This window comes from Leuresthes tenuis, unplaced genomic scaffold, assembly GCF_036924035.1.
Source record: "Leuresthes tenuis unplaced genomic scaffold, fLeuTen1.0.hap1 SCAF_3, whole genome shotgun sequence".
Taxonomy (NCBI): domain Eukaryota; kingdom Metazoa; phylum Chordata; class Actinopteri; order Atheriniformes; family Atherinopsidae; genus Leuresthes; species Leuresthes tenuis.
In genome coordinates this window covers 6,951,721-7,023,809 of record NW_027325357.1, presented here as the reverse complement: position 1 = coordinate 7,023,809, position 72,089 = coordinate 6,951,721, and the positions used below count along the sequence as shown (strand labels likewise).

At 37.1% G+C, this 72,089-nt stretch overlaps 5 protein-coding genes and 8 pseudogenes across 6 annotated transcripts in view; 1 reads left to right on the top strand and 12 right to left on the bottom strand.

Moving 5' to 3' along the window:
* Positions 1–503, bottom strand: part of pank4 (pantothenate kinase 4 (inactive)) — an 11,954-nt gene extending 11,451 nt beyond the window's left edge. For both annotated transcript variants that reach the window (XM_072381584.1, XM_072381585.1), the window contains exon 1: positions 373–503. In XM_072381584.1, coding sequence (XP_072237685.1) covers positions 373–496 — 124 coding nt within the window. In that variant the 5' untranslated portion in view covers positions 497–503. The remainder of the gene's footprint in view (positions 1–372) is intronic.
* A 4,329-nt stretch (positions 504–4,832) lies between these two features.
* LOC140304089 (transcription factor HES-5-like) lies at positions 4,833–6,034 on the top strand. Its single transcript, XM_072383088.1, is given in 3 exon segments — positions 4,833–4,855; positions 4,857–4,953; positions 5,066–6,034. Coding segments are annotated over 3 exon segments (543 nt in total). The 3' UTR covers positions 5,489–6,034.
* A 2,157-nt stretch (positions 6,035–8,191) lies between these two features.
* Positions 8,192–8,805, bottom strand: LOC140303451 (uncharacterized). Its single transcript, XM_072382219.1, has 2 exons — positions 8,750–8,805; positions 8,192–8,615 (listed from the first exon to the last, which is right to left on the bottom strand). The coding sequence occupies exons 1-2, from the start codon at positions 8,803–8,805 to the stop codon at positions 8,381–8,383; spliced, it is 291 nt and encodes a 96-aa protein (XP_072238320.1). The 3' UTR covers positions 8,192–8,380.
* Positions 8,806–10,770: 1,965 nt separating this feature from the next.
* On the bottom strand, positions 10,771–11,977 carry LOC140304088 (transcription factor HES-5-like). The gene is made up of 2 exons (XM_072383087.1): positions 11,845–11,977; positions 10,771–11,733 (listed from the first exon to the last, which is right to left on the bottom strand). Exons 1-2 carry the CDS (start codon positions 11,905–11,907, stop codon positions 11,401–11,403), a joined length of 396 nt encoding a protein of 131 aa, XP_072239188.1. The 5' UTR covers positions 11,908–11,977; the 3' UTR covers positions 10,771–11,400.
* A 4,031-nt stretch (positions 11,978–16,008) lies between these two features.
* On the bottom strand, positions 16,009–20,377 carry LOC140303421 (transcription factor HES-5-like; annotated as a pseudogene).
* Positions 20,378–29,576: 9,199 nt separating this feature from the next.
* LOC140304087 (transcription factor HES-5-like) lies at positions 29,577–30,289 on the bottom strand (annotated as a pseudogene).
* Positions 30,290–36,293: 6,004 nt separating this feature from the next.
* LOC140304086 (transcription factor HES-5-like) lies at positions 36,294–36,992 on the bottom strand (annotated as a pseudogene).
* A 3,163-nt stretch (positions 36,993–40,155) lies between these two features.
* LOC140304085 (transcription factor HES-5-like) lies at positions 40,156–40,825 on the bottom strand (annotated as a pseudogene).
* Positions 40,826–45,418: 4,593 nt separating this feature from the next.
* Positions 45,419–46,226, bottom strand: LOC140304083 (transcription factor HES-5-like; annotated as a pseudogene).
* Positions 46,227–50,874: 4,648 nt separating this feature from the next.
* On the bottom strand, positions 50,875–51,616 carry LOC140304082 (transcription factor HES-5-like; annotated as a pseudogene).
* Positions 51,617–56,111: 4,495 nt separating this feature from the next.
* On the bottom strand, positions 56,112–56,830 carry LOC140304081 (transcription factor HES-5-like; annotated as a pseudogene).
* Positions 56,831–64,071: 7,241 nt separating this feature from the next.
* LOC140304080 (transcription factor HES-5-like) lies at positions 64,072–64,898 on the bottom strand (annotated as a pseudogene).
* A 1,928-nt stretch (positions 64,899–66,826) lies between these two features.
* LOC140303014 (uncharacterized) overlaps positions 66,827–72,089 on the bottom strand; it is a 12,412-nt gene continuing 7,149 nt past the window's right edge. Inside the window, exon 6 of the mRNA XM_072381583.1 lies at positions 66,827–72,089. This exon is cut by the window's right edge and continues 27 nt beyond it. Coding sequence (XP_072237684.1) covers positions 70,706–72,089 — 1,384 coding nt within the window. The 3' untranslated portion in view covers positions 66,827–70,705.

Here is a 72,089-nt window from a genome sequence, read left to right as displayed (position 1 = left end):
CAAATTAACAGCCAGTGAAATACTACAGAATCGGAGATATTTTAATACAAGGTAGCTAGCAGCTAACGTAAAGATAGTTGGACTTATCAAAGTTGGCCAGCTTATGTTGTAGACACACGTCCGCTTTAAGTAAATAATCCTAAAAGCTCAAAAGACGTTGTTCTCCAGAGTAATCAGAATTCCTGTGAAACAAGTCAACGTTAAAGGTATACTTAAGCAGCCAACATTAGCTTCGTCTTGTTTACTTTCACTTAAAGTCATGTTGTTGACAGTGTACCAAGCTGAGGTAGCGCTGTCCAATAAACGCAAAGATTAGCAACGTTCGTGCAAAACTGGCAGAAGAATTTAAGAAAACTATCAAGTTCCCTTTACCTATGTCTATAGCGAACCGCTTTGCATTTTCCAGATTGCGGAATATTTCGTCAGGAGGAAGAGTAATGCTTTTATCCATGGTATGACTACTCGTGTTGCTGTCAACTCCACCACATTCCGCCATGGTCGGCTATGGTGTGACGCTGCGTGCGTGGCGTAGGGACGCGCCTTCCGTCGTCCAATCAGCATTCACGCATAGTTAGTGGCTTTGGTGTCGTGTTCATATCAGGAGCATCGGAAACACCTGTTCCATTTTAATCACAAATAATCCGGTAAACCCTAACAGTAGTTGTTATTCCAGATTCTTCAGATCTTCTTCAGTCTTGAAAACTGTTATTGTCATTTTTCAAGTTTCTGATTGTTTTTTTTGTTTTTTTGTAAAAACATGTTTCCAAACAGAGTCAAAACAACACTGACGCTGTGGTTATTCATTTCCTGCACAACAGTGGAAATTTGTACAAAGCACGGATGTTGTGGTTCTTGTTTATCTGCTCACGTGGTTTATTTTCCGTAAAGTTCCAAAAAGTATTGTTCTTTATGTATGATTTTGAACACTATAGTCGCAGTCTCTCATTCTATCTTGTTCCATCTATGTTTTGTCTTATACATTTACCAATAACAAGACAAAACACACACACAAAAGATAACTAAGTCTGAGATGAATTTGAGTCTTTTTAGAAATATTTTTATATGTACTGAGAGAATCTCAGTATTGTGAAAAATTTAAATCTTGCAAAGAAAATCCTATATATTGACGTCCCTTCATCTTAAAAACTGATCAGCCATGACATTAAAACCACAGACAGGTACAGTGAGTCACACTGCTCTTCTTGTTATAATGTAATATTTGGCCTTTGAATATTTTAGTATTCACATGGATCTTACTGTGAGCGACCCAATATTTTTTTGCAGATCAGTCACACCTCCTCGATGCATCAACAGTCCTCCCCTACAGTAACAGCCTCCCCAGCAGGACAGCAACGGACCTCAAAAACTGCATTGAAAAGCAAAGTGATTGAGGTGTTCACCTGGCCTCCAAACTCCCAAGATATCAATCTGAATGGATGCAATGGCATCTGTTGGAGTTTGCTTGTTCTCCTTGTGCACGTGTGGGTTCTTTCCAGGTACTCCGGCTTCCTCCCACAGTCCACAAACAGATGATTCTAAATCTTTCCCTGTTTGTGTTGGCTCTACGATAGACTGGTGTGCTTTCCAGGGTGTACCCCAACTCTTGACCCATTCGAACCAGAACTGGATAAAGCTTATATAGAAAATGGATGGATGGGTACTATACAGGGAATGCTGCAATATCTTTGGTTGTGATGTTGAACTGCTAACTTAATTTAGTTTTTATCGTTTACAAGTTGTTATCTATTTATTACAATCACTACAACCACCAAGACGTGGGAACCTAATTTCATTCTTTGCATGTTTTATACGTCTTAAATGACAAGAAAGCACCTTGTATCTTATAGTTGTGACACATAGACACAGTGGTTAACTAAGATGATTTTAACAACCATGGTGGAATAAAGAAACAACTGTTTAAACTGTATTTGTTTCAACTTTCTGAAGTATGTAGCTTGTGTTTCATTATAATGTCGTACACTTTATGAACACTAGATGGTAGCAGGCAGTCATTTCAGTTGGTATCTTTGTTGTAAAGTTGCAGGTCATGAGAACTGCAGCCTGAATGATGGGGTCAATCTAAATGTCCAGTGCAGTGCTCCTGTAACTAATATCCTCTCTGTACTGCCACTGTAGTCAAATAAACCTGATCAGCATGAACTTTTTCACACTTAAAGGAAAAAGCAGCGGACAATTATTTTTTTATTTAAAAGAATGAGTAACTCACATTTTTCTCACACCTCATCATCTATATCACCTAGAATATGTTCTCTGTACTCAAGCAGAGTACTGTGAGTAGATTTAAAATGAAGTGAAGTAAAGTGAAAAAGTGCTAAAGTGCTAAAAAGACTCATCCTTAGCTTTTACACAACATATTTATATTATCAAAGCAGAGAGTGGATTTGATTTAATGGAAAGAAGGTCCATAGTGAGTCATTCAAGGAAAGCCAGATTCCAACAAAAACTGTATTTGCACTATATTGTTTGCTGTCCATTTATTCAGACGCACCATTCAAAGTTACGTCTGTCAAATGTTCGGTAAGACTTTACAAACTTTGTTGCAAGGCTGTCATCACCATGACACTTTGGCATCCATCAGTGGAAAAAAGAAATAAAAAGACTTTGAGACAAATAATGAGCTGCTACACAGAGTAAAAATCAAACTGGCAAAAGTTATGGAGTTGGCACTCGAGAAAGACAGACAGAGGAAGAAATGCATTTGAAAAAAGGAAAGACGTTAATGGAAAAAAAAAAAACTACCCCAGAAGTGTGCCAACTCCCCTTGGAGACTAGTCAGGTGCTTGTGGGGCTGAGGATGCTAATCACACTGAACTGTGACTCTCCTTCTCACAGCTTTCCCACACTCTGCCCGTTGACAGAGCTCCCACTCAACAATGGACATGTGCCTTGTTAAATGCTAATTCGTCCACACACAAGCAGCTCCCGGCTCTCCCCCGAGGGTTAAGTTTGTTGTATAGACAATATCTTCAATTAGAGTAAGACTATAAAAGAAATAAGCATAAATATTTTGACTGGGGTGTAACAGGGGTATAGTTAACTACAAGAACGACACACAAAAATGAATAGTTAGATGCCAGTTTCAAGCTTCCCTTGCATTTATGTAACAGTAAAAATACAAGAATATTATACATATTATTCTACAGTCTTTTATTACATCTGTTACAGTCTTATTGTCTGCTTTTAATGTAGCATTTTTGCACTTTTTATCATTTCCATTTGTTATTTTACAACTATCTTTTATCTAAAATGATATAATATTACATATTGTGCTCTCCTCTCTAATAGATGCCTGTATGGTGGTTCATTAACATCAGCTTTTAGAAGTTACGGTGGCTCTAATGAATGGTTTGTCTGCTTTAACAGATTCAGGGGATGTGTTTTGGTCGAAATCTTGGTTGAATATAAAAAAATATGTCTGGTTTAAATAATAGATAAAATAAAAAGTACTTAAAAAAAAATTAAAAAGTACTTCATTAAGGGAAATTATATATTATGTAAAAATAATCTATATATAATCTATCCATATCTATATATCTGATATAGCTATAGAGATACATATATAATATTAAAGTATTATGAATCAGATAAAGCAGCCCATATGATAATTATATCCACTTTTTGCTATAATTGAAAATTTATATTTTTTTGGATGAGCCTTTGGATGATCTCTTTATTTTAAATTAACATTCAAGTTTTTTCAAACACAGAGTATATCCTCCCAACATTATTACTAAAAGACTTTCACAAATATATTCACAGCCTTACTGAGTAAAATATGTAACTCTTTAGAATCAGTAGTAAAGCTTTCCTCCCCCCATCACAGACATCTTTGTCTAGTCTGCATCTATTGTCCCACAGGGGCTCTGTGAGTGAGTTTTCTCTGGTTTCCCACAGTCCATTCACAGCTTTCAAGAACAAAGGAAGTGTGTCTGCTTGCACATCACATTAATTATGGAGTCAGTTTACGAGTTTTGTCTCACTGCATCTGAATGGAAATTCCTGTCATCAAGCCTCGTCATTACCAGGCTTTTGTAAAATGTCTATAAGGAATGCAGACATCCAAAGGATTAATGGACATTCAAAAGCTCTTTCCCCCCTTTTTTACATTCAGATTGTTCCCCTACATTCCTGGCGGTTTATTTTGACAGGAGGATGAAAGGGAGGCCATTCCTGAATTGATCAAGTCCTGGTTATGGTGCAGCAGAATTATTAATTTCAAGTTAAAACTTGTTTGTAAAATCTGAGATAAGATTTAATAAAAAAAACAAATGGCTGGGCAATACCCTGTTGATAAGGAAAAATGTTAATTTTCTCTTCATGCAGTATAGTAAATTAATTCTACCCTGAACCAAATAAACTACTCATGCTTGGGGGTTATTTTTCTGTATTATGTTGAGTAAAACTGTTGTGCCAGTTTTAGGACGCTGATGAACATGAGGCATTAAAATATGAATATTCTACTTTTATAAACTGAAAACATAATGACTTTTTATTGTCATTTTCTGTCGTGTGTGATGGGTCGATTAGCGTGTGCTCAGTCTAAGTCATTGATCCAAGCATCAGGCAGCAGATCTGTTCTCTCGACAGGGTCAACACTTTCCCAGATTCACACAGAGCTCTGTGCATTTTCCCCCACGCCCTCCAGTTGTTCCCCTGAGATCTAACCATTATCCTTAAGGCAATAATACCATTCAGCGTCCTGCATCCTTTATTGTCTTGCAGAGCTTTCTGATTGGTCGAGACTGTGAGAAACTCCAGGCACACCAAGACCCACACATTCATATGGAGATGTTGGACTATAAGTAGGAGGGATGAAGCCAGCAGAGATCAGATTCACTACAGAGACCTCTACAGCACAGAGATCCAACCATGGCACCTACAATCACTGCAGCAATGACCGACTCTCAGGAGCATCTGACTCCGAACCACAAGGTAAATATAAGATTCATGAAAATCCAGTCATTTATGACAAAAGTTTGTTCTTCTGATATTGAGACCGGACTCCTGAACAAGTATATTAATGACTTTCTTGTTGTTTCTGCAGCTCAGAAAGCCGCTGGTGGAGAAGTTACGCAGAGAGCGAATCAACAGCAGCATTGAGCAGCTCAAGTCTCTCCTGGGTCCAGAGTTCCTCAAACAGCAGCCAGACTCCAAGCTGGAGAAAGCAGACATCCTGGAGATGACAGTTTGCTTCCTCAGACGACTGCAGCAGCAGCATCAAGCTGTGGACTCAGCAGCTGTTGATCAGGGCTACTCCAGGTGTGTCCAAGAGGTGGTGCACTTCCTGTCAAAGGAGGAGGTAAAGACACAGTCCCAGAGAAGACTGCTGAACCACTTCAACAAGCTGCAGCCTTCTTCTGAAAAGAACCTGAGAAAGGCTGAACTCTCTCTTCTGAGCTCCAGAGTCCAGACCAGCATCACCAAAGAGAAGAGTCCAGTTAACAATGCCCTCTGGAGGCCGTGGTGAACATTTCCATAAAAGTGATGCCCTGGAGTATTAATTGTATTTACATGTACTCGTTATTATGGTTGTCTTATTTTTAAGAGTCACTTTGTTTGTATTGCCTTTTGTAAAGGTTTGAATTGAAATTTCTATGATATTTGTATACATCAGATTTGATATTATACTGTTTTCTAAAAAAGATAGTGACATATTTCTGATGAGGATTTTACTCTTTGATGTAGACATTATTATTCTCAAAGTGAGAATCTATATATTGTTGGTAACACTAACAACAATGTATGTATTTGCTCCGTATAGCAGATAGTTTTTCCATGTTGAACATGTTTAGAATTTATATGTGGTTTCCACATAACCTTTTCATTGATATGTACTTTTTGGTGATTGATTATGTTTCCCTTCTGCATTTTAGCAGATGACATCTGAGACAAATGTGCTGCTTTGTAACTCTGTGAGTGACAGCACCCATACCTTCAACGAAGGGCTTGTTTTTTGTAAGACCTCTCACAATGAATGTATCTCTTCAAGCCAAGTGATGCGCATTAAAACAATCAGAAAAAAAACAAACAATTTTCTTGTGTAATCTTTATCAGCTATTTAAGTACTTTACTAAACACGAAGTCTTAACCACGTTCATAATCTGCTTTAAGATAAAAAATGCTTATTACAAAAATGAATTGCAACATAATGAGCTAAATATTTCAGTATTATTTTCTTTTTGGTAAAGCTGTCATAACTTAGGGGAGAGATGGTTCTGTTAGAATACAATGGCTGATCAATCAGATAGACTATTACTCAAGCACTGCTTTACAAAGGATTTTGAAGTACTTGCACTTAGATTGAGCCTCATCAAGATACTTGTAACAAAAACTACATTTCTCAGTTGGATAACTTTCATATTAAGATTTTGCTCATGTAATAATAAAAACACATATACAAAATACAACACACAGCTGAAGAATTAACATAGAATTAAAAAAATACACCCAATCTTTTAATACAAAAATTGAGTTGTTGGGGTCACATCTCGGACTGTTAACAGCTCCACCAAATGCTCAATAATTTAAAGTCTTACCCACAAACCAAGATAAGGGAACAATTACAATAAAATGAAAACATACGTATGTATGTGTTTTTCTAATTAATTATCTGATGTATTTAGTATCCTTCTATATAAAACTGTAAAGCAGTTCAAACTAGCTCCACCTGCAAAAGCAGAAGCATACTGCTGAAACTTGGTGTCCTTGATCGTTCTTAATTTAATAATTCCATAACAATCTATACAACTGAGAGGGACTCAGCCTGTCTTTTTCTTCAATACTTGAACTGCATTTTATTGAGAACATTTTACTTTAGTGTAATCTTTCGTGCAGGACATCTGCTTGTGAAGGAATATTTTTCCATAGCCATACTGGTACTTTTACTTAAGTATTGACTTAGAATCAGCTGTAAGCTTATGGCTCACTTGTCATGTACAACACATATTACCAATGCAAAAGGTGGTGTTATTAAAAGTAGGTAACAAAATATAAAGTGTTCAGAGGAGTGGAAATCTTGTAAATATTACAGTTTATGGTTCAGATCTTTTTATATCAACATCAAACTAATCAAGATGACCAAATCTTTTTTTACTACACTGTACTAATTTTTCCTTTAATTTGTCTGTCATGGGGCAGGGGCTGTCTCTGTTTATGGTATTTAACCCATTATGACACAGTATCTTGATTTATATAAACCTTCCAAAACCTGAGGGTTTTCAGAAAAGCTAAAGGCTAAATTTGAGAGGGTCAATATTACTACTTTTATTCTACCAACTTTGCCTTCATGTCAGTATTTGTTTTTGATTAAAATATTATCCCTTGAAAAGCCATGTCATGTGTCATATGCGTTTCGTCACAACATGTTGTAATGGCTAAACTGTACTGCATTAATAGATGGAACAGGGAAAGGTGAATAACAGCAATATCCCCCAAATGTTCAATGATCCATAATGATTGTGGCACATATAATGATGACTTTAAAAGGTTTAATTCCACAGAGATAAATTCAAATAAAGTCACATGAAAAGACATTCATCTTCAGATAGTTCTTTTCTTAAAATATACCGAACACAAAAACAAATTAAAATCCACTTTGGATGAATAAAAACAAAACTGATGAGTAAAACAAAATATGCATACACAGCATACACAAAACAATAATGAATCCCTTTTCAGAAAAAAAGGTTGGTACTTAAGGATATATTAGAACAATACCTTGAAACAAGGTGGTAAGATACAAATACAGTGTGTAATCACACAATGTTAGGCTATTCAGTCTTTTCACAGGAATTATAGTTAACATTGCGTTGTTTGGCAATGTTACAGTTGAATCAAGTTTAATGGTTCAAATGGTGAATTCAAGTAGTATAAAGAATGTTGCCGACCAACAACATTAAAAACCTTGCATAGATAAGAGACTGGATATCTCTTCAGGTCTTATCGAAACAGAAATTACAGCTACAAGAATCAAAGATCTCACAAATAGCAGCACATCATGAGTCAGTTAGTCCTCTGCACAGTCAGTATTCTCTTCACTGTGACTCTGAATCCACTGTGACTCTGAATCCAATAATCCCTCTCTGGCAACTGTTAAGACTAAAATAAAACCATGTCATACATGTGGAACAGTTTTTTTCATAACCTAAGAAAATAAGTCTTCTGCAAAATGTCTGAAACGAGCCTTCTGAGTATCAGTGGATTTGCTTGTCACAATGCAAATAATGCATTTCTCTAGAATGAGCAGGTTTTCAACACACAGATGCAAGTGGCATCATCAAAATTTGTACTTCACTGTTCATAAAACTGAAGCAGCTTCATTCTGGTCTCCAGGGGATTTTCTATTGTCCATCTCTGGTTGTTAAAAGCACAGTGGAACCACATCTTCCTCTTCATTAGGAAACAGACGTAGAATGTCCCTTGAATATTTGGAGTAGCCGTTGTGTGACAGCAAAGCTTTTCTTAAGGTGAGGAAAGACTTTGTTTTCTCCAGGATTTCTGACATAGGAAAACCATTTTGCAAGTGTTCCTCAATGAGAGCCTTCAGCTTCTCCACTCCTGTGCAGCATTTCCTCTCCAGCATGTGAAGTTTACACCTGAAAAAAACAAAGTCACACGTTTTTTTTAGTATATATTTTAGAATTGTTTATACCTTCATGAAATAAAGACTTTAACATACACATTACAAACGAAAAGCAAGGTATTTAGAGGAAATATAAGTTTAGCTCACCTGAAGAGTTCCTCCTTCACGGTGTCCTGAAGAGCGAGGTCTGTGTAGAAAGCCATGTCGAGGTTTCTTTCTTCTGTTCAGAGGAAGTTCTGCTGTTGCTTGCAAAGGTTCGGATGATGTCTGTGTTTTCATCCGTCTCTGCTCTGTATTTATGCTGCCCGTCCGGCGCTCTCCTTGCCGCTTGGCCAATCAGGAACATCAAAACTCCAGACAATGGACTGAATTTAATGGCTGTCATGAAGAACAGGTGGGATGCTTTATCTGAATGCCACTCATCAGTGAGGTCAGTGGGAAAATGTTTTCCATGAGGTGGACACGGGAAAATTTTGTTTCCTTCTGTGACTCTTAAACTTTGACACTGACCATGAGAATATGTGGGAAAGACCCTTTAATGAAATAAAGTGAAAAGAATAAAAAAAAACCTGCAAATTATGCAAACATGCTGCAAATAAAAACAGGGCCAGTTTCATATTTATAGTGAAAAAAGCAACACAAATTCCAGTGAATGAGTGGGCTATTGCTAATTTATACACAAAACTTTTTCCTAAGATAAAAAAAGTTTTCTACATTACTGTTTTTTCCCCCCCGTGAGATAAAGATAAAACCTTATCAACTTATATGATAGAATAATGTTTTAATATTTCAATATTCTGTCAATATGTCTCAGCAATGAGCTAGAGCCAAAGCAGATGGTTTATCTGTGCAGTGGCCTTCTGTGCTCTCCCTGCCTGAGAACGGGTCCCAAGCTTTTCAGGAGCAGACACACTTCCATTGTGTGTGCTGAGCAGGCTGCATACAGAAGTGTGGGAAGCCGTGTGTCTCTGTGGCTCCCAGCAGCAGAGAAAGAGGAGGGCGTGTGACCGGGGCACGTTCGGCCTTGTGCAGGGAGCCGTGGGGCTCAGAGGAGGGGAAATGGGAAACCTGAGCCTCTATGCAGACAGTACATTGACTCACAAACAAATGGAGAGGAGATAAGCAGTAAGATAAACCCACCTGAGACTGGCTGCGTTGCCAGTTTCCAGTTGTTTTGTGGTGCCCACATTTAATAACGTGTCAAAGCATAAAGCGCAGGCAGAAAGTGACAAAAGAAAACACAACATGTCACAGTACGTGTTTACAGCGTAATTACTCATACTTACTCATAATTAAAATACTTTAATTTAACTTTTTAATTTATTTCATTTAAAAAAAATAAAAATTTTACAATTGCTTTTTTTCAATGCTTTAAAAGACTGGTTCAAATAATTTCATGCCGTTTTCGAATTACAACAAAATACTCATATGAACACTGGAGCAAGCTTTGCTTGCACCCATCATGTTATGGGCCCTTTTTATACTTTAATGAAATGGATAGTGGAAGAAAACAGGAAAAAAGACACATTCATGACATGAAGTCAACGTGTTTGGATTGAAACTATTTTATTGCTAAATGTATTAGCATCCATGTGGAACGTGTCTAAATCACATGTCTTCCTGTTCATTAACCCTTTAACATCCTGCTTTACCAATTGGTGGAGCATATTTTTCACTGACTATGCTTTCTTATAAAAACATAGTTGTAATGAACCTACCTACAACCTGCTTTAGTGGTGCTATTAAAAAAAAGTTTGTGTTGTGACATTGCTTTTTCAAAATATCCTATTTTTACCATAAAATGTCCCCTCCAACCTTTTGTGAGGGTTAAGTATAAGTAAAGTTAGGCTCAAGAGGTTGATTCACATAGATCAGGGTAGGTTAGGGTTATTAATAATTAATGATTAATAATGTCAACTACATCTGGAGTTGACCTTTAATGGCCATTATGAACAGGATGAATTATTACAGCAAGCCAAGATCATTGTTCCAATGGGCTTCCCACTTCAGTCTAAGTGAAATAATATGTATTTGAACACGTTGAATTTGTTATTCATAATAAAAAAACGTTGATTTAATTTAGTTTGTTTGAGAGAACTTCCATCACTCATTCTGTAAACAACATGAAGTTAAAATAAGAAGAGCAGAAAGGTTTTTAACTGGTTGTGTTTGTTTATTCAACAAGCTACAATGAGAGAGACACATAAAGAATGAAAAAATAAGCAAAAAGTAATGATACATCACAAAACAACTTGTATCTTTCAAACAGAGCTACACTTAGACTGAGCAAATAAACAACTGTCTTTATGAAAGACCAAAAAACAATAATTTGCTTTTAATAAACCAAAGCAGTGAGAAAGAAAAGATCTTAAAACAGATCAGAACTTCTCATTGTAGTGTATGTGATATACATGAATTTTCATTGAATAGATAATGACAATCACTGGAAAAATGTGACAGAAAGATTTTTTTTTTAAAAAAAGCCTCCAGAAAGATAGAATAAACATTTTGCATGTGTGTCACTTATGAAGAATGAAATGAAACAGGAAGAATTTATGTTTCTGAGCATACTGATCAAAATATATTCAAAACACATTCATGAAATACAGTGAGTATAATAATAATTACCTATGTAGTCAGATTTTGGTCATGCAATATGCATTTTAACATGTTTTCTTTCTTAACTTGGAAGAAAATATACAAACAGTCTTCTGTATGAACAGAAGAACATGTTGATCAATGTCACAAAGTTCAGTTCAGTGATCTGGACCCTTGGTTAGAAGTTGTGTCCATATAGTCTACCATGGCCTCCAGAGAGGCTCAGTGCCTGGACTCTTCTCTTTGGTGAGGCTGGTCTGGACTGTGGAGCTCAGAGGAGAAAAGTCAGACTCTTTTAGGTTTGTATCAGATGAAGACTGCTGCTGGTTGAAGTGGTTCAGCAGTTTTCTCTGCTGTTGGTTCTGCTGTTGCAGTTGTCTCAGGAAGCAAACTGTCATCTCCAGGATGTCTGCTTTCTCCAGCTTGGACTCTGGCTGCTGTTTGAGGAACTCTGGACCCAGGAGAGACTTGAGCTGCTCAATGTTGCTGTTAATTCGCTCTCTGCGTAACTTCTCCACCAGCGGCTTTCTCAGCTGCAGAGAAAAGTAAATAGCTATTAATTAACTTGTTCAAGGGTGCATGTTTGCATGGACAAGGGCATTATTTTCACCTTACAACTGTATCTCCGTGATTTTTCAGTTTACCTTGTGGTCCAAAGCCAGATGCTCCTGAGAGCTGGTAATAGCTGGAGTGATTGTGGGTGCCATGTTTGGATCTCTGTGCTGTTGAGGTCTCAGTGAGAAAGGATCTGATCTCTTCTGCTTCCATTCCTTCCATTTATAGCCCCACACCTCCATTGAATGTGTGGGTCTTGGTTTAGCTGGAGTTTCCCACAGTCTGAGCCAATCACAGAGCTCTATGAAACAATAAGGATTGTAGGACAGCAGCATGCTGTCATTATTGCCTGGAGGATAATGGCTAGGTCTCAGGGGAGCAGATGGAGCAGACACACAAAGCTCTATGTGACTCTGGGAAAATGGTGACCCCGCACAGAAAGCTTATCTAAGGCCTGATGCTGAGATCAATGACTTTGACTGAGCACACGCCTATCATTACAGCACACACGTGAGACATGACCATTTATTATTGGTTTTACACATAGAAGGAAAATTTATATGCAGACAAAGTGGGACCATTTTACGTGTGTGCAGTGCTTATTGAGCCCAAACCTATAATGTAACATAAATATATAAAATGTTTTTTATTGATGTTTAGTTTCATACGAGTTTTTTAACTGCATAAAAACCACACAGTTTTGCATAATCTTGCTATGAAATAGTACAATGCCTCCCAGTTTAATCTATAATTCGTCAAGACAATACTCATGCTGGTGTCCAAATGCTGTTGAGTATTTTGGCACGTGCCCTGTTCTCTGTGTGAGTAGTGAGCTCATCACTGTTTCCCACACTGACTCCCGGCGCTGTGATCAATAAGCCACAAAGAGACTTCTGTGACAGATGCTGGCCGTGAGTTGTTAGAGAAACAGAGCATTGCAGCATCAGCCATCTGGAGGGAAAGTATCAAATTGGTTGGCTCAGAGTTAGTAAAATCTTAATGTATGGGGAAATATGTGTTAATTAATGACTTAACATATCGTATTTTCAGTTATGAATACAGTCCTAAAGATGGCTCAGTCATAATTATGACTTGATTATGAATCAAAATTTGAGCTATGGGAGCAAGAGGGTTCCTTTGAGACAGTCGTTTCCATAAGTGTGCCAAATCCCTTTGGAGAATTACTTACATGGTGGCTTTCAAGATTTTACCCTTAATCTATGATTACATTTTTGTAATTTAGCACATCTAATGCTATCTTCTTTTTAAAATCTTTTATTATTTTCACAATTTTTTTCACTGTTCAAATTAATCTCAGAAGGTTTGTTTAGATTTTACCATATTCAATTGATATTTAATTTGAAAATAGTGTGAAATGCTATTTATACACAATAGAAAGATCCCTTTCCCTTAACCTGAGGGTCCTAATTGGTACAACCAGTGTGAGCAACCCCTCCAGTATATTTATTTGAAAATATCTTAATGAATTCTTTTGTTACATGCATGAATGTTTTACAGCATTTCATTATGAATTTATCAGAATTTTTATTGCTTTTCATAAAAACACAAAATTGGAAAGGGCATTATGCTCTACATCAACTATTCAGATATCAGTAAGTGACAATAAGTGGATATAATATGAGCAGATATCAAATTAACCAAAGGGTTTATTGTTGATTGGATCAGAGGGAACACTCAGTTGTGATTGATTGGTGCTGGTTCATGGGACATTTTGAATTAAAACTGGCAAAGATTTCTACTTACCTTAACTTTAACCCCAATCCCTGACCAAAAGCACTAACTACAACCCAGTAAGTGTGTTGTGCTAACTTCTGCAGTAGCAAGCAAAATTTTAAGAAAACTCCCCAAAAAAGGAAAAAGAAAAGAGAGATTAAGTCAAATGTAAGGATTGAACCCAGAACCAAAAGACAGACCAAACTACTCTGCAGCCATGAAGATGAAACAAACATTGGTATCACATATCTAATCTTAACTGGTGTTATCAGTTGCTTCAGAGGAAAACAACAAGTCACACCAGAGTGCAGCATCCCTCCTGATGATTTATTTTAGCACCAACCTTGCTTTAGCAAGTTCTGTCCAAAAACCTGAAATTAAACTATTGTATAAAATGGACTGCTGGGATAGGCTCCAGCCCACCCGCTACCCGACCACGGATTGACAGTATAGAAAATGGATGGATGGATGTATAAAATGAATTATGAAAGATATTGCATTACCCAAAGAAACATTAAGTTCAGAAAATCTAATGATTGAAGAAATTAAGTACCTGTGCAGTCAACAGCTTCATTGTCATGCCTTCAGGCGACTTTTTGTGTAGTTATCGTTTACACAACAGGCAGAAGAAAAGGAATTTAAGCAAATCTCTCTAAAACCATTTTAGATTAAATGGTTCTGTACAAACTCTGACTCTTGTACACCAGTGAATAACTGCCACCTAAGGATCTGTCTTTTTCCACTGGCTTTATTTCTCTTTTATTTGGGAATGTTGTAGCCTTGTATGAATACTTGTCAACATTTTTCAAATCTGTCAAAAAGTTTAATCTTCTTTCAATCAGACCTCAAAACCTCTGTCCCTCTAGGTAAAGGCCTTGAAGTAATGTTCCACAGCGGCTCTGTGATTGAGTCTTTACTGATTTCCTACGCTGTTTTCTTTTCACTGTTTTCAAAGTAGGAACAATGTAATTGTGTCTTACATTTCATCACACTGGATACAGTGTGTAACCTCCTTTAAGAAAATATGATTGTATTAACTGAAACTGATTAGCATACCAGCGTAACGGTGCCTCGATAACTGTCTCTGACCTATATACGTTCACATGGTGCGATGACATGAAACAATCAAGTAACATTAGATGTATTGGCACATTAAAGAGCTTTGCTTGAAACACCTCAATTATGGTTAAATTTTGGTGATGTGTGTTACTTTAAGGGACAATAACAGGGACAAGAAAGAAATTTACTAAAAATGAAGAAAATTGACTACATTTGTCTTTCACCATAATAAAGAGGGTAATGAAAACATAGACAAGAGAAAGTTCATTTTAGCTGGCTGTTTGTTTATTCAACAAGGCACAATGGGTCATATAAATTTCTGAGGCTCCAAATGACACGATGATACATCACAACAGCAACTTGTAGATTTCTACAAGACACAGTGTACTCAAAGAGAGCAAAGGAACAGCATCTTTATGAAAGATAGACACCTTACAGTGTTTAAAGACAGCACTCACTGTCCTTTAATGGAAAAAAAATGTTAATCTTAAAACAGATCATATCATTCATCATAACTACTAAATTTAGTAGATTCTCAAAAGGTAAAAGTGACACTGTTGCAAAAAAACTGTCTCACATCAAACAAACCTTTTACAGTGAAAGATTAAACATACAGATCTTGAAAATGTATCATATTTCAGTAATCTCACAATGTGAGGTATATTTAGACAAACTACCCTAAGAATAGGGTTATCTAAATTACTTGATCAAAATGATCTATGTTAATCAACAGATACGTATCACTATTGCACCATGTTTCACTTACAGTGAAGCATAAAAGTAATTATACTTACAAAAAGTAATAACAAGAAGCAAACCTTTAGGAATTAAAGTATAAGTGTTCATATCTTAGAACAGATCACATTTAAGCACTCAAAGTATAATGCTAGTTTTTTATGACAGTTTGACCATAAAAGAGACATTTGTGTTTTTGATCACAAATTAGGGCCCCACAATATTAGGAAACCATATGTAAGATTTTAGAATGAGCATTTCAATTATGACATGGCATTCAATTTATAAACAATAACTTGAATAAAGCTTCTGTTTCTACACCTGTGCATGCTTTTTTAGTTGTAGAACAAACACCAAAGCTGAACTGTGGTTGAAGGTAGCCCTAAAATGCCTTTTACATTGTCTTTGTGTTATTGTTCATGCTGATGCGGCAATAACTATGCATTTCCAAAAAACTTGTGCAACACAATGATAACGAATCATCAAAGATAATAAATGTTACCATAGCATTATTAGTACTTAAAGTACAACAAAAAATAATTGCTAATGCAATCAGATTAGGTTCATGCAACATGCATGTTAAAAGATTTTCTTTCTTAACATGAAAGAAAATAAAACAAAATAAAACCTTCTTTTCAAACAGAAGACTTAACATAAAAATTAACAGAATTAATGTCAGTAATCTTTGACCAATATGATCTTCTCACTTTGTCTCCCTTCTCACTTCAGTCTGTAGGGGTCAACCATGGCCTTCAGAGAGCACTGTTGACTGGACTCTTCTCTTTGGTGATGCTGATCTGGACTGAGAAGCTCAGAGGAAAGAAGTCAGTCTCTCTCAGGTAGACTGCAGCTTGATGAAGAGGTCCAGCAGTCCTCTCTGGGAATGTGTCTTCACATCATCTTTTGACAGGAAGTGCACCATCTCTTGGACACATATGGAGTTCTGCTCAAAGCCCTTGTTGTTTGAGGAACTCTGGACCCAGGAGAGAGTTGAGCTGCTCAATGCTGCTGTTGATTCACTCTCTGAATATCTTTTCCACCAGATGCTTTCTGAGCTGCAGAAACAAAAACAAAGTTATTAATTAACTTATTCTAGAGCTAGTGTTGATATCAACAAATTTTTTTTTTTTGTGATCAAAAATAGGATTTTCTTAAAACTCATATTTACCTTGTGGTTCAGAGTCAGACGCTCCTGAGAGTCTGTCATTGATGCAGTGATTAGGTGTCATGGTTGGATCTCTGTGCTGTAGAGAATCTGACCTCTGCTGGCTTCATCCCTCATATTTATAGTCCCACATCTCCATATGAATGTGTGGGTCTTGGTTTGGCTGGAGTTTCCCACACTCTTAGCCAATCATAGTGCTCTGCAAGACAATAGGGCATGTGAGGCAGCAGCATACTCCCATTATTGCCTGGGGGATAATGGTTGGGTTTTGGGGAGCAGGTGGAGCATACTCTAAGAGGTCCAAGTGAATATGGGAAAGTGGTGACCTGAAGTGCTACCTGATGCTGAGATCAATTACTTTTACTGGCCACATGCTAATCATCCCAACACATATGTGGGAAACAACATTAACAGCTTTATGATATGATATAGATGTTGCATACATAATACAATATTGAACGTAGATATTTTAAACATTTATGTAGTCTTGTATGAGTTTCATGAAGGAAGAAATTGGTAGGTTTACTAAGATGGAAGTGAATTTCTTTTCAATCAAAAACTTACAGTTCTGTGAAATTGTGTTGTAGGATGGGAAAGTGTGGTCCCCGTTAATCTAATCTAAATGACCCCACACAAAGACATTGATGTCTGGATGCAGACATGTCTGCTGGCACGTGCCGTTTAGTCAGTGTGAGTAGCAGGTTAATCAGTTTCCCACACTGACTCCCCGTGCTGTAGTCAATGAAGCACAAAGGGATTTCCGAGACAGATGCTGGCTAAGTGTTCTTACAGAAACTGATTATAACATCACGTGCCATCTGGAGGGAAAGGATCCCATTGGCTGGGCCTGAAAGACTGTAACTTTTGAAAGTATGGTGAAAAACATACTTTAATTATTATTTTTAGTTCGTAGTGATTTCCATGTACAGTTTGTATTTAATCTCTAATTATTGATTATCATCAGGACACAGCTCAGAATGTTAGTTGTCGTGGTTCACAGTTTTATGAAGTTTGCCAGATGGCTGTGGAGAATTGGTTTCCTGCTGGTGGAGTGGTTGTCATCCAGTTCCAAGGTTTGCTCGCACTCCTTCATTTAGCAGAAATTAAAGTTGTGTCTCTATATCCGTGGTAAAACATGTGTCAAATTGATGATGCAAGATCAACTTGCTATGGCCACCCCTGATAAAGACAGGTTGAAAGAAGAAGAAGAAGAAGAAACTTGTGTCTCTATACAAGCACTTTTTATTTCTCTTTGGCATTTGCAGTTTCATCCATACAATACATATATGATATTCTAGTTCCACAATGTTATCCATTAAGGACATTAAGGCATGTTGATATTGGATATCACCCTTTCAGCCAAAATTGTGTCAACTCATGAAAGTAAAAATGATTTTGTTCACTTTAAGTTTACATTTAATTTGGTTTTGCATTAAATTCCAAAGATATTGTGATTCTGGGGAGAGTGAAATCTGTGATCTCAATCAGTTAAAATAATATCTAAGTTTTGGAGGTGCTTGTCCCTAGAATTGTCAATAAACAGAAAATGTATTTATTACTATCAGCTTTCTTCTTTTACCATTGGATTGATATTATCTATTTTTTTTTTCCCAATGCAAATAACTGTTTTGGGACTTCAGTTAAATTGTCTTCTTTTGGCAGTACAGAATAATCAATAAAGTTGATAAGAATGAAGATGAGGAGTGAGCTGTTTTTAGAAGTGTACTGTTGCTTGAGGTTGTTTTTCTTAGTTATTCCATACTGATCATTCTTGATTTCGCTACATCTTTAAATGCCTGCATTAAACACATAGTGGTCTAATATATACGTTTTTTCATGTTGAATATCTCTTCATATGAAGTGCGTGGAGTAATTTTCTGTTTCAGCTGCGTCCTCTTAAAAGCACAAAGTTCAAAGTTGCACATTATTTTTTGTCAAGTTATGAATCCATTTGTCTATAAAATATAAAAAAATAGAATAAAAACTATTAAGCTATGATTGAAAAAGTTGCATATTATTTTCAATTGTTGAAGTGTCAGCTGCTTCGGGATAAATTCCCATCATCCTAAAAAAGTGATGATAGTGCCACTGGAACAATTTCAACCTATGGGGTGATTATTAACAGGCCGGGCCTTCAGGTCAGACGTTTGGATCTATTGTCCCTTAGCAGCTCTGTGAGTGAGTTTGTCCTGGTTTCCCACACTCTGTCCTTTCACTGCTTTCACTAAAAAAGAATTTTAAGTGCGCTTAACTGTGTCATACCATTATTAACCTCCTTTCATTGAAAATGTTTATCGACCCATGTCACCATGCTTTGTTTTACTCTCAAAAATTAGGTTTCTAAAAATGTAATCTGTGTAGAACTGAATGATTATTTTCTCAGTCAAATATAGGAAAATCTATTTACCTTTTGAAAGGAAAGAAAAATAGGGACATCTATGGTCTATAAATATAAAGAACACTATCAAAACATGACAAGACAATGTTTCAGCATTCTGTTTTAATTTATTAAAAAAAGAACAAAGTTCTAATTATTGGTGATGATACATCACAACAGCATCTTGTAGATTTCTACAAGACACAGCGTACTCAGAGAGAGTAAAGAAACCGTGTCTTTATAAAAGACAAACAGCTTTTACCATACAAGGACATAATTCAATGTCCTTTAACATTTTTTCAACTGGTGTAAAAATACCACACCTAATGAAGGAAATAAACTGTTGCATCTGACCTTAAAAGAGATCACATCCTTCGTAACTACAAAATTGTTATGATTCTGAAAAGAAAAATTTAGTCAGAAACAAACAAACATATTGATCTTTAGACAGACCATCTTTCAGTAATCACATAGAGATCATTACAAAATGTCTTTAGAAAAATAAGAATTAAAATTATATGTATCACATGTCCACTGTGTTTAATCCACAGTGAAGCATCTAATTAAGAAATTAATTATATCAAACAAACCTTTTAGAATAAAAGGATCAACGTTTGGATTCTTGTACAGATTCTTGTACAGATCATAAGTCAGAAATTAGAAAGAGTTACATCCATTATGACAACTTGCTAATAAAAATAACATATCATTTTTGTCATTACAATGATCAACTGTAATTAAAGCACTATAATGTTACAAGTAATTGTAGTACAGTGAGAAAAAGTAATAACCACAGCTGTTTTGCTAGATTTGCTGCAAGATGTTTTCCTTCTTAAAATGAAAGATATCGCTGCTGACATTTCCACAGGAAATATCATATCAGAAAATCATTTAAGCCTTTTGTAAAAACAGAAGAACAGTCCATAAAAACTCTATGGAATTCAGACAAGTAATCGTTGACCAATGTGGTCTTCTCAGTTTGTCCATTGTCTTCAGTCTGTAGTTGTCTACTACGGCCACCAGAGGGTGGTGTTGGCATTGTCTTGTCTTCAGTGATGCTGATCTGGGCTATGAAGCCCAGTGGAGAGAAGTCAGCCTCTCATAGTTGTTGTCAGAGAAAAAATGGGGATTGGTGTGGTGGTTCAGCAGTGTTCTTTGTCATTTGTTTTGCTGCAGCAGTCATCTTGGAGAACAAACTGTCATCTCCACGATGTCTGGCCTCTCCATCTCCAAGTGTGGTTGCTGTTTGAGGATTTCTGAGCTACCCAGTGTTGCTGTTGATTCTCTCTCTGAGTATATTCTCCACCAGAGGCTTTCTAAGCTGCACAAACAAAAGCAAAGTTATTAATAAACTTGTCAAGGAGTGCAGTGTAGGTTTAAAAAGCAAACCATTGTGAATGATGACTGACTACATAAATCTCATATTTACCTTGTGGATCAGAGTCAGATGCTCCTGAGAGTTGGTCATAGCTGCAGTGATTGTAGGTGCCATGGTTGGATCTCTGTGCTGTAGAGGTACCTGTAGCGAGAATCCGATCTCTGCTGGCTTCATCCCTCCTATTTATAGTTCTACATCTCCATATGAATGTGTGGGTCTTGGTTTGCTGGAGTTTCTCACAGTTTGAGCCAACCATGAGGCTTTGTGAGATGATAAGAGTATGCTGCCACTCATGTCTTGGGAATAATGGTTAGATCTCAGGGGACCAGGTGGAGAGCTGGAGGGAGATAAAGAGAGACTCACAGAGCTCTGTATGAATCTGGGAAAGTGGTGACCCTGCAGAGGGAGCAGATTTTCAGCTTGATGCTGGGATCTTTGTCTACTTGAGCACACACTCATTATCCCATCCTACATGTGAAAGAGTATCATTTATTATGTAGAATAAGAGTTCAGTATAGGACGACATAATTTGGTGTACTTTGTATGCTTATATAGTGAAAATCCAAACTGTAACAGGGAGCATTCTATTCAAAACTGATGATTTATTGAGATGTTTAACTATAAACCTTTACACTATCTTCGCTCAACAAAAAAACTGTGTAAATCTGTGGATAAAAGTGTAATTCTTACTATTTAAAAAAAATAGATAACTCTATACAAATAGTTGTTTTTTTTCTTCTGGATCCAGACATGTCTGCTGGCACGTGCCATGTCCTCAGTGTGAGTAGCAGGTTGATCAGAGTTTCCCACACTTGCTCCCCGTGCTGTGGTCAATGAAGCACAAAGGGATTTCCGAGACAGATGCTGGCCGTGTGTTGTTATAGAAACAGAGCATTACATCACTAGCCATCTGGAGGGAAATGATTCCATTGGCTGGCTCTGAAAGACCGTATCATTTGAAAGTATGTTGAAAAACATCCCATATTGCACAATCAAAATGATTCTTCATATCCAATTCCTCATTTGTACTTATTTTCATAGATTTTAGTGGTCAGTAATCACCTCTGATTATTTATTATCTGGACATTTCACCCTTAAGGGTGAAAGTGTTTTAGTTTACTTGGTTAGGTAGCAGGTAGTTTCATGAAGTGTGCCAATTCCCTTTTGAGAACAACTTAGCTGCTGTTGCAGTGGTTGTTATTCATTTCCAAAATGTCCCCACACTCCATCCTTTTGCTGAGAAGAAGCATCTGTCACCCAACAAACTAAATATTTTTAAGCTCTTCTGGGACCCAAACAGCTTTCTTACATTCAGTTTTACATTCACAACTTTCAGTACAGCATAAAACTGTATACTTCCCCACCATCTCTCCTCTTGAAATTGCAACTGAAACAAGTGTTTTGGATTTTCACTCAAAATATTCTTTGTAGTTTTCATCTTAGTTTTCATCTGTTCAAAGCACAAGTGTCATTGTTGTAAATTTATTTTGGGTGCAATGATAATTATTTTCACTATCCATGAAAAAGATTGATGAAACAGACTTTTTCTGTCAAATTATTAATCTATTTGTCAATTAATTACATAACAATAAAAAATGAATGATTAATTGATATGATTAATTTAGTTGTAGATTACTTTTCAGTCAAGGCATAGCTGGTACTCAATAGACTAACATGACCCTAGAAAGCGTTGATAGTGATTATTGATAGTTATAACCTAACATTAATCTACTTTCATGATTTCAAACAAGTTTCAAAAGACAGGCTCCCCTTTGACCTCTGTTATTTCAGGGTATAAGCCTGGATTTGTGGATTATTTTCCACGCTCTGTCCTTCCACTTCTTTCATTGGAGGAACACTGTGATATAACATTATTTCTCCCCTTTTATCAGATATAGGTGATCCGTGTCACAGTGCTTTGTTTTATACTTACCAGATATGTTTTGAATCGTACAATTATTTTCTTAATCAAATTTTGGAATAACGATGATGTGAATGTCTACCAACTACTCAAAATGTAGAGAGAGAAGTGGTACATCTGTGGTACATGATTATAACGAATGCAGTCAAGACATAAAATGGTAACACAATATTTCAGCGTTCTGTGTTTATTTAATCAAAAAGGAACAAAGTACCACATGAGCCATGAAAGCTCCAATTAGTGGTGATGATGCATCACAACAACAACTTGTAGATTTCAACAAGACACAATGTACTCAGAGAGAGTAAAGGAACAGTGTCTTTATAAAAGACAAACAACGTTTACCATATGAGAACAGAACTCACTGTCCTTTAACATTTTCCCACCTAACGAAGGAAATAAGCTGTTACGTCTGACCTTAAAACAGATCACATCTTTCTTAACTACTTAATTAATTTGATTCTGAGAAGGAAAATGTAGTCAGAAACAAACGAACATATTGATCTTTAAACAGATCATCTTTCAGTAACCACATAGAGATTATTACAAAATGTCTTTTTAAAAAAAGAAAATGTCAGGTATAGGATCAAAATGATCAGAGTTAATCGTGAGGTAGTAAATATCACATGAGCACTATGTCTAACCCACAGTGAAGCATCAAATACAAGAAACTGCGATATTAAACAACCCTTTCAGATAAAAAGGATAAACATTTTGATCTTAGAACAGACCAGTTTTGAGCAATCAGAAAGATTAAATGGAGCTAAAGTCCACTGTGACAATTTGTCCATAAAAGGAACATTTACAGTGTTGACCACAGTGATCAATAACAATTCAAAGGTAACAAATGCTACCACAGAATTACCATACTACATGTGCAGTGAACATAAATAATTGCTGATGCAATCAGATTTTCTTCATGTAATGTGTATGACATGATAGGTTCTTTCTTAATATGAAAGATATTGCAGCTGTCCTTTCTCCAGGAAATGTCATCTATGAAAAATACTAAAACCTTCTGTACAAACAGAAGAACAAGTATGTACATATTCGTAGAATTCAATTAAGTACATTTTGACCAATATGGTCTTTGTCTGGTCATAACTTCAGTCTGTATGTGTCTACCACGGCCTCCAAAGAGTGCTGTTGAACAGGCTCTTCTCTTTGGTGATGCTGATCTGGACTGTGGAGTTCAGAGGAGAGAAGTCAGCCTCTCTTAAGTTGTCGTCAGAAAAAGACCTCGGCTTGTTGAGGTGGGTCAGTAGTTTTTCCTGCTGTTTGTTCTGCTGGAGCAGCTGTGTCAGAAAGCAAACTGTCTTCTGCAGGATGTCTGCTTTCTCCAGCTTGGACTCTGGCTGCTGTTTGAGGAACTCTGGACCCAGGAGAGACTTGAGCTGCTCAATGCTGCTGTTGATTCGCTCTCTGCGTAACTTCTCCACCAGCGGCTTTCTGAGCTGCAGAAACAACAACAAAAGTCATTAATATACTTATTCAGAAATGTCTTCTTAGTAGCAATGAATACATTCTCTAAATTGTTAATTAACTTGTCCTTCATCTCATATTTACCTTGTGGTTCAGAGTCAGATGCTGCTGAGAGTCGGTCATTGCTGCAGTGATTGTAGGTGCCATGGTTGGATCTCTGTGCTGTAGAGGTCTCTGTAGAGAGAATCTGATCTCTGCTGGCTTCATCCCTCCTATTTATAGTTCTACATTTCCATATGAATGTGTGGGTCTTGGTCTTCTTGATGTTTCCCACACTCTGAGCCAATCAGGCAGCTTGACAAGACAATGGGGCATGTGAGGCAGCAACACACGGTCGTTAAAGCCTGGGGGATAATTCTTAGGTTTCAGAGGAGCAGGTGGGACAGACTGACAAAGCTCTGTTTGAATGTGGGAGAGTGGTGACCTTGAGAGCTAATATACTGCCTGATGCAAAGATCAATGACTGCGATGGAGCATACGTTCATCATCCCTGCACAAGTTTATATAACAAATGTGAAAACATATTTATGATGTCGTGTGATTTACATGCAGACTAAATTATAGCATAAGAACTAAAAGGCATGTTTTGTGTTCAGTTATTTTATCAAATTTAGAATTAAAAAAGGTAAATTTGAATTTGTATTTAAGAAATAATTAGATATTTATTTGATATAACTTTTACACATTTCTCAAATTTCAGTTTCATAAAACAGAGATTTGCCAAGCACTACTCTAATAGTACAGTGTGACCCTATGATTTCATTTACATAACTCAAGATATTAATGATGCTGATGTCCATATGCAGTTGAGGTTTTTGGCACGTGCCTCGTTGGGCTGGACAGCAGCATAATTATCCTCTTTGACACGTGCCTTTTAGTCAGTGTGAGTAACAAGTTGGTCTCTGTTTCCCACACCGACTCCCTGTGCTGTGATAAGTCAGCCACATGGGACGTCTGTGACAGGTGTTGGCTTTGTGTCCTTACACAGGCTATTACATCATCACCAGCCATCTGGAGGGAACAGATCCCATTGGTTGGCTCAGAGATTTTGTATCATTTGAAGTTACGTTGAGAAATCTTTCATGAAGTAGATCAAAATGACTTGGGATGCCATGTTTTAGAATTATTGTCATTTTCTAACAGTGACACCCTGCAGTTGTAGTTATAACTGATTACTAACTACCAAATTAACTGATATTTTACCTCTGAGAGCAGGATGTTTCCTATGTGAACAGAAGTTTCCTGAAGTGTGCCTATTCCCTCTGGAGAATTAGTTGGATCCAATACAAAGATCCAATACAAAGATTTTTGCCATCCAGAGTTTTCCCACGTGGCCACCCTGTAAAAGGACTGCACAAGCAGCGTGGAGATGGCTTTGAAAAAGTTTTCCACAGATTAAAATATAGGTACTTCAGCAGCATGTCAGTAATAAAATGAAATACTCATCATTGCAAATAGCTGAATTTCCCATTGTTCGGTGTCAGCGCAGAACAAGTGCAGAGTGATTTCTGTTCAGTCAGGCATATAATTCATACATTTTACTCAGGAAACATTTTTCAACTTCTGACCATCTAAAAGTTATGAATGCTTGAGTGTAGACTCAACTTTATTAAAGTAACAACTATAGTCAAGTACCAGTTAGGGCTTCCTTCGCCTTCTTTAGCTGGTTCAAAAAGCAGCGAGTCTCATTACAGGAATGAAGAGACCTTTCTGCACTGGCTCCTTAGATTTCATGTTGATTCTAGAATTTGACTCCTCACTTTAAGCAGGCTTACCCCAAAAAACATCTCAGACCTTGTTCCTGCTATCACAATTCAGAACTTTTTCTTTTGAGCCTCAATAACACAATTCTCACGCAAATCTCACCCAAAACAGGCCTAGTGGAATATTGCAACATTGTTTGTAATTAACAAGGAGTAAATAAACAAGTATATTAATTAGTTAATTTAATGATTAAAAGATCATGACTAGAGCCTTGTACTATTGGTTAACGCCTTGAAAAGGAGGCCAACTGTCACAACATAGCCTGGATTACTGGAAAAGCTGATTGTTCACATTCGTCTGAGCTGGAATTAGACAAAGAGCTGCTGATGTTGAGGAATTTCTCACTTGAGAGATGTCTCCAGTCTGTTTGCTTCAGACAAAATACTTTTTGGTGAAATTTAGTTTTTTTTCATAGCCAGTAAGAATATGAAATATAGCTATTGTGAACAATATATTGAGTGGAAGGACTAATATCAATCTGTCACTTTTTGTATACCTATAGAATTTAAAATAAACAAGGTACAGTCGAAATATCTTAAAGGTCTAGTGTGAAGGAGGTAGTGACAACATTCAACAATAACTGTTATGTTGCAAGTTATTCTGATGCATTTAATGAGAGTTATGTACAAAATGAGATATAAACAAGTGCAAAATGGGTAACGGGTGTTGCAATAATTTCAGAGATGATGGGACAAATTTACAGTTCATGAATTAAAAAAGAACATGTTTTTTTGGCTTAAATATTTTCACAATGCCCCACAAACTTGATAGAAGTTTCAAGATAATTTTTTTTTTTAAATCAGAGAGCAAAGGTTAACTCAAAGTTTACATCAGAAATAGGGGAAGGGCTGCTACACCTTTGTTGGTCCAGCAAAGGTGAAGTCAGGAAAATATTCAGCAGTGAACCCTTTTAAGTTACACTCTATTGTTACGGTTTAACCTAATGTCCATCTTAAGCCCTATTATATTGTTGTACTGTTTTTATAGATGTTACATTCAATAATTTTGAATAAAGATTCAGTTGATGGGCTGGTAAATTACTGGAGGCACATTGGTGTCGTCTGGGTATAGTTGAGATTTTTCCTTTATCTTTTATGACATTGTGGTCATGAGTTCAGGATCTAGCCAAAAACTTTATCAAACATATCATGTTGAAAAACTGACAACAATTCAACTTTTCTTCAAACAAGTTGATGCAGATTTATATGATAACGTTACAACAGTTAGAACCAATGATATAATTGAAAAGAAGTTAAGTTTTTGGAGCCAGTCTCGCTTCTATTCTCTGTGCCCACAGGGCAAAGGACTGGGTGTATTGTCCCAGAGTGGCTCTGTGAGTGAGCCTTTTCTGGTTTCCCACACTCTATCCATTCACTGAAGGAACAATAGAAGTGTGCCTCATTATGCATCACATGAGACATGCATGACCTCTTTAGGGAGGACAATTGCTAACATTAACCTTTATACTTGAAAAGACCTGTGATGGTGCAGCAAAAGTACCTTTTAACTATACATTTTTCATGTTGTTTGAAGCCCTTAGTTAATCTCCATAAATGGTGTGACAGGACTGTGTTAGACTCAGATGCTCCTGAGAGTTGCTGCTGTGACTGTCGGTGTCATAGTTGGATCTCTGTGCTGTAGAGGTCTCTGTAGAGATTCTGACCTCTGCTGGCTTCATCCTTCAATTTCTAGTCCCACATTTTCATGTGAGGTTCTGGTTTTCGTTTTCCCTCAACTTCATCCAATCAAAGAACTTGGTGAGATGATTAAGCATGTAGACAAGCAATATGCTAAGTGTTGTGCAGAGATCTGAGTAGATCTCTGGGGAACAGCTGGAGGACTTGGGGAGATGAAGAGAGACTAACTGGGGTCTTCATGAATTTGAGGAAACAGTGATCCAATGGAAAGGGCAGATCTGCTACCTGTTGCTTTGATAAGAGTATTAGCTACTCCTCAACTTTGTATAGGGACAATTTCACATGTCTTGTTCCATGTGATATGCTGTATTGTGCAGTGTTTTTGTCTAATACATTTCCCAAATAGTCTATTTTCTTTGTTCTTTGCATTTTGTTTGCTATTAATGTATTCATTAAATCATTAGTGGTCTTCTATGGAAATAATATAAGACAGTGGAATAATATGAATACTGTATTTCTGTGGTAAACAGTTTCTTGGTATCCTAAGTATTATCTTATCTATTTATTTTCAGAAGTCAGTATAATGAGGCTGTAATTCTGACTAGGTTACAGCTACTAACTATATCAATTTTGGATTAATCTTGTAAATATTTCCTCAATTGCATGGTTTATGTATTAGTGTGTAAGATCATTTAAAAAAAAAGAAAAAAAGACTTGTTCAAGACTGATGCATGAAATTTTAAAATATTTGAGTGCAAATATATAGTCTATTGTCATATCAAAGAGATAAACATAGAAAGGCTTCTTATTTGAAAGTATTGACAAAGAGAATGTAAGGCATGTGTTCACGACAGATTAAATGATCTTGAAATTGATTTCATATTGTTTTTCTAATGGCGAATTGATCAGATATTCCACTATACATGCAACACAGTTTGTCTTACAAAGTGTCATACTCACACTTTGTTGGATATTCTAAAAATATTCAATATTGCCAAAAGAAATTGTGATATTCTTCAAACTGATGAAGTTTCTTTGTGTCAGTGTATCAGTCTCTTCAAGACAAAGTTCATAATCGATTGTCACACAGTGACTCCATAAGTTTCTCTGCTTTCACTGGAGGAGCAATAGAAGTGTATTTTCTATGTATAATGTCTGTTTCCCCCATAAGCTTTCCAATTTCCATTTAGATTTAGAATCAGAAGCTGAAAATTGTACCAAAGGGTATAGGAAAGCATTTTAAATGTTAATTTTCTTGTTTGATTTCATGGCTTTATTTTGAAAACTTGAAATTGGATTGTGTCCCCCTCTCATCATAATGAAGCAACCACGACATACAATAACATGAGAACACAACATTCTAAACAGGCAGCATATGTTTATTCAAAAAAGGCACCATGAGCCAAATCAAAGTGCTAAGCTTCAGTTAGAGGTGGTGTGACATCACAACTTCATAACAAGAACTTACTCAGAGAGTAAAGGAACAGAATCTTTATAAAAGACAGTTTACAATTGTTAAACATCGTAATTTGATTGTAAAAGTATAAACATGATGATCTTAAAAGAGATAATTTTCAGTTATCGCATAAAGTGATAAAAATGGAATGGAAAATTTGGCTATTTGATAAAAATGATCAATGTCCATCAAGAGGTGAGATAAATATCCCCACTAACATGTTTTTAAACCAAAGTGATAGCATTTGAATATAGATAAATATTTGGATCTTAGAACAGATCAGTTTTGAGTAATCAGAGAGATTAATTGCAGGTAAAGTCCATGACACAAATCTTTCTGTAATAGGAACATCTCTATTTTTGATCAAAGTGATCAATAAAAATCAAAAGATGTAAAATCACAGGATCATTAAAACCACCTTTTAAAGTAAAAGGGTAAATATTTTAAACACTTACAAAAGATAAGTTGGATTATTCAGATACTGAATGAGATAAAGTCTGTTATAACATTTTGATCACAACGATCAGTAAGAAACACAATAACAAATGTTGCCATGGCAATACCATCACATTCCAGCACAGAAAAACAGTTATCACTTATGCTTTTATACTGGGTTCATGCTGTATGCATGACAAAACATTTTCTTTTTTAAAAAGATTTTCTCACTGTCATTTCCACAGGAAATATTATATATATCACCATATCAAGTGACTTTTTACATACAATAACAGTAAAACAACTGCTTTCTTTACTTTTGATTTCCACAACAAGGATAATGAAGACCCTTTAATTTTCTGATGCCTCCACAGGAGTTGGTTCTTACACACAACTGTGAATTCATAGTAAATTAACCAACTCTCTGCATATAGAGATGAATGAGTCCTTCAATTTCATAGAAATTAGTTTCAACAATCTTTGACCAACATGGTCGTTAGAACTTGTCAGTCTCATGACAAAATTTTTTCTTTCTTAACTTGAAAGATATTGTTGTTGTCATTTCCTCAGGAAATATCATGTTGTGAACAAAAATCACAAAATAAAGTCTTCTGGAGAAACAAAAGGATAAGTCCCACCAAAAACAAATAATTAGAAATTCACTTCAGTGATCTTTGACCAATATGGTCTGCTCAGTTTTTCTGGTAGTAACTTCAGACTGTGGGTGTCTACCACGGCCTCCAGAGGACGCTGTTGTCTGGACTCTTCTCTTTGGTGATGCTGGTCTGGACTGTGGAGCTCAGAGGAGAGAAGTCAGCCTCTCTCCTGTTTGTATCAGAAGAAGACTGCAGCTTGTTGAAGTGGTTCAGCAGTCTTCTCTGGGACTGTGTCTCCACCTCTGCCTTTGACAGGAAGCGCACCACCTGTTGGACACAGCTGGAGTAGCCCTGATCAACAGCTGCTGAGTCCACAGCTTGATGCTGCTGCTGCTGCTGCAGTCGTCTGAGGAAGCAAACTGTCATATCCAGGATGTCTGCTTTCTCCATCTTGGAGTCTGACTGCTGTTTGAGGAACCCTGGACCCAGGAGAGACTTGAGCTGCTCAATGCTGCTGTTGATTCACTCTCTGCGTAACTTCTCCACCAGTGGCTTTCTGAGCTGCAGAAACAACAACAAAAGTCATTAATAAACTTATTCAGGAGTTCAGTCTCGTTATCACAAGAACAAACTTTTGTCATAAATGACTGGATTTTCATGAATCTTATATTTACCTTGTTGTTCAGAGTCAGATGCTGCTGAGAGTCGGTCATTGCTGCAGTGATTGTAGGTGCCATGGTTGGATCTCTGTGCTGTAGAGGTCTCTGTAGAGAATCTGATCTCTGCTGGCTTCATCCCTCCTACTTATAGTCCAACATCTCCATATGAATGTGTGGGTCTTGGTCAGGTTGATGTTTCTCACAGTTCGGACCAATCAGAGTGCAAGGAAATAGAGAATAGAAGTCTGTCCTGCCACATGTTCAGTGGTCATACTAGTAGGGGACAATAGTTAGATCTCAGGGGAACAGGTGGAGGACTGGGAATAGATAAAGAGAACTCACTGGGATCTGTGTGAATCTGGGAAAGTTTATATTTTCTTGAGAGAGCTAACCAGATCTGAGGACAGAACGTATAATAATTACATTGGTACAGAGAGCAAAACTTCCCCGTTTCACAACAAAGGTTAAAAAATTTAAATTATTACACTTTCTGGGCTCCAAAATCATTAAATGCCGACATTTTGCATTGTACAAAACTGTCATAAATCTGTTATTGCACATCTATAACACTCCTGTCCATCATTTCAGAAAACTAATACTGAGCCATATTCAATCCTTTTTCTTCCAGTAACTTTCTATTTTGCAATCAGTTTTGGTGCTTTAAGGCTTGGCCCAATAAACTTGTTTGGAGTTAGATATAAAATATATAGATAAATAGATAAAAACATATGGGTGTGATTAAATACATACAGTATATGGAAACAGGTTAGCATCACTGTGCTTAAACGCTGCCTTATACAGATCAACAGGCACATAACATATTATGATCCCACAATTTTTATGTCTTTACTGTGAAGACATAGAACGTTTGAGCATAAAGTTGTCCTCACTTTCTCACACTCACTTTTAATGACGTAGTCAGTGTCCTACAAAAGGTCTTAGAAAGTAGCTTTTGTGATGGATATTGGTTGCGTGCTTTAACAGAGACAGAGACTGACATTACCAACCATCTGGAGGGAAACAACATGATTGGCTGCCTCAAATGCTTCATAAAATCTTGAGATATGAGACAAATGTTATCGCCTGTCAATATTCAAACTAAACGTGCAATTATTCAATTTCTTGCTTTAGAAAAGGTAAAAATTATATATTATAACCTCATTCAACGTCACTGTTTCATAAGTCAGGGTCTGGCTCTGAAAAGTCACAAATACCACTGGACAAAATTCTGCTGTTGTTAAATCAGTTCATTAAGTTTATTGAAGACTAACAAAATAAGGGAGGTGTGCATTGCTTAAACAGCATTATTTTTGGTCTGACTGATGTTTAAAACAATCATCACTGCCACTTTAACTCAAACTGTTGTCTGAATGTGTCATTTCATTTTATCATATGATGTTTGTAGTTAATAAAAATCTTAAATACTGTATATTTCAAAATAATATTTTCTTAAATATTAAACAGTTAGTTTAATAAATGTTTATACTGACTGAACATCCTTTTATATCAATAGTTAGTATTAATATTACTAGTAAGCAGGGGTTCACTTTGACCCCACCATATTGCCCCTGACCATGCATCTCTTCAGGACAGAGGTCAGCATCTATTTCCCTGCTAGAGCTTTGTGAGTGAGCTCCATCTGGTTTCCCACACTCCGTCCCTCAACTCAGAACAAAAGAAGTGTGCCTCATTATGCATGTCATGACTAGACAATAGTCATCCTTAACATTTTTGGCATTCCCCCACATGGTACAAAAGACTGTTCAATGACACAAAAGTATCACCACTGCACTTTTTATCAGAAGCTAGTAACCTTGTCCATGTAAGAATAAAGCATAGATTACGACAGTTCATCATTTTTGTTCATTAACCCATTTGAAAATGCAATATTCTCCATTTAAATGACATTTATATTTCAAGTGTAAATGCTAATGTTTTTCTGTTTTTTATGTACTGTATCTGCTCAGTACCTTGTATCACAGTCACCAGCAGAAGTTAAGTTATCGGTTTTAACAGTACTGAAAGCCATGTTTCAGATGGACTGCAGTTGAGTGTGCTCTTCAACTAAAAGACTTGCCCAGTGCCGCTGTAGTGACAACTGGTAGATATTGCCAGGTCTTCCTCAAGTCATATTTATAACTAATTCTCATGCTGTCACCATTGTGTTGATTGCTTATTCAAGATAACGTTTCATTCTATATTCTTAAGCTTTTTTTAAAGCCTATACTTGAGAACGATAATTGTAAATTGGTACCATCTCATAGACTCAAAATAGGTTTTTCAGAATATGCAAATGCAATGAGAAGAATCATTATTCAGTCCTCCGTAGAACACTTGTCCATCTGTGCTGGCTTCATCCTTCCAAGGATCCACATGTCTGTAGGAATGCGTTTGTCTCATTGTGTTTGCAGTTTCTTACAATCTTGACCAATCACAGAGCCGGACAAAAGGATATAGAAATCTGTCCTGCCACCCTGCCTCATGCTCAGTAGTCATGTTAGTAGATGACAATAGTTTGGTCTCAGGAGAACAGCTGCATGAGACTTGCAGAGCTCCATATGAATCTTTGAATGGGGTGACTCTGAAAAGAGACCAGATCTGTTGTGTGATGTAAGGGTCAATGATTTTCACTGAGCACAAACTCATTGCTTCATTATACCTGTGAAACCATGGCGTGGATACACAGTTTGCATCATATGTATTTATATGTTTAGATATATAGAAATATTTTGAATTATTGGTAAACATTAGGGTAAAGTTCATAATTTACAATAAAAGCTGAATACTTAACTGCCCAGATGGTTTTCATTTAATGTCTTTAGTTGTTTCAGAAGCTGAGAAAAATAAAGACTTTTATCAAACAGTTTTAAGTTTTCAAGAAAACATTCAGGATTTCAAAGGCTTTTTCAAATGAAGCTTTAAGTCTCATGGGTTAATCCAAAAACCATCCCATTGTAAGTAAGATGAAGTGCAATGCAAGTTCAAAACATATGTTTCAACTTTGAATATCTTCTCTCCAGCATTACAAGGTCATTTTGGTCATTACAGTGTTTGTAGTGAATCAATTCTTTGCTTTTATTTTCAAATCTAAGGTTTTGTCACCTTATTACAGCTGCAGAACGTTGAAACATCAGTCACTGATGTTTTGTTGAAATATGAAGTAATGATTAAAACTCATAGAATGTTTTGCTGAGGCCAGGATGTAGCAGGTGTGTTCTCTGTCTTGTTAATTGCAGTTGGTGTGAGTAGAACGTTGCTCTCAGTTTCTCACACTCAGTTTCTGAATGATGTGATCAATGCACCACAAAAGGACTTTGAGGGGAGCTTTTGTAACAGCCGCTGGTCATGTGCTCTAATAGACACAGAGACTGACGTCATCAACCATCTGGAGGGAAACTACACGATTGGCTGCCTTAAATATTTGATAATACCTAAAAATATAATCAATCAAAACCATTCGTGAACACCAATTCTCAACTGGCTTCTTCTTCAGTATACAGTTGAGGGAAATCTACATTTTCAGTCAGCGAGACTCTTTTTTTGTCATTAGCTTATTCAAACGATGTCTTTGATTTGAGGAGAGGTTAAGACAGCTGTTTTGTGAAGTGTGCCAACTTCGTCTGAACAATAGTTAGTTGCTGCTGTTGTTACGAATGCAAATGAATGTGAACTTTGACTCTCCTTCGTAAAGCTTTCCCACACTCTTTCCATTATTGAAAGTTTGGCATCAGATTTCTAAAGTTGGCAACTAAAGTGACCTTAAATTCAATTTGATTTTTCAGATTGCATTTTATATTCTAAGAAAGAAAAATTAGTTTGGACACATGAAGATAATTACTTAATCCCTTAAAACTGCAGACATCTGGAGCACTGTTCAAAGTCTGAATAAGAATAAAGTAGACTTTTAGAAGAGTAGAAGTTGCAACAGGTAACATTGTCACCTCAGCATAAGTTAATTGGACCTTTCATTTGCACACTTAAATACCAACACATTTGAATAGTGAGATCATGACAATGCTATGTTTGAAGGATCTTTTTTATTAACCATGATACATAAGAGTAATAGTTCACGTTGACAAAATATGGAACCAAAAAGGCCAATGTTCTTATTCACTGAATACGTCATCTTTGTAAATTATGGTGTAGATAGACAGGATTGGGGTTTGTGATGTGTTCAAGCATGGTGTTTTAACTGGGTTAAAGTCTATTCACATCTGAAATCTGATTTATAGTTATTGAAAGACATTCTCATGGAATGCATTGTGATTACCTCACACCACTAAACACAGACATGTGGAACAACATTACTTATTCAAGATCACTGCTGAGAGATGGATCTTTTCACAACATTCTGACTAAATACTCTGGGAGTATTTAGTATGATAAATAAAAGATAATGCTGAGTTGAAGGAGTATGCAGGTTTTCTTCCTTGATTTGAAACTTCATCTTTTAGAGCACCTCCACAAGAGACCATTAAAAATCTTCTTTAAGAAAACTGTAGAGAGAAAATAATCTTGATCATACGGCAACGTGACTGCAATAATTTTAATTTGTAAACACTGTGGGGTCTGAGCCGTAATGACGTCATGCGATCTGATCATAGACCTCAGAGGGTTAATCATTTAAAATGAAGAACAGATTTGCAAGACTGATTTTTGACACATATAGATATGGTTATTGGGTTGTTACCTTTTATAATGTTATAATGTTTGTATAAGACATGACAACTTGTAAAGTTTCCAAATTCCAACATGGCAGACTGAATCGTCTTATATTGTTAAAAAAAACGAATACAGACATCCTCATGTAGTTACGCGACTTGCCTTTATGCTTTCTTACAAACCACTGCATTAAAAATTGTGACGAGCTTTGCTAGTTTATAAAAATTCTTGATCAGTCATCACGATTTTATTCAATGCAAAAAGTTAATTGAAACTAATGTTTACGTTTTGAATGATGAAGTATATTGATATCAGTATCAGAGAGGTAAACATGGTATATTTGAGCATTACGAGAAGAAACACAAAAACAAATGCAGCTGATGGTGTCGACATTTTTGTTTATTTTAAACAATCTCAGTCAAATCTATAAAAACTCCAAATGGAGTCACAGACATGTGATGATACATCACAAAATTAACTTGGTCAAATCTCCAAGACACTTTACTCAAAAAGAGTGGAGGAAGATTCGTCTTTACAAAAGACACAAACATTATGACATGAATCATCATTCTGTTTTACATAAAACATTTGCAAATGAGTACAATCTGCACTTTATAACAAAGGGAAAGAAAGGAAACTGACCTTGGAACAGATCATATTAACATCATCACACAGTGATGTGAGCAGGTTCATAACAAGTGAACTCAAAACATTTTCTTTCAAAATAAAAGTTCACTGTCTTCACAATCAAGACTCAGTCCAGAATCATGCTGATAAGCTTAACTTTTAGAAAAAAGTAATGAAAAATATTAAGACCAGATAATAGATCAATAGTTAATCATCAAAGATTAAAATCACAACAGTTACAAAAATTGTAAGAAAATTAAAAGAAAAAAACTGACCCTGGTACAGATCATGTTGACATCATCACAAAGTGATTTGAGCAGGTTCATAACAAGTGAGGTTATAACATTTTCATTGAAAATAAGAATGAATTCTCTTTACAGACAGATTCATGCTGATAAGCTTTCCTTTAGACCAAGGCATTTTCCCCTGATCTGATAACAGATCATACTAATTTATCAAGAAGTAACACATTCTCTTCCATCATGTATCATCAGAAAGTGATTTACCGTTTTACATACATTTGCTTTACTTTCAATCACATTTATACACCAAATTTTAAGAAAGTTTCTTTCTTAAAATGAAAGTCAGTGTTGCCTTTTCTCACTATTTCCATAGGAAATGTTTTTTTCACATAGAAAAGGCAGAATATATAAAAAAGAATTTTCTGTACATACAGAAGATAAGTCCTTAACATTAAGATAATTCATTTCTAATCATGTTTTACCAATATGGTCTGTACAGCTTCTTGTTTGTTGTCTTTCCCTCTGGAAATGTCAAGTTGTAAATAAGACAAACACAAAATACAACCTTCTGTTCAAACAGAAAATCAAGACCAATATGGTCTGCTCAGTTTTTCTGGTAGTAACTTCAGACTGTGGGTGTCTACCACGGCCTCCAGAGGGCGCTGTTGTCTGGACTCTTCTCTTTGGTGATGCTGGTCTGGACTGTGGAGCTCAGAGGAGAGAAGTCAGCATCTCTCCTGTTCGTATCAGAAGAAGACTGCAGCTTGTTGAAGTGGTTCAGCAGTCTTCTCTGGGACTGTGTCTCCACCTCTGCCTTTGACAGGAAGCGCACCACCTGTTGGACACAGCTGGAGTAGCCCTGATCAACAGCTGCTGAGTCCACAGCTTGATGCTGCTGCTGCTGCTGCTGCTGCAGTCGTCTGAGGAAGCAAACTGTCATCTCCAGGATGTCTGCTTTCTCCAGCTTGGAGTCTGACTGCTGTTTGAGGAACTCTGGACCCAGGAGAGATTTGAGCTGCTCAATGCTGCTGTTGATTCGCTCTCTGCGTAACTTCTCCACCAGCGGCTTTCTGAGCTGCAGAAACAACAACACAGTTATTAATAAACATATTCAGCAGTGTAGCGTTGGTATCAGCTAAACAATCTATCACAATTGATGACTGACTCTTCATGAATCTTATATTTACCTTGTGGTTCAGAGTCAGATGCTGCTGAGAGTCGGTCATTGCTGCAGTGATTGTAGGTGCCATGGTTGGATCTCTGTGCTGTAGAGGTCTCTGTAGAGAATCTGATCTCTGCTGGCTTCATCCCTCCTACTTATAGTCCCACATCTCCATATGAATGTGTGGGTCTTGGTGTGGATGGAGTTTCTCACAGTTTTAGACAAGGAGAGAGGCCGAGCAATGAAAAAGAAAACCTGGCCTGCCACATGCTCCGTGGTGTTATTATAATTGGAGACAATAGTTAGATCCCAGGGGAAAAGCTTTGAGTATGTGAGAAAAGTGGTGACCTTGTAAAAAGAGCAGATCAGAGCACATACCCATCATCACACATGTGTGATAGTTTCAGTTATTTACATGTTTAATTATGAAAAAAATACACTTAAGCTTAATTAAAAATTACCTGTAGTGCCCCCGCTGAATCACCATCCGAATGTATTTGCTGCAATCACTTTCATAATCATTTGGTTTGACTTTATTTTATAGAATTTTTTTTCTTTTACCTCTGATAAATATGTCTTATAGCAGTATTTTTAAATACGGTAAGCCGTATTCATTCTGTACCTTTGATGTTAACCAGTGAGTAATAAAGTGAACTTAGTTAAAGAACCACCAAGTGTTTTTTAAATGGAGCTTTGATTACAGATACTACTGTTCTGTTGTTGTTGTAGAAAACATAAGACCTAACCTGCTGTATATGTATGGATGGATAAGGACAACATTACGTTTCTGTGACTATATGTATACGTTTAAATTATCATTAAATTTAATAAAGATTTATTGTTTGAGTTGATCAGAAATGTAACTTTGTCACATTTTGAGCTTACGCACGTAACTTTCATCTCCGTATATGTGAGGGAGGGAGGGTGAAGCAGCTGCTTGTTGGCACGTGCCAAATCCTTTTAGAGAATGGCCGACTGCTGGTGGTGTTGATGATGCTGATCGTGCTAAACTCTGCTCTCCAGAGCTTTCACGTAGGCTGCCCATTAAACAACACTAAGTCATGTGCCTAAATGCAAATGAAGATTGTCATTTGAACACATTCATTTTGTTTCTTTTTCCAGTTTATGGCATCGTCTTTTAACTCAAAGGACAGAAAGTAAAACTTAGCAACAGCGGCCAACAGAGTTATCTGTCACTGAATTATTAGAAAAGCATTTCTTGTAAAACACCTTCAAACTTCTCTCATCCTCGGTCAGCATGCGATAACAGCCTGCTCTCACATTGTTTCAGCCAAACACTGACCTGCATGGCATCGTTACCAAACAATGCGCTCACATCTTGTGACCTATCAATAAAATTATATTGCATTTGAATTAGAAAGAGATTTCCATATTTTATTTGTATCATCCTTTTGCAATTATGGGTTTAAACTTGTTTACAACAACACAATGATAAAAGGATAAATAAAAGCTGCACAAGGTATGAAAAAGCTAATATAACATTTTGAATTAAATAATAGAATTGATACTTTAACATAAACAACTAGGAAGTCAATATATAGGGCAGCGATAAAAGAGCGTGTCAAAGTGCAATTTTAGAAAACAAAAATCTACACGATTTCTATCATCTCAAAGTAAAGCTTTGATCTTTGTTTCGAAACATATCACCATGTTCCTGTTTTGGCGTTCAGGCTCCTTGTTAGCCTGCATCTCTTCAGGGCAAAGGTCTGGACCTATTGTCCCATAGCGGCTCTGAGAGAGAGTTTGCTCTGGTTTCCCACACTCTGCCCTTTCACTGCTTTCACTGGAAGAACAATAGAAGTGTGCCTCATTATGCATCACATTAGCTACACTTTCAGGACTCTTTAAAGATGGCAATACCGAAACCTTTGTATTTCTTTTATATCGAGGCATCTGAACCAAACACTTGGAGCAGAACTCATGTCTCAGCTAAAATTAATGTGTCATTTTTCTGATGACATTTGATGGTGTGATCAGGTGAACTTCGGGCTGGATAGTGTAATGGTATGATTGCCACCTTCCATGTGGGAGATCCTGGGTACAAATCCCCTGCATGAAAGGTATTACCTCCACTAGGGGTCCTTAGGCAAGACCCCCTTACCCTATCTGCCTACCTGTAGGTCGCTTTGGATAAACAGCGTCTGCTAAATGCATAAACTTATACAGAGTGAAATACATTTTATAATATTAGATTAAAAATGACGATCAAACAGTTTATGTACGTAAGTTATCAATGCAGATTTTGGATCTACATTGACATTATCAGCATTTATAATTTAGTTTGAACACTAATTTAATTCAGTAAAAAAAAAGCTCTGTTACAAAAACATACAATGACACAAAAAACACTATATTTTTATCTGGCAGTGTTTGTTTATTCAACAAGGCACAAAGGGATGCATAAAGTATAAGAGCTTAAGTAAGAGGTGATAATATGTCACAGCAACACCTTGTAGATGCCTACAAGGCGGTATACTCACAGAGAGTAAAGGAACAGATGTCTTTATAAAAGACAAAGGATTTACAGTAACTGAAAACAGAAATCACTGTCTTTGACATCATTTTGAAAAGGTCTAAACTTTTTTAAGAATACAAGAAAAAATCTTTAGACTGATCTTATAACAGATAAAAACTAATTACTAACCTCAACCTGATTCATCAGAGTATAATAATTACATTGTAACTAAAAACAGTGCTAATATAACATTAAAACAAATCTTTTACAGGAAAAGATGAAAGACTTTTATCTTAAAACAGATTATTTTTCATCATCCCTTTTAAGAGAGGTAAAATTCAGTGAGGTAAAACATTCAGAAACAGAACAATTAAGATACCACCACTGTGCTGTATTGTAATGATACACAATGAAGCATAAGAGTATCACTGCAACATAAACCTTCAGATAAACAATCTTCAAACAGATTAATTTGATTATTCAGTTTAAAATTATGTAGAATTCATTATGAATTTTTTTCTTGAACAGAACATTAACTTTTTATGTCCAATGATGATGACAAACAACAGGTAACAAGTCATACCATGTTATTAACACTACTTAAAGTACAGTGAGAAATAACAATGACTGATTCAGTCATATTGGGTTCATGCAACATGCAAGCAAGATGCTTTCTTTCTTCTCATGAAAGATATTTCTATGAAGATAAAACCTTCTGAAATAAAGTTTCCCATAGAAACAAATCAATACAAAGTTCATAGAACTCAGTTCTGTAAATTTTGACCAATATGATCTTCTCAGTTTTTCTGGTAGTAACTTCAGACTGTGGGTGTCTACCACGGCCTCCAGAGGGCGCTGTTGTCTGGTCTCTTCTCTTTGGTGATGCTGGTCTGGACTGTGGAGCTCAGAGGAGAGAAGTCTGCATCTCTCCTGTTTGTATCAGAAGAAGACTGCAGCTTGTTGAAGTGGTTCAGCAGTCTTCTCTGGGACTGTGTCTCCACCTCTGCCTTTGACAGGAAGCGCACCACCTGTTGGACACAGCTGGAGTAGCCCTGATCAACAGCTGCTGAGTCCACAGCTTGATGCTGCTGCTGCTGCTGCTGCTGCAGTCGTCTGAGGAAGCAAACTGTCATATCCAGGATGTCTGCTTTCTCCAGCTTGGAGTCTGACTGCTGTTTGAGGAACTCTGGACCCAGGAGAGACTTGAGCTGCTCAATGCTGCTGTTGATTCGCTCTCTGCGTAACTTCTCCACCAGCGGCTTTCTGAGCTGCAGAAACAACAACACAGTTATTAATAAACATATTCAGCAGGGTAGTGTTGGTGTCAATAAAATACAATCTGTCATCATTGATGACTGACTCTTCATGAATCTTATATTTACCTTGTGGTTTAGAGTCAGATGCTGCTGAGAGTCGGTCATTGCTGCAGTGATTGTAGGTGCCATGGTTGGATCTCTGTGCTGTAGAGGTCTCTGTAGAGAATCTGATCTCTGCTGGCTTCATCCCTCCTACTTATAGCCCCACATCTCCATATGAATGTGTGGGTCTTGGTCTGGTTCAGGTTTCTCACAGTTTTGACCAATCAGAGTGCAGAGCAAGAGAGAATAGAAGTCTGTCCTGCCACATGTTCAGTGGTCATACTAGTAGGGGACAATAGTTAGATCTCAGGGGAACAGGTGGAGGGAGGACTGGGGGGAGATAAAGAGAACTCACTGAGATCTGTGGGAAACTGAGAACCAAGTGACTCTTTATAAAGAGGAGATTTGCTTCCTGATGCTAAGATTGATTGTGTTCACTGAGCACTCTCACATCATTCCATCACTTATTTGAAACCACACACTATTTGTATAAATTTGTGTTAAATGAGTAGAGGACGTTACAGAAACTTGAAAACTGAGGCGATGTCCTTGTGTCCAGATGTGGTAGGTGTGTCCTCTGCCTTGTGTTTAATAGTTTAGTGTGAACAGAAAGTTTCTCTCAGTTTCCCACCCTTAGCCTTTGAATGATGTGGTCTGTACTTTGAAAGGAGCCTTTGAGACTGGTGCTGGTTTTGTGCTCTGACTGACAGAGCCTGACAAAACCAACCATCTGGAGGGAAACTACATGACTGGCTGCCTCACAGATTTCATTCAGACTTTTGGCTGGAGGGAACTTATATCTTGACGTCATCGACTCATTCAACATTCCAGCTTCCTAAAGGTGTTGAGACTGCTGGTTGTGAAGTGTGTCAAATCCCACAAGACAAATGTCTGCTGCTGTTGTTGTTAAAGATGCTCATCAAACTCAGTTATCCAGAGCATTTACACTCTTCCTATTGACTTTATTATGCATGTCATATAAAAACAAGTTTGTCATTTCAAAGCAGGAGTTGATTATTCAATTTCACTTGAATTTTCCAATAGATCCTCAAAGAGTTGAACATCAATCTTCAAACATGCTGAGATTAGCAAAATGGCAAAATATGTCTTCACTGTTTACAATCATCACTGTGCACTCCCTGATATTTATGATGAACATTCTTTTGGTTTCTTTCACCGTTGCTTGATTTTCATAATACTATAGTTTTAAATTTGTATTTTCCTTTTTTATTTGGTTTATCTTGTCATGTCACGGACAAAAATATTGTTTTTTTAAGAATCTGAAGACAACTATAGTTGATTGAGGACTAACTCTACCAACAAGCAGAGTTTCACTTCAGCCTCACCATAGTCTTTCTTACTTTGCGTTTCCTCATAACAGAGGTCAGCATCTATTGTCCTGCAGGGGCTCTGTGAGTGAGTTTCCTCTGGTTTCCCACACTCTGCTCTTTCAGAGCTATCACAAGAGAAAATCAATAGATGTGTGTATCCTTGCCCAGCATTTTTTAATAGAATAGTTCCTCCAGAGGTTTTGGTATTTTACCACCTGGAACTGAGGACAGCTCTAATGTGGTGATTAAGCAGTTTGTTTATATTCAGTGCTCAAGTTAAGATGCTATGAAAACATATCCGCTGCAGATTTTTATCACTTTGATTGTGAAAGCAGGTGGATGAATAAGAGACAAATTAAGAAAGATTTTCAGGAATTTGATTATTCCTTTATATTGGTAAGAATTACTGAGTTAATTCTGTTGAAACAGATGACATTTCATCTGACAATGTTTGCGACATTGCTACGTCACAAATGAATAGCAATTGCTGTTATCATCTGCTCTCATTTGCATTAGCATTACCCACCTCAAGAGAGTGTAAAACCTTTAAAAAAAATACATCCAACACAGTGATGACAGATGATGAGAAGAGTTCACATTTCTTCATCACCAAAACTGTTGGGATGAATTCTGATTTTTGTCATTGAATTACAAAAATATTAAGAGATATAGCAAAGCTTCATGAAGTTTGTAAGAAGTATAGTAATAAAGTATGCTTCCACAGGATGCTGATGATACTAAACATAAAAATAGAAAACTGGTTGCACATCCAAGATTTTTTACTCATAATTCCTGAGTTGAGGAGCAGTAACTTTACAATTTACACTTCACCAACCAAGTTAGAGGAAAGGTATGAGTATGACTGTGACTTTTTTTATAGTTCTTAATTACCATCAATACTGTGCAAAAATCGACCAGACACTCAAAGCATGGACTAGAGCATGATTAAGTCAAAGCTAAGGGTGGGAGACTGAAGCAGCTGCTTTTTGACATGTGTCAAATCCCTTTGGAGAATGGTTGACTGCTGGTGGGGTTGAAGATGCTAATCATCCTCAGTTCTGCTCTTCAGAGCTTTCCCACACTCTCCAATAAATGACATAAAGGCATGCGCTTCAATCCAAATTGACATTTTGAGGATTTGTAGTTTGATAAATTGAATTAGCTTGTTTCGCATTTTACAGCAAAACAATTTTTAAATTAAAAAATGGAGGGGAAAATGTGGACAACAGAAACAGGGATTCGTCCATTTAAATAAGATGTTTGATAGATTTTCACTGTTAATTTCTCATTTTTATCATCAAAGGTCAAAGTGTAATAACCGATTATGGTCATATTCTATCAGCAGACCTCTGACCTGCACCCATGTCTGAAATCCCAGAACATATCATTGAAATTCACCAACTAAATAGGAAAATTTGAAAATCAAAGAAATTGTTATATATTTTTTTTCATTTGACCTCACTGACAGAAATGTCACCAAACAAAAGATAACAGTTCTTATTTATTATATTAAGTTTTAGTGTGCTTTTCAAAAAACAAAATAAAAAGAGAAGTAAATGAATTGACAAGAGGATGAATAAATGGAATATAAAAGTATAAATAATCTAAAATAAACTGTGAAACAATTAAACATCTGAATTGAAAAACATGGACACAAACTACCATGAAGTGCATAAAAGTGAAGTTTTGTTTAAACAAGTATATTTTCAGAAGAGCTATACTCTGATAGGATATGGACAGAATGCCTTTGTAAAGGTATAGCTTTAACAAATAGGAGCAATTTCCAAACTTGATATGTTTTCTGTCCTGGAAAAAAGAAACTTAACGTAAGTTTCCATTTCAGAGGTCATTCTCTCTGTTAACATTCTCTCAAGGTCAAAGGTCTGGATCTATTGTCCCACAGCGGCTCTGAAAGTGAGGTTCCTCTGCTTTCCCACACTCCTTTTCATTGCTTTCACTTGGGGAACAATAGAAGTGTGCCTCGTTATACATCACATTAGATACACTGTCAAGCCTCTCAAATGATGGAAACAAGGTGGTGCAGGTTTTTTTAACATCATATCACTTCTTTTAGGAGGTGTGACCATGTGATTATCTCAGTCAGTAAAAATGTTACCTTTAGGTTCTTTAACTGTGTTAGTCAAGTCACTGCTATGGATAGTTCCCACTGTATACACCTTCATTATCAGCTTTGAAAGCAGCATAGTATTCTAATCCATACAAAAAATATATCTATTATCCCACTGGGACTCTTAGTTTTTCTATGGTTTCCAAAAATCTATCGTTGTTTTGCTGTGATAGGTGCATCCCATTCTGCATCAGAGTAGCTGCTAAATGTGTCATCTCAAAGTTACACGATGTCATGTCGAATTTTTTTATTTAACAATGAGAGAGACAAGTTTTAGATCGAAGCCTTGCAGTGTTGACAGAGCACAATATCAGCTTCAGATAAAAGAAACTTATCACTGTCTGAATCTGTCCTTTAGCACTGCAGAAGAAGAAACATTCAAACACAAATGCAGCTGATTGGATTGTTTTGTTGTTTATTTCAATCAAAACAATAAAAACTCCAAATGGAGTCACAGATATGCGATGATACATCACAACATTAACTTGGTCAAATCTCCAAGACACTTTACTCAAAAAGAGTGGAGGAAGATTCGTCTTTACAAAAGACACAAACATTATGACATGAATCATCATTCTGTTTTACATAAAACATTTGCAAATTAGTACAATCTGCACTTTATAACAAAGGGAAAGAAAGGAAACTGACCCTGGAACAGATCATATTAACATCATCACACAGTGATGTGAGCAGGTTCATAACAAGTGAACTCAAAACATTTTCTTTCAAAATAAAAGTTCACTGTCTTCACAATCAAGACTCAGTCCAGAATCATGCTGATAAGCTTAAATTTTACAAAAAGTAATGAAAAATATTAAGACCAGATAATAGATCAATAGTGAATCATCAGAAATGAAAATCACAACAGTTTAGAAAAATGTTTGGCCAAAGGACAATTACATGATCAAAATGATAAAACCACAGAAATAACAAACTTCCTATCATCATATATCACCACATCATGTGACTTTTTACATACAATAATAGTAAAACATCTGCTTTCTTTACTTTTGATTTCCTTTGCACAACAAGGATAATGAAGACTCTTTCATTTTCTGATGCCTCCACAGGAGTTGGTTCTTACACACAACTGTGAATTCATAGTAAATTAACCAACTCTCTGCATATAGAGATGAATGAGTCCTTCAATTTCATAGAAATTAGTTTCAATAATCTTTCACCAACATGGTCGTTAGAACTTGTCAGTCTCATTGACAAAATCTTTTCTTTCTTAACTTGAAAGATAATGTTTTCGTCATTTCCACAGGAAATATCATGTTGTGAACAAAAATCACAAAATAAAGTCTTCTGTAAAAACAGAAAAATTAGTCCAAAGGAAACTTTTAAAAATTCAGTCATGTTATCTTTGACCAATATGGTCTTCTCAGTTTTTCTGGTAGTAACTTCAGACTGTGGGTGTCTACCACGGCCTCCAGAGGGCGCTGTTGTCTGGACTTTTCTCTTTGGTGATGCTGGTCTGGACTGTGGAGCTCAGAGGAGAGAAGTCAGCCTCTCTCCTGTTTGTATCAGAAGAAGACTGCAGCTTGTTGAAGTGGTTCAGCAGTCTTCTCTGGGACTGTGTCTCCACCTCTGCCTTTGACAGGAAGCGCACCACCTGTTGGACACAGCTGGAGTAGCCCTGATCAACAGCTGCTGAGTCCACAGCTTGATGCTGCTGCTGCTGCTGCTGCAGTCGTCTGAGGAAGCAAACTGTCATCTCCAGGATGTCTGCTTTCTCCAGCTTGGATTCGGACTGCTGTTTGAGGAACTCTGGACCCAGGAGAGACTTGAGCTGCTCAATGCTGCTGTTGATTCGCTCTCTGCGTAACTTCTCCACCAGCGGCTTTCTGAGCTGCAGAAACAACAACACAGTTATTAATAAACATATTCAGCAGGGTAGTGTTGGTGTCAATAAAATACAATCTGTCATCATTGATGACTGACTCTTCATGAATCTTATATTTACCTTGTGGTTCAGAGTCAGATGCTGCTGAGAGTCGGTCATTGCTGCAGTGATTGTAGGTGCCATGGTTGGATCTCTGTGCTGTAGAGGTCTCTGTAGAGAATCTGCTCTCTGCTGGCTTCATCCCTCCTACTTATAGTCCCACATCTCCATATGAATGTGTGGGTCTTGGTCTCATTGAAGTTTCCCACAGTCTTAACCAATCAGAGTGCAGAGCAAGAGAGAATAGAAGTCTGTCCTGCCACATGTTCAGTGGTCATACTAGTAGGGGACAATAGTTAGATCTCAGGGGAACAGGTGGAGGGAGGACTGGGGGGAGATAAAGAGAACTCACTGAGATCTGTGGGAAACTGTGACGGCTCTCTGTAAGTATAGACGATCTGCTGCCTGACGCTGAGTTCAATCACTCTTACTGAACACACGCCGTTCAACACGTGTGAGAATAAAAATGCATCGTACATCTGATAAAATCAACAGTATAAAAGCAGGAGTTAAGACTTTTTTTTTGTTGTTTTTTTGCCAGAATGCATCATTTGAACCACAATCTAAATGCAGTATCCTTTGAATTCATTGATTTGAGTTTTCATTTAAAATTTTAGATTTTGATTCTCATACCAATTAAAACATTTTGATAAACTTATTTGACCCACATTCGTTGTGTTTCTTACATAATTACATGGAAGGTGGAATCAGTTTGTCACAATAGCTCCCAGATCTCTCTGGTCATTTAACCACAACTGGAGTTTTTGATATTTTATAAACATATTCTGATAAAGAGAAACATGAAAGCAAGAAAACACCGCTGACTTAATTTGGACCATTTGTATAGTTCAGAAATGTTCTTCTGATGAGGTCACATTTTGACCATCCAATCCAAACTGTGTGTTTGAACCATGAACTGACTCAAAACTTCAGCTGCATGTGTGATGGAGTGAGGGAGGAAGAGGCAGCTGCTTTTTGGCACGTGTCAAATCCCTGCAGAGAAAAGTCGAGTGCTGGTGGGGTTGATGGTGCTAATAGGACTAAACTCTGATCTCTAAAGCATTCCCACACTCTGTTCATTAAATGCCACTGAGACACATTTCTACATCCAGATGGATATTTTGAGATTATTATGTCAGCACATAAAGGCTACAAGATTCTTTGTTTTTGCACTTTATCAGAGAAAACTATATGTAATGACAACAAGCCAAAATAAGCTGTCACTGAAACGTTTGGACAAACTTATAGTGTAACTACAGATTAAACTCTATGCTTTGCGACTATATGTGATACCTGGTTGGAATCTTACCTGTGCTGCATCATTATTTAACATTTTCTCTTTCTTAGTGTTCAGTTTCAAGGAATTTTATCACAGGAATCTTTAAGTGTCAATGATATCAACCAGCTTAAAAAAACACCTAATGAATAATATATTTGCATTTTACATTTTATATCTCTGAAAAAACTTCAATGAAGAAAAAACTTAACATGATTTCTATCATTGATGAATGAGCTCAAATCTATGAATTGACAAAAGTCTGGATTTTTCACTGTGAACTTTAAGCTTTCTGTTAACGTGCTCCTCTTAAGGTCAAAGGTCTGGATCTATCGTCCCACAGCGGCTCTGAGAGTGAGGTTCCTCTGGTTTCCCACACTCTGTCCTTTCACTGCTTTCACTGGAAGAACAATAGAAGTGTGCCTCATTATTCATCATACTGGCATGCCTTTTTAAAGAGAAAAATGTTTGAAGTTTAGTTTTCATTTTCCAAAATTCACAAACTGAGACTTCTCATGATATCATGTGGCATCAAAAATTATTACAAGTTCTCTGAATCTGATTGATTTTATTCATACAGAGCACCATGCAGTTAATAAGACCCTTTATGAAACATACTGATGGACGTGCCCCAACATTTGCAGTGCTTAGGTAAGTTATCAACACACAGTTAGATTCTGTGATAAGTCTATTGCCTGTCGTCACTTTGTTTAAACACTGGCGTAATTAATTGAGAGGATAAGGGATCTCATTCTGAGATAAATGAGTGACGCTCGCGACTCCATCACACATTTGAAATTTAGCATTCTGACTTAAAACTTTCCCAGGAGTGATTTGCAGAAGGTTTAAAGATCTGCTCAACATGAAGCATATCTTCGATAAGTTGGCTCAAATTTCCCGTGCCCCTTCAAGTGAGAAGGGGAGGTTAAAGCAGCTGTTTCATCAAGTGTGCCAGGCCCCTCTGGATAATGGCCGGGTGCTGGTGTTTTTTAAAATGCAAATTAACGTGAACTGTGACTCTCTTCTTCAGGACTTTCTCACACTCTTTCCACCACTGAGAGTGTGGCAGATTCTGTCTTAAGTAAACACATGCACTGACCATTAACTTGATCTTTTTAATGGTTTTTATTCATTTTCTGAGAGAAAAGCTCTTTGAGATTTGTTTTGGAAATGTGTGAAAAGAATTCAGGCTGTCACCAATATTTTTTTTTAATTCTATCATAGACAGATGATGATTTGAAGTGAATCAGTTTTCTACAACTGTAATCATGTCAGATGTCCCCATATGTCTTAGTGGTATTAGAACTCTTATTTTGTGAGATTTTAATGGTCAGTCATACAACTTCTTCAACTAACTATTTCATTCTCTCCCTATTTCAGGCTGCTATTAATTTATTTGAAACAAACATAGGAGCTCCTCACCTTTTTGGGGTTCTCAAACAAAATTGCACATGGCAGATAGAACATGTTCACTGCAGAGGACAGGAATGCAGTGAGATGACGTCTTTAAAAGGCTTAATGACGTCACTTAAAGGTTTCATGTTCCACATGACAAGCTGAGTAAATTTGAAAAATATTGTTACACACACAAAAAATATCCTAACTTGTTATGATGGCTTGTTTTGACTCTGCATTTTTATTTATTTACTTATTGACCTTTATTCATGCAGGTAATATCACTGAGACGCCGAGTCTAGTTCTCAGAGAGAACTGTTGCAAACATACAGTTTAAGAAATTGGTTTTAAACAAGCATGATCATCAGTACAGACTGTACTAAGTTTAAATTAAATGTACCAAGTCAAATGACACAATTTGACACTAAAGTGACGCAAACTTTTTTTTAGATAAACAGCTATTGAACAGAGAGAATAGTACTCCAGTTTTCTACCTTGTGTCACACGCATTGATGTTTGATCACATTATGGTATGTGTTTCTTTCATGTGTTTTGTGTGAAGAAGATTTCTCTTTGTAAGTCTTGAAATGAAGGTTTTATGTAAACGTAGGCCCTGTGATGGACTGGCGACCTGTCCAGGGTGTACCCCGCCTTTCGCCCGATGACTGCTGGGATAGGCTCCAGCTCACCCGATACCCGATTAACGGATTGACGGTATAGAAAATGGATGGATGGATGTAAAAGTAGGTAAACTTGGCTGAATATTAATTTTCATTTTATATCACAAAAGGGCCTCAGCTCCTCGATGAAAGAGTTGTGAAGCAACTGCCAGCTCTCCTCCTCAGACAGCAAGAGAGAAAGAAAGAAAGATGCTTCCTGTTGTCCGTCTCATTACGTTCCTCTTCTTTACTAAACCAAAACATAATCTGGCGACAGGCTTCAGACCAGAGACCTGTTACACATGCAGTGAGGAAAAAGCACCAACTCTGTCAGAAAAGACATGAATTAATAAATAAAGAATCTGACCATTTTAATTATATCATAACTGTGCATAACGAGAAGAAGCAGACAAACACAGATGCAGCTGATTGGATTACATTGTTGTTTATTTCAAACAAACTCAGTAAAAACAATAAAAACTCTAAATAGAGTCACAGACATGTGATGATACATCACAACATTAACTTGGTCAAATCTCCAAGACACTTTACTCAAAAAGAGTGGAGGAAGATTCGTCTTTACAAAAGACACAAACATTATGACATGAATCATCATTCTGTTTAACATAAAACATTTGCAAATTAGTACAATCTGCACTTTATAACAAAGGGAAAGAAAGGAAACTGACCCTGGAACAGATCATATTAACATCATCACACAGTGATGTGAGCAGGTTCATAACAAGTGAACTCAAAACATTTTTTTCAAAATAAAAGTTCACTGTCTTCACAATCAAGACTCAGTCCAGAATCATGCTGATAAGCTTAAATTTTACAAAAAGTAATGAAAAATATTAAGACCAGATAATAGATCAATAGTGAATCATCAGAAATTAAAATCTCAACAGTTTAGAAAAATGTTTGGAAAAAGGACAATTACATGATCAAAATTATAAAACCACAGAAATAACAAACTTCCTATCATCATATATCACCACATCATGTGACTTTTTACATACAATAATAGTAAAACATCTGCTTTCTTTACTTTTGATTTCCTTTGCACAACAAGGATAATGAAGACTCTTTCATTTTCTGATGCCTCCACAGGAGTTGGTTCTTACACACAACTGTGAATTCATAGTAAATTAACCAACTCTCTGCATATAGAGATGAATGAGTCCTTCAATTTCATAGAAATTAGTTTCAACAATCTTTGACCAACATGGTCGTTAGAACTTGTCAGTCTCATTGACAAAATCTTTTCTTTCTTAACTTGAAAGATATTGTTTTCGTCATTTCCTCAGGAAATATCATGTTGTGAACAAAAATCACAAAATAAAGTCTTCTGTAAAAACAGAAAAATTACTCCAAAGGAAACTTTTAAAAATTCAGTCATGTTATCTTTGACCAACATGGTCTTCTCAGTTTTTCTGGTAGTAACTTCAGACTGTGGTTGTCTACCACGTCCTCCAGAGGGCGCTGTTGTCTGGACTCTTCTCTTTGGTGATGCTGGTCTGGACTGTGGAGCTCAGAGGAGAGAAGTCAGCATCTCTCCTGTTTGTATCAGAAGAAGACTGCAGCTTGTTGAAGTGGTTCAGCAGTCTTCTCTGGGACTGTGTCTCCACCTCTGCCTTTGACAGGAAGCGCACCACCTGTTGGACACAGCTGGAGTAGCCCTGATCAACAGCTGCTGAGTCCACAGCTTGATGCTGCTGCTGCTGCTGCTGCAGTCGTCTGAGGAAGCAAACTGTCATATCCAGGATGTCTGCTTTCTCCAGCTTGGATTCGGACTGCTGTTTGAGGAACTCTGGACCCAGGAGAGACTTGAGCTGCTCAATGCTGCTGTTGATTCGCTCTCTGCGTAACTTCTCCACCAGCGGCTTTCTGAGCTGCAGAAACAACAACACAGTTATTAATAAACATATTCAGCAGGGTAGTGTTGGTGTCAATAAAATACAATCTGTCATCATTGATGACTGACTCTTCATGAATCTTATATTTACCTTGTGGTTCAGAGTCAGATGCTGCTGAGAGTCGGTCATTGCTGCAGTGATTGTAGGTGCCATGGTTGGATCTCTGTGCTGTAGAGGTCTCTGTAGAGAATCTGATCTCTGCTGGCTTCATCCCTCCTACTTATAGTCCCACATCTCCATATGAATGTGTGGGTCTTGGTCTCATTGAAGTTTCCCACAGTCTTAACCAATCAGAGTGCAGAGCAAGAGAGAATAGAAGTCTGTCCTGCCACATGTTCAGTGGTCATACTAGTAGGGGACAATAGTTAGATCTCAGGGGAACAGCTGGAGGACTGGGGGGAGATAAAGAGAACTCACTGAGATCTGTGGGAAACTGTGACGGCTCTCTGTAAGTATAGACGATCTGCTGCCTGACGCTGAGTTCAATCACTCTTACTGAACACACGCCGTTCAACACGTGTGAGAATAAAAATGCATCGTACATCTGATAAAATCAACAGTATAAAAGCAGGAGTTAAGACTTTTTTTGTTGTTTTTTTTCCAGAATGCATCATTTGAACCACAATCTAAATGCAGTATCCTTTGAATTCATTGATTTGAGTTTTCATTTAAAATTTTAGATTTTGACTCTCATACCAATTAAAACATTTTGATAAACTTATTTGACCCACATTCGTTGTGTTTCTTACATAATTACATGGAAGGTGGAATCGGTTTCTCACAATAGCTCCCAGATCTCTTTGGTCATTTAACCACAACTGGAGTTTTTTATATTTTATAAACATATTCTGATAAAGAGAAACATGAAAGCAAGAAAACACCGCTGACTTAATTTGGACCATTTGTATAGTTCAGAAATGTTCTTCTGATGAGGTCACATTTTGACCATCCAATCCAAACTGTGTGTTTGAACCATGAACTGACTCAAAACTTCAGCTGCATGTGTGATGGAGTGAGGGAGGAAGAGGCAGCTGCTTTTTGGCACGTGTCAAATCCCTGCAGAGAAAAGTCGAGTGCTGGTGGGGTTGATGGTGCTAATAGGACTAAACTCTGATCTCTAAAGCATTCCCACACTCTGTTCATTAAATGTCACTGTGACACATTTCTACATCCAGATGGATATTTTGAGATTATTATGACAGCACATAAAGGCTACAAGATTCTTTGTTTTTGCACTTTATCAGAGAAAACTATATGTAATGACAACAAGCCAAAATAAGCTGTCACTGGAACGTTTGGACAAACTTATAGTGTAACTACAGATTAAACTCTATGCTTTGCAACTATATGTGATACCAGGTTGGAAACTTACCTGTGCTGCATCATTATTTAACATTTTCTCTTTCTTAGTGTTCAGTTTCAAGGAATTTTATCACAGGAATCTTTAAACGTCAATGATATCAACCAGCTTAAAATGACACCTAATGAATAATATATTTGCATTTTACATTTTATATCTCTGAAAAAACTTCAATGAAGAAAAAACTTAACATGATTTCTATCATTGATAAATGAGCTCAAATCTATGAATTGACAAAAGTCTGGATTTTTCACTGTGAACTTTAAGCTTTCTGTTAACGTGCTCCTCTTAAGGTCAAAGGTCTGGATCTATCGTCCCACAGCGGCTCTGAGAGTGAGGTTCCTCTGGTTTCCCACACTCTGTCCTTTCACTGCTTTCACTGGAAGAACAATAGAAGTGTGCCTCATTATTCATCATACTGGCATGCCTTTTTAAAGAGAAAAACGTTTGAAGTTTAGTTTTCATTTTCCAAAATTCACAAACTGAGACTTCTCATGATATCATGTGGCATCAAAAATTATTACAAGTTCTCTGAATCTGATTGATTTTATTCATACAGAGCACCATGCAATTAATAAGACCCTTTATGAAACATACTGATGGACGTGCCCCAACATTTGCAGTGCTTAGGTAAGTTATCAACACACAGTTAGATTCTGTGATAAGTCTATTGCCTGTCGTCACTTTGTTTAAACACTGGCGTAATTAATTGAGAGGATAAGGGATGTCATTCTGAGATAAATGAGTGACGCTCGCGACTCCATCACACATTTGAAATTTAGCATTCTGACTTAAAACTTTCCCAGGAGTGATTTGCAGAAGGTTTAAAGATCTGCTCAACATGAAGCATATCTTCGATAAGTTGGCTCAAATTTCCCGTGCCCCTTCAAGTGAGAAGGGGAGGTTAAAGCAGCTGTTTCATCAAGTGTGCCAGGCCCCTCTGGATAATGGCCGGGTGCTGGTGTTTTTTAAAATGCAAATTAACGTGAACTGTGACTCTCTTCTTCAGGTCTTTCTCACACTCTTTCCACCACTGAGAGTGTGGCAGATTCTGTCTTAAGTAAGCACATGCACTGACCATTAACTTGATCTTTTTAATGGCTTTTATTCATTTTCTGAGAGAAAAGCTCTTTGAGATTTGTTTTGGAAATGTGTGAAAAGAATTCAGGCTGTCACCAATATTTTTTTTTAATTCTATCATAGACAGATGATGATTTGAAGTGAATCAGTTTTCTACAACTGTAATCATGTCAGATGTCCCCATATGTCTTAGTGGTATTAGAACTCTTATTTTGTGAGATTTTAATGGTCAGTCATACAACTTCTTCAACTAACTATTTCATTCTCTCCCTATTTCAGGCTGCTATTAATTTATTTGAAACAAACATAGGAGCTCCTCACCTTTTTGGGGTTCTCAAACAAAATTGCACATGGCAGATAGAACATGTTCACTGCAGAGGACAGGAATGCAGTGAGATGACGTCTTTAAAAGGCTTAATGACGTCACTTAAAGGTTTCATGTTCCACATGACAAGCTGAGTAAACACACACAAAAAATATCCTAACTTGTTATGATGGCTTGTTTTGACTCTGCATTTTTATTTATTTACTTATTGACCTTTATTCATGCAGGTAATATCACTGAGACGCCGAGTCTAGTTCTCAGAGAGAACTGTTGCAAACATACAGTTTAAGAAATTGGTTTAAACAAGCATGATCATCAGTACAGACTGTACTAAGTTTAAATTAAATGTACCGAGTCAAATGACACAATTTGACACTAAAGTGACGCAAACTTTTTTTTAGATAAACAGTTATTGAACAGAGAGAATAGTACTCCAGTTTTCTACCTTGTGTCACACGCATTGATGTTTGATCACATTATGTTATGTGTTTCTTTCATGTGTTTTGTGTGAAGAAGATTTCTCTTTGTAACTCTTGAAATTAAGGTTTTATGTAAAAGTAGGCCCTGTGATGGACTGGCGACCTGTCCAGGGTGTACCCCGCCTTTCGCCCGATGACTGCTGGGATAGGCTCCAGCTCACCCGATACCCGATTAACGGATTGACGGCATAGAAAATGGATGGATGGATGTAAAAGTAGGTAAACTTGGCTGAATATTAATTTTCATTTTATATCACAAAAGGGCCTCAGCTCCTCGATGAAAGAGTTGTGAAGCAACTGCCAGCTCTCCTCCTCAGACAGCAAGAGAGAAAGAAAGAAAGACGCTTCCTGTTGTCCGTCTCATTACGTTCCTCTTCTTTACTAAACCAAAACATAATCTGGCAACAGGCTTCAGACCAGAGACCTGTTACACATGCAGTGAGGAAAAAGCACCAACTCTGTCAGAAAAGACATGAATTAATAAATAAAGAATCTGACCATTTTAATTATATCATAACTGTGCATAACGAGAAGAAGCAGACAAACACAGATGCAGCTGATTGGATTACATTGTTGTTTATTTCAAACAAACTCAGTAAAAACAATAAAAACTCCAAATGGAGTCACAGATATGCGATGATACATCACAACATTAACTTGGTCAAATCTCCAAGACACTTTACTCAAAAAGAGTGGAGGAAGATTCGTCTTTACAAAAGACACAAACATTATGACATGAATCATCATTCTGTTTAACATAAAACATTTGCAAATTAGTACAATCTGCACTTTATAACAAAGGGAAAGAAAGGAAACTGACCCTGGAACAGATCATATTAACATCATCACACAGTGATGTGAGCAGGTTCATAACAAGTGAACTCAAAACATTTTCTTTCAAAATAAAAGTTCACTGTCTTCACAATCAAGATTCAGTCCAGAATCATGCTGATAAGCTTAAATTTTACAAAAAGTAATGAAAAATATTAAGACCAGATAATAGATCGATAGTGAATCATCAGAAATTAAAATCACAAAAGTTTAGAAAAATGTTTGGCCAAAGGACAATTACATGATCAAAATGATAAAACCACAGAAATAACAAACTTCCTATCATCATATATCACCACATCATGTGACTTTTTACATACAATAATAGTAAAACATCTGCTTTCTTTACTTTTGATTTCCTTTGCACAACAAGGATAATGAAGACTCTTTCATTTTCTGATGCCTCCACAGGAGTTGGTTCTTACACACAACTGTGAATTCATAGTAAATTAACCAACTCTCTGCATATAGAGATGAATGAGTCCTTCAATTTCATAGAAATTAGTTTCAACAATCTTTGACCAACATGGTCGTTAGAACTTGTCAGTCTCATTGACAAAATCTTTTCTTTCTTAACTTGAAAGATATTGTTTTCGTCATTTCCTCAGGAAATATCATGTTGTGAACAAAAATCACAAAATAAAGTCTTCTGTAAAAACAGAAAAATTACTCCAAAGGAAACTTTTAAAAATTCAGTCATGTTATCTTTGACCAATATGGTCTTCTCAGTTTTTCTGGTAGTAACTTCAGACTGTGGTTGTCTACCACGGCCTCCAGAGGGCGCTGTTGTCTGGACTCTTCTCTTTGGTGATGCTGGTCTGGACTGTGGAGCTCAGAGGAGAGAAGTCAGCATCTCTCCTGTTTGTATCAGAAGAAGACTGCAGCTTGTTGAAGTGGTTCAGCAGTCTTCTCTGGGACTGTGTCTCCACCTCTGCCTTTGACAGGAAGCGCACCACCTGTTGGACACAGCTGGAGTAGCCCTGATCAACAGCTGCTGAGTCCACAGCTTGATGCTGCTGCTGCTGCTGCAGTCGTCTGAGGAAGCAAACTGTCATCTCCAGGATGTCTGCTTTCTCCAGCTTGGATTCGGACTGCTGTTTGAGGAACTCTGGACCCAGGAGAGACTTGAGCTGCTCAATGCTGCTGTTGATTCGCTCTCTGCGTAACTTCTCCACCAGCGGCTTTCTGAGCTGCAGAAACAACAACACAGTTATTAATAAACATATTCAGCAGGGTAGTGTTGGTGTCAATAAAATACAATCTGTCATCATTGATGACTGACTCTTCATGAATCTTATATTTACCTTGTGGTTTAGAGTCAGATGCTGCTGAGAGTCGGTCATTGCTGCAGTGATTGTAGGTGCCATGGTTGGATCTCTGTGCTGTAGAGGTCTCTGTAGAGAATCTGATCTCTGCTGGCTTCATCCCTCCTACTTATAGTCCCACATCTCCATATGAATGTGTGGGTCTTGGTCTCATTGAAGTTTCCCACAGTCTTAACCAATCAGAGTGCAGAGCAAGAGAGAATAGAAGTCTGTCCTGCCACATGTTCAGTGGTCATACTAGTAGGGGACAATAGTTAGATCTCAGGGGAACAGGTGGAGGGAGGACTGGGGGGAGATAAAGAGAACTCACTGAGATCTGTGGGAAACTGTGACGGCTCTCTGTAAGTATAGACGATCTGCTGCCTGACGCTGAGTTCAATCACTCTTACTGAACACACGCCGTTCAACACGTGTGAGAATAAAAATGCATCGTACATCTGATAAAATCAACAGTATAAAAGCAGGAGTTAAGACTTTTTTTGTTGTTTTTTTTCCAGAATGCATCATTTGAACCACAATCTAAATGCAGTATCCTTTGAATTCATTGATTTGAGTTTTCATTTAAAATTTTAGATTTTGATTCTCATACCAATTAAAACATTTTGATAAACTTATTTGACCCACATTCGTTGTGTTTCTTACATAATTACATGGAAGGTGGAATCGGTTTCTCACAATAGCTCCCAGATCTCTCTGGTCATTTAACCACAACTGGAGTTTTTGATATTTTATAAACATATTCTGATAAAGAGAAACATGAAAGCAAGAAAACACCGCTGACTTAATTTGGACCATTTGTATAGTTCAGAAATGTTCTTCTGATGAGGTCACATTTTGACCATCCAATCCAAACTGTGTGTTTGAACCATGAACTGACTCAAAACTTCAGCTGCATGTGTGATGGAGTGAGGGAGGAAGAGGCAGCTGCTTTTTGGCACGTGTCAAATCCCTGCAGAGAAAAGTCGAGTGCTGGTGGGGTTGATGGTGCTAATAGGACTAAACTCTGATCTCTAAAGCATTCCCACACTCTGTTCATTAAATGTCACTGAGACACATTTCTACATCCAGATGGATATTTTGAGATTATTATGTCAGCACATAAAGGCTACAAGATTCTTTGTTTTTGCACTTTATCAGAGAAAACTATATGTAATGACAACAAGCCAAAATAAGCTGTCACTGGAACGTTTGGACAAACTTATAGTGTAACTACAGATTAAACTCTATGCTTTGCAACTATTTGTGATACCTGGTTGGAATCTTACCTGTGCTTTATTTAACATTTTCTCTTTCTTAGTGTTTAGTTTCAAGCAATTTTATCACAGGAATCTTTAAACGTCAATGATATCAACCAGCTTAAAATTACACCTAATGAATAATATATTTGCATTTTGCATTTTATATTTCTTAAAATATTTCAGGTTCCTCTGGTTTCCCACACTCTGTCCTTTCACTGCTTTCACTGGAAGAACAATAGAAGTGTGCCTCATTATTCATCATATTGTCATGTCTCTATAAAGAGTAGAATTGTTTGGGCTTAATTTTTATCTACAAACAGCCACATCCAAGGCTGTTCAAGATTTAGTTTAGCAGCAAATGTTGATAGAAGTTTTCTAAATCTTATTAATCATATTCATACAGAGCGCCATGCAATAAATAATACAACTTTATGAAACCTACTGATGAAAGTGCACTGATTATGTGCACTGATTATGTTTCAGTGTTTAGGTAACTTTTCAATATAGATTTAGTGTCTGTGATGAGTTTACTGCCATTTGTTACTTTGTTTTAAGTGCAATAAGAGTTTGAGATAAATGACTGAGACTCACTGTTCACTCATGTCTGTGAAATCATAGACTGTATAATTTGTGCTCATCTCACACTCACACTCAGGTTTGTGGTCTAAAGAATACACAAATATGTAATTTCCCTGATTCACAGTGTTGTTTCAAAATCATACCATTTTTTTCTTTCGTCATTGCTGCTGCTCATAACAGAATGAAGTCTCTCAGGTCTTATATTTATTATGAAAACTCAACACAGCCTTTTTGTCCAGACGTAGCAGGTGTGTCCTGCCTTGTGGTTTGTAGTTGGCGTGAGCAGAAAGTTGCTCTCAGTTTCCCACACTCAGCCTTTGAATGATGTGGTCAGTGCACTACAAAAGAACTTTGAAAGGAGCTTTTGTGACAGACGGTCGTCGTGTGCTTTGGCAGAGACAGAGCCTGACGTCACCACCCATCTGGAGGGAAACTACATTATTGGTTGCCTCAAAAGTATGATAAAATCTTGAAATATACTCCAATGTTAGTAATCCCAAATCTCTTTTTATCAGTCAGACTGAGCAGGATAAAATTCACACCATCTACGAGTACAACATTCTAGTTTCGTGAAGGGCCTGAGACAGCTGGTTGTTAAGTGTGCCAAATCCCACCAGACAACAGTCTGCTGCTGCAGTGGTTAAGGATGCTAATTACACTCCAATATGACCCAATTCTCAAGAGCTTTCACACACTTTGTTCATTCACAGAGTGATTGGACAAAACAGGGTTTGAAAACAAGTGAAAACAGGGTTGTTGTTGAAAAAGCAGGAGTATTTTTTAATTTCACTTTATTTTGGCTTCTGACTGATAAAAAATGTATTTGAGAATTCTTATCATTAAAGAAAAGAACAAACAAAAAAACACTGACTGAAATGAGTTATGAGACTAAATATTTATTTAAAAATCCAGAGTCATGACTTGATTTTTCTGGTAATCTTGATGAACAACCTTTTGGTTTCTGTTGCTGTTTGAAACTTGCAAGTTTTGGTACTATTGATTATATCACATCGCATCCAGATGTTTTTTGACTGATTATTCAGAAACTTACCACTCTTCTGTTCTATACTACAAGATTTTCATATTATCAGAAGCGTTCACATTGAACACATTGATATTTTACCAACAGAGTGCTAACTTAACAACGAAGCGGGGTTTCCTTTTGATCCCACCACAGTGCCATTTACCCATGTCTCTTCAGGTCGGAGGTCAGCGTCTATTGTCCCGCTGAAGCTCTGTGAGTGAGTTTCCTCTGGTTTCCCACACTCTGTCCTGTCAATGGAGGATCAATATAAGTGTGTCTCCCCTCATCTGTAAAGTTTTCGCATTCCATTGCCCGAAACCGAGAATTGGTCAGAAATTTGTAATAACTGCTCTTTCATGCATAAATAGACACTCTAAAAAATATATCCATGAGCAAATTTGTGCATTAACATTAAACCTCTGCATATGAATAACATGACATACAGAACGAGAATTTATCACTGTCCATTTTAACATGTGTTATATTGAGATATTGTCTAAAATGATTCTGTTTATTTCTGGAAATCACACTTGTTTTTCGTGTCAGAATGCTGATGTTTGTCATTGAATTGTATAGAGATATTGCATCTCTCAGTGAAGTATGTGATGAATATGCTAAAACAAACACGAATGGATTCTTTATCAATGTAATACATGTATAGATAGACAGAAACAATGTGAATGAAAAAATCTAAGTTGCTTTCACTGATTTAGAAAAAAATTGTATTGGTTGCTATGAAAAGAACAGGTGAGGCACTCGAAAGTAATTGAGGCACTCAGAGGTCATTGAGAGACTTGGAGTTCTTGAATCTCGATAAAGCGGTGACTCAGTATGGAGAGCAGATCCACTGCCTGATTCTGGGATCAGTGACTTTCAGTGAGCACGAGCAAATTGCCAACTAAAACCTGTGAAACTGCAGAGTGTGCATACGCTTTGTGAACAAATACAAAAGTCATCCTGTGGTTTTTAAATGTTAAACTGAGAAAATAAATGGAAATGTTGTATATTTGAAGAGGAACTTAAGTGGGGTCAAAAACAAAAACTTTACTTGTAAATCTAAGTTTAAACATTCTCTGTTTGTGCATTGTAATCAGGGTTTTGGTGTACTCATTTCTTTTTAAATAACAATGACTTTGTCACAGTATCAGTGTTACCAATGTTCTGCTGAAATATCAAAGCTGAAACTCCTCAAAGTTTTCCTGGAGGGCAGATGCAGCAGGTGTGTTCTTTGTCTTCTGGGTTGAAATGGTGAGCAGAGAGTTGCTCTCAGTTTCCCACACTCAGTCTTTGAATGATGTGGTCAGTGCACAACAAAAGAACTTTGAAAGGAACTTTTTTATGGACATTGGTCGTGTGCCCTAACAGAGGCAGAGCCTGACATCACCAACCATCTGGAGGGAAACTACATGATTGGCTGCCTCAAATGTTTGATTATGTTTAGGTCTATAACATTATCAAATGCTTTGTGAACAATCACACAAGAGTGGCTTGCTCCTCAATTTGCAGTTGCTGAGGATTGAAATATTCAGTTATCACAAATCCTTTCTTTCTTCAGGTGGTTCGAATTCATATATATTGACAAGAAGGGGAGGCTGAGGTAGCTGTTTCCTGAAGTGTGCCAAATCCTTCTTTAAAACATTCAGCTGCTGGTGTTATTTTCGATGTAAATAAACTTGAACTGGCATTTGCTCCTGTAAGTTGATACATTTCATTGATTTTACACAAAACACTTGTTGAGAATTTATCAGGAATATAGCAAAATAATGACGGGCAATTAAGAGTGCGGGCTTTAGATTAATCAGACCAGAAAGTTGATGACCGGCCTGTATAAGAGTAAAATGGGGATTTTAGAACTGTTTATAGAAAATGTTATGATGTTTTTATAAAATCATTTCAATAATTGTATCTGGCTGTTAATAATTACAAGTGAAGTACAGAGTTACAGGACTTTTATGCAGATATAGGGTAATTATTAATGTATTATTGTAATCCATTTGTTACTTACATGGGGCCGCGTCTATTATCCCTCTTTTGCTCTCGACCATCTTCAGGGAAACTACATGATTGGCCGTATAAAATGTTTGATAAAATCTTGAAATATAGTCAAATTACATCAGTCATCAGCAATTATACCATATCAATTTCAACTTTTCAAGTATTGATGTGCAGAGGGTTTAAAGACCTGCTCAACATGAAATATTTATTTTGTTAGATGGCTCAAGTTTCCTGTGCTCCTTTGAGTGAGAAGGAGAGGTTAAAGCAGCTGTTTTATCAGGTTTACCAGGTCCACCTGGACAATAGTTGAGTTCTGGTGTTTTTTGTTTTTTTTTTAATTATCAAATCAGCACATGCACTGATCATTTAATTTTGTATTTTTTTTATTCTTGTCCAACTTCTAAGAGAAAATCTCCTCAAGTATTCTTTTGGATATGTGTTAAAAGAATTCCTGGAGTCGTCCATATATTTTGAAAGTTTATCACAAACAGATGATGAAATACACTGAAACTAATGGTCGGGAAGTTTGTTCTAAATCAGTTCAGTTCTTTCATTTGATTAATACTTGTCGCATAAAAGTCTGTGAGATTTCATCAGATTTACAACTTGTAAATGGTTACAAGAAAATACCTTCTTACAAGAAAACTGCAACAGTAATTTAACAAAAAGAAACAATCAGAGCTGTGGTAATTATGAAGTTCTAGTTCTAATATGCAAAGAACAATTTAATTGTCTCTTGGTTTAAGGCTGCTATCACATTATTGGATAAAAATAATTTATCTAATTCTTTTGTTATTTACTGGAAACAAACATAGGGTTTTTTCACCTTTTCGGTTTCAGAAACAAAAACTGCACCATGCAGATGTGACAGGTCCACCACAGAGGACAGGAATGCAGTGAAATGATGTGATTAAAATGGTGTGGACTCCATCAAATTATAGAAAACAATGTGGAAATATAGCAAACCAGTTTCATCCAGCTTCCAGTTTTCAAACAGGTGAATGAAGGTGAGTAAAGTAATGTAATATTTAATTTAATGTCTGTATGTTTTCACATTATTAAATGAAGTATAGATAAATGTGGGTCTCATTCTGCATCATAAGACCTATAATGTGTGTGCCTTACGATGAAAAAAACCCACAAATGTGGTCGAATATTTTACATTTTTGTTTATTTCAAACAAACTCAGTAAAAGCAATAAAAACTCAAAATGCAGTCACAGACATGTGATGATACATCACAACATTAACCTTGTAAAATCTCGGAGAAACAAGACACAAACGTCATGAGACAAATCAGCCCTCTGTTCCACATTAAACCTTTCCAAATGAGCTCAATCTGAACTTTAAAACAACAGTAAAGAAAGGAAACTGACCCTGGAACAGATCATTTAACATCATCACACAGTGATGTGAGCAGGTTCATAACAAGTGAAGTCAAAACATTTTCTTTGAAAATGAAAGTTGACTGTATTTACAGTCACTGCATGCTGATCATCATGCTGATGAGCTCTCCTTTTAGACTAAAGGAAAAATAAAACAAAAACAACTTTTAGATCTGATAATAGATCGATACTGAGTCATTTGAGATTAAAACAACAATCATTCTGAAAAAATGTCCAGCCAAAGAACAATTAGATATGTTTTATCAAAATGATAAAACCAAAGAAGTAGTGATATACCGTTTTAGATACAGAATTTGTAAATGCTTCCGTTTTATTTAATGTATATAGCAAGAATGACGAAGGTTCTTCCTTAATATGAAAGATAATGTTGCATTTCTTTATGGTCTTTACAACTTGTCAGCCTCATGACGAGATCTTTTCTTTCTTTACTTAGAAATTATAAATACAACCTTCTGTATAATCAGAAAATGAAGTCCATATCTTGTCTTATGATAAGAAAGTTTCTTAAGAAAAGCCTTTTTTTAAATTACTTCCAAAGGAAAAGTTGGTCATTAGAACTTGTCAGTCTCATTGACAAAATATTTTCTTTCTTAACTTGAAAGATATTGTTTTTGTCATTTCCTCAGGAAATATCATGTTGTGAACAAAAATCACAAAATAAAGTCTTCTGTAAAAACAGAAATAATAGTTAAAAGAAAATAACAACAGTTTAGAAAAATGTTTGGCCAAAGGACAATTACATGATCAAAATTATAAAACCACAGAAGTAACAAACTTCCTATCATCATATATCACCACATCATGTGACTTTTTACATACAATAATAGTAAAACATCTGCTTTCTTTACTTTTGATTTCCTTTGCACAACAAGTATAATGAAGACTCTTTCATTTTCTGATGCCTCCACAGGAGTTGGTTCTTACACACAACTGTGAATTCATAGTAAATTAACCAACTCTCTGCATATAGAGATGAATGAGTCCTTCAATTTCATAGAAATTAGTTTCAACAATCTTTCACCAACATGGTCGTTAGAACTTGTCAGTCTCATTGACAAAATCTTTTCTTTCTTAACTTGAAAGATATTGTTTTTGTCATTTCCTCAGGAAATATCATGTTGTGAACAAAAATCACAAAATAAAGTCTTCTGTAAAAACAGAAAAATTAGTCCAAAGGAAACTTTTAAAAATTCAGTCATGTTATCTTTGACCAATATGGTCTTCTCAGTTTTTCTGGTAGTAACTTCAGACTGTGGGTGTCTACCACGGCCTCCAGAGGACGCTGTTGTCTGGACTCTTCTCTTTGGTGATGCTGGTCTGGACTGTGGAGCTCAGAGGAGAGAAGTCAGCATCTCTCCTGTTTGTATCAGAAGAAGACTGCAGCTTGTTGAAGTGGTTCAGCAGTCTTCTCTGGGACTGTGTCTCCACCTCTGCCTTTGACAGGAAGCGCACCACCTGTTGGACACAGCTGGAGTAGCCCTGATCAACAGCTGCTGAGTCCACAGCTTGATGCTGCTGCTGCTGCTGCTGCAGTCGTCTGAGGAAGCAAACTGTCATCTCCAGGATGTCTGCTTTCTCCAGCTTGGATTCGGACTGCTGTTTGAGGAACTCTGGACCCAGGAGAGACTTGAGCTGCTCAATGCTGCTGTTGATTCGCTCTCTGCGTAACTTCTCCACCAGCGGCTTTCTGAGCTGCAGAAACAACAACACAGTTATTAATAAACATATTCAGCAGGGTAGTGTTGGTGTCAATAAAATACAATCTGTCATCATTGATGACTGACTCTTCATGAATCTTATATTTACCTTGTGGTTCAGAGTCAGATGCTGCTGAGAGTCGGTCATTGCTGCAGTGATTGTAGGTGCCATGGTTGGATCTCTGTGCTGTAGAGGTCTCTGTAGAGAATCTGATCTCTGCTGGCTTCATCCCTCCTACTTATAGTCCCACATCTCCATATGAATGTGTGGGTCTTGGTCTCATTGAAGTTTCCCACAGTCTTAACCAATCAGAGTGCAGAGCAAGAGAGAATAGAAGTCTGTCCTGCCACATGTTCAGTGGTCATACTAGTAAGGGACAATAGTTAGATCTCAGGGGAACAGCTGGAGGACTGGAGGGAGATAAAGAGACACTCATTGAGATCTGTGTGAAACTGGAGGAGTGACGACTCTGTAGAGAGAGGTGATTTGCTGTTAGACGCTGAGATCAATTAATTTTACTGAGCAGAAGGTCAACATTCCAGCACACATATGCAACCACACGCTCTCTATGAATTTGCGTTCGAGTTGTGAATGTTTTTTTGCAATGGTTTGAAATCAAATAAAACTTTTACCCACAAATTTGTTGGTGCAAGTTTATATGTTCTCTGTAAAAAGTGTTTATTTCATTCATCAAATTTCTTTATTGCATTTGTATTTAGATCATTCACTTCTATCAATGATGCAAATCACAGGATAACGATATTAAGTATCTATGTTATTTCTATATTCATATCTAAATTCAGACTATAAACACCCCTGCTAGGCTGTAGATGGTATGTTGTATGACTTTTATTTTGTTCTTCTGAGCAGAATGTTTCTCTTAGTCTTCCACACTAAGTCTTGGAATGATGTGGTCAGTGCACCACAAAAGAACTTTGAAAGGAGTTCTTGTGACAGATGCTGGCTGTGTGCTCTGACAGAGGCTGATGTCACCAACCATCTGGAGGGAAACTACCTGATTGGCTGCTTCAGGGGTTTGATAACATTTTGAATTAAAGTCCAACAACCAAATTTGCAACAGTCACATTCAAACTGTACATAACCATTAGACATGAAAATATATGTCAAAGATATAATTTTAAAAAAATCATCAACTTAAAATCAACTCATTCAATATTTGAGACAGCTGGTTGTGAATAGTATCAAATCCTACTGGACAGTTCTCTGCTTCTGTAGTACTCAAATATGTTAATTTCAGTTGTCCTCAGCTTTCACACTTTGTCTTTGATATAATTTGCTTTCATTTCAATTTTCCCTTAACTTTTAAAGAATTTTAACAAATAGGTAAAGAAAGGTTAATAAATCAAAGTAATTTTCTGCTGAAAACAAAAACAATAAGTTCACGAAAAACCTACTGAGATCAGCAGAAAGTCTTAATATTTAAATCTTGTTTAACTTCCATTGATCTTGTTCTCCAACATTTTGAAAAGTCACAATTATTAATTCAATAACTTAATAGCTGTCTGTATTATATCATAAGGTTTCCACATAATCAGAACTCTAGATTTTTTTCAGTGCTAACTTTACCCACAAGCAGGGTTTCATTTTGATCCCACCATATTGCTCCTTACCCTACGTCTCTTCGGGACAGAAGTCAGCATCTTTTGTCCTGTTTCCTCTAGTTTCCCACACTCCGTCCTTTCCCTGAGAACCTGACAGAGAACCAGGGCACTGGAGCTTGTTGTTAAAAAATAGATGAGTGAGAAAAAATACAGGACGTTGTAGAAGTGCACAAACATAAATGTAGACTGTCATTAATACTGTGGCCAAGCACTGGTAACAGTTATTTAAGGTTCATCCTGGTTTGTGGGAAAGATGAATAAAAAGGAGGAATGAAACCATTCACCAATCTGGGCAGACAAATGCCCATAAAAGAAGGTCATGTGATGTGTTAGTAAATGAACAACCCTTGAATTGTGTATTTTAATGAATCATGTACATTTAACTGATTTATGTCCAGCCAATAACTGAATCCTCACTCGTCTCTTCTGATCAATTCTGAATGAGGTGACAATGAATTGCTCATGTCTGACTATTAGTGATGTGTTGTGAATTTAAAAAAACAACAACAATGTCATAGCTAATTAAAATCTCTTTATTACAATCACATGTACATCATTATATTTCAAAAAGCTTGCTTTAGTGAAAAGTACCTTTGCACAGACATATGGAGTGGGTGTTGCAGGCTGGACGGAGGATTGTCAGATGGAGTGGAACAAGTGTTGAGTTCCCCAGTAGCATCTACGCTCCAGTGTGCTTTTAATTTCACATCACATGAGGACAGCAGCGCTATTTTCAGCCCTCTTTGTCCTTGTATAACGTAAGCAAAGAGGGTGAAGAGGGGTGGGTGGGTAGGAAAATTTCTCTCTTCGTCATCCATTATTCAGACTGTTTGAGTCACAGCTGAGAGAAATGGAAAACATGGAAATAAATAGGGTGCACGTTTGATTCTAGAGTGTTTTCAAGTGTATTACACAAACTATTTGACAGTTTTGTTAATCCTCTTGTTCTCTGTCTTGAGGTCAGATAAAATTTCATAAGAATGGATATCAGTTATATGTCAGTACATCCCATAATAAGATGTTTCGCTCAAAGGTTGGAAGCACTGGGAAGCTGCACAGTCAAAAAAGAAAATAAAAATGACATTTTCCAGTGACTCAAAGGCTTTTGCACTACCTAACTAGTCACCAGGTTCCATATCTGAATCATATCTTTATTTTTTTCTTTTTCTTTCAGTATTCCCTGACTTTTTATGCTTAAACAGTCAATAACGAGAAAAAATATTGATTGCAGCCTTACTTTAATTCTGTTACGGATAATGCTAGCTTGTCAGAGGTTTTCTGTGTTAATTACTTGAAACACATATGAACTATGTAATTAAACACATGTGACTAATGAGTACAATTTAGTTAAATATTTTGAGTTTTAAAACCACAATTTGACACAGGCTTCTGCGACAAACAATGGGTAACAGATTCAATTCATATTGTATTTATGTAATGTCGATTTCTAACAAATTTGCAAGGAGTAAAATTCATTAGAACCAGATTTATAATGTGGCATAACTGGGAGTCTGGATTCCCTGAGCAGTTATCCCACATGGCAAGATCAAATTCTCTCTTCTTCAGGACAAAAAACAGGTTTAAAACCGAATAAATTGACTCCCTGTGCTTTTAGGATCACGTAAATGTTCTTTTTCATTTTTGCTTTACCAAAACTATACAACCATCTAATGTTAGAAGGAAGGAAGGAACAATACTGAAAAAAAACATTATGCATATTCTACTTTTATATTACAACAAAACTGAATCTGACACCAGTGCTACCAGTTGCCAGTTCCTGTTACCTTTTTCACATTTAAATCCTTATTTGCCTCCAGGCTTTATGCAAAGTTAGCTTAAACAGGTCCAACATGTACAGCATATTTGCCCCAGACACCACCACACATAAGACTGGTATCCGTTTAAAACCACCTGCAAGACACAGAACAAGAACATTTGTCTGAAATGTTGTGGTGTTAGTTTAAAGCATTATCGTGTCAGTGATCCTACTCATAATTCATGGATGCCACATTTAACATTCAGAACAAACTGAACCACTATCCATGAATGCTGACAGTAATGTGAGTTTTAAATGTTCTGATACTACAATATTCATCTCTGTGCTGTATATACAGCCTCCACAACACAGTTAGAAACCTACAGAGTCACATAAAAAACCACTGGAGGCGTCTGATTGCATCATCATGTCCTTAACTCCATCCTTTGTCGAACCGTGTGACAAAACCAATATGCACATGTCATAAAGACACAAAACAACAGTAAATTCAATTTTAAAATTCCATTTAAAGAGAGAGATAAATATTCACATTTTGTTTTCAATCGTTGAGAAAAGTAAATAAAAGTCTCACTGGCTTTTAAATTAATTAAGTAACTATGAAAGATTTAAGGATCATAAAAACTGTTCACACGGGTTTTTAAACCATCACAAGAAAAATATTTAAATATGTCCAACACAATCACAAGAAACTAATTTTTTCCTCCATAAGTGACTATGATAGTTCATAAAGAAAACATCAACACACACTGTTTTATCTACAGTTGTTCCACTGGCCTCGGTCCCTGGTTCAGAAAGGTAGGGAAACTTTATATAAAAATTGATGTGCAAAAACTTGTCTTCTTAGGTCCCCCTCATGGAAAACAACGTAAATATCTACATAACCTTTGCTGCTGCCATTGTAGATTCCAAGATTACTGTGCACTTAAGGTGTCTTGTCACTTTGTGCATCCGTTTGATTTAAAACAAGTTACTGCATTCGCTGAAAACCTGACACCATCATTGTCTTATTAAAAACTAACTTGAGGTATTATTGCACATGTTCCTGAACTGCAGACCTGAAATCTGTAGATTTCAGAGCTCCTCACACTGTACCAGCTTTAAGTGGAATGTCACTGACACTGTCACAAATTCTGACCATCCTGGCCAAACAGACGCTGCAGCAGTCTGCACACCATATCACAAAGTTTTCTGGAGTTGTATCCTCTTTTCTTGAAAACTGTCTCGTCACAGTTGACGTGTCACTGTAGATTTCAGTAAACATGCATAAACTTATTTATGCTTAGATTGAACATCATTCCAACAGCAAATACACCAGCAGGAACAGAGAGCCATAAGCCATGAGCCATGAGGGTCCAAATATCTTATGCTGCATTCACATCCCCTTTGAACACTGAAAAAGAGGAAATCCTCTAATTATGTTCTGCAACATCCATGCATTAAGATGCCTCTAAACAGCATCATAGTTTTGACAACAGCAGTTGGTTATCTCCAGTTAAGGTGCTGCTATCTATTTACTTTCATCAAAGTTAGCAACCCACAGCTGCAGATAGCGAGAATAGCAAAAATAGTGATGATTGTAATTAGCTACTTATATGGTAGCCTTTTTAATTATTCAAATAATTTCAGATTCTAATTTTCTATAACTGAAAGCAGTGATGACTTTGCATCTATTGTAGCACTTTTTTTTACTGGCAATACTTTTGAACTTTTCAACAAATGTTACTGTCATTTGCACATATCATAATTGTGGCATGAACAATGACACATGAATGCAGCATATAATCTTGCCCAAACACTGCAGAGTTGGATTTTGCAGATCACAGTTGTGGATAAAATCCTCTGAAAACCCTACATGGCAAATTGTTCCCCATCACTGATGAACACAGTTTTATTAGTGCTGCACAAACTCTCACTGATTGATATTTTATGTGTAAACAGTTACTATAAAAAGGATTTGGTATCAAATCTCAGTTGTCATCACCTGCATTGCTACAGTTGATATTTTCCATTGATGTAAAAGGAGTTGTTTTTTTCTATTAGTGCACAGACAGGTACGCATATATCACGCAGCAACAGTATTGCTCATGGTTTGCTTGAGATTTTGACTGCAAACCTAAATTTGAAAGATTTTGTGAAATAAATGTGGTGTAAAATGAAGCATGAAATACATGGTGCAAACCTGCATGCTCGTCTGATCTTGTTGGGCTGTTTGTCATTATAAGCATCATGCACTGACTCACACGTTTTGTCCAGAGTGCTGTACAGTGGTCACACACCCATACATAAAGCTATCAGTTGAGGTGATGTACAGCAGTGACAATGAGGTTCTTTCTTTCTCACATATTTGTTAAAGGAACAATCAAACATTTGTGTAAATCCTCTTTATTCCTTCTTCCAAAGAGACATAAGAACATGGATATCAGTTAAATTTTTGTGCTTCAGATACAGAGATAAAGTATACCTTCATCATAAGGTTACCAATGGCTTTCTCTGTACTTGATGCATATATTAGTTGATATCCATTTCCCTATCTAACTCTGAGAAAGACAGAAGAAGCAGGGACACAACATGTTGTATTGTTAGTTTCAACTCACACACACACACACAAAGTTACAGTTATATACGGTGTCCATGCAGTTAGACAGTGGTGACTGTCAACAGGGAGCTTCGACACAGCATGTCCTCCTGGTTGTCCAGCCTGGTCCCATGAGTCAGCAGCTCCTCTACTGTTGTCCAGTCATCTAACATCTTTCTGTTCCTCAGACGACTCAGCTTCCTTTGACTGAGCTCCAGAACCGTGTTACATCGTCCTTCTGCAAAAGCTCCAACTCCTCTGCTTTCCAGTATGCCTCCATCTCCAATAGAAGTTCCTCCCCTGCTGTTTCCATCTCGCATAGTCCCTCCTCTGGCCTGCAGCTGCTGCTGCCTTTGTTCCCGGGCTAACAGGAAGTGTTCCCTCCTCTCTGTTCGACTCCAGTACCGACCCAACAGCATGTCAGTGTTGGTCTCCTCGTCGGTGCTCATCCCACTGCGTTCATCAGCCAGCTGAGATGCTCGGTCTCTGAGCAGCTGGCTCCTCGTGATCCGTGTGGTTGGGTTGGGTTTAGAGCTTGGATTAAGTTTTGGATGCAGACAACAACTGGGATTAGGGCTTGAACCAGCATTCATTTGCCCTTTCTTTGCATCCCATCCAACAGCAAATCCAGTCCCTGTGTGGCCCTCCAGGGTGCTGTAGAGGCCTCTGCCTCCCCCTCCTCCATGTGAGTGACGGCTGGCTGGTTTTGGCCAGGTGTCATTCACGTCTCCAGCCTGAAGAGGATGGTCCAGACTCAGGAGATGTTGCTGCTCTCTGGCTCGGCTCCTCTCCAGCTCCACATATCTTTCTCTTTCCTTCTCCTCCTGAATGTTTGTCTCTCTCTCCATTTCTTTCTCCTTTTGCATTTGTCTTTTCTGTTCCAGCTCCCTTTCTATGTCTCTGTCCCTTTCTATCATCATTGGCTCAGGCATCATGCCTCTTTCTTGTGAGTGCCACCAGTCATGGTGACTGATTTGGCCATTAGAGTTGTTCTCATAGCATCGCTCGTGGCTTTTGGCACCCCTGATGTGAGCAGCTGAATGTTGTTGAGGTGAGAGGGCCATACCAGCTGGATGGGAAGCCATCATACCTGCCTCTAGCTCACCTTCTTCTGACAGGCCAGGCGGCAGGATGTTATGTGGCGCGACTCCTCCACAGTGGTGCAGGGTTGCTGCGCAGTAAGAGGGTGATGCTGGGTGGCTAGCCCGGCGGCGGTACTCCTGTGGAGGAGGGCGATGGTGCAGTGTTCGGCTTCTCCTCAGCATCCCTACTGAGCTTGATCCCTGGTGATGGTGCTGCATGGGTACATGGGGTCTCCGATGGCTGGAGGGGGTGCTGCAGGTAGAGAGGACTGGGCCAGTCATTCGTGAGACTGCAGCATGGTGGTGGGAGGGGTTGAAGAGGGCTCCACTGCTGGAGCTGTGGCGGTTCAGACAGGGCCTATCA

Coding starts and splice junctions, on each gene's coding strand:
- LOC140303451 (XM_072382219.1), bottom strand. CDS start 8,805: ATGGCTTTCTACACAGACCTCGCTCTTCAGGACACCGTGAAGGAGGAA. Junction 8,616..8,749: donor GTGAAGGAGGAACTCTTCAG/GTGAGCTAAACT, acceptor TGTTTTTTTCAG/GTGTAAACTTCACATGCTGG.
- LOC140304088 (XM_072383087.1), bottom strand. CDS start 11,907: ATGGCACCCACAATCACTCCAGCTATTACCAGCTCTCAGGAGCATCTG. Junction 11,734..11,844: donor ATCTGGCTTTGGACCACAAG/GTAAACTGAAAA, acceptor TTTTCTCTGCAG/CTGAGAAAGCCGCTGGTGGA.